This window comes from Ochlerotatus camptorhynchus, unplaced genomic scaffold (assembly GCF_037179485.1).
Source record: "Ochlerotatus camptorhynchus isolate MF236.1 unplaced genomic scaffold, CSIRO-AGI_Acam_v1.1 ptg000371l, whole genome shotgun sequence".
NCBI classification, from domain to species: domain Eukaryota; kingdom Metazoa; phylum Arthropoda; class Insecta; order Diptera; family Culicidae; genus Ochlerotatus; species Ochlerotatus camptorhynchus.
Window position 1 is genome coordinate 1,644,937 of NW_027040859.1, and position 72,089 is coordinate 1,717,025.

At 39.5% G+C, this 72,089-nt stretch overlaps 1 protein-coding gene across 1 annotated transcript; it reads left to right on the forward strand.

Moving 5' to 3' along the window:
* Positions 1-15,487: 15,487 nt before the first annotated feature.
* Positions 15,488-48,940, forward strand: Osi24 (Protein). The gene is made up of 5 exons (XM_065232726.1): positions 15,488-16,287; positions 27,725-27,838; positions 28,021-28,152; positions 28,225-28,585; positions 48,373-48,940. Exons 1-5 carry the CDS (start codon positions 15,789-15,791, stop codon positions 48,578-48,580), a joined length of 1,314 nt encoding a protein of 437 aa, XP_065088798.1. The 5' UTR covers positions 15,488-15,788; the 3' UTR covers positions 48,581-48,940.
* The last annotated feature ends 23,149 nt before the right edge of the window (positions 48,941-72,089 follow it).

Consider the following 72,089-nt stretch of genomic DNA (forward strand, 5'->3'; position numbering starts at 1 on the left):
TTCGCTGAGTGCACAGCTCACCCAGATTGTTCTCATTTGTCTCGAAAAAAGGCATTCTTGATGGCCATTCACTGATGTACCTTCCAAAACATCCACTACTCAAGTTCATCAACGAACGATTTTTTCAAAACTTGATCCTCTAGTTAGCGTGTGTTAACTCACCGTCCGAGCCTCTCCTCCTTCCGCTGGATCAGTGCAATGCATAGGCGGATCTCACCGATTGGAAGATGATGAACAGACGCGATGTGAGCGCTGTGTTTATTCCGGACGTCAAGAAGGCTCCGTTTCCATTTTCGACCGATTTGATGTATGTCGCTGTCCATCACGTGACTTTGTGCACTGGTCGATGGAGAAAGAACTAACCCCGATCACCATGTTGTTATTGTTTTAAAATTTTGCGAACAGGTCCCCGTTTTCGCTCATTTCTCTGAGACCATGTATTGTACGTGTTGTCGGAGCCGATATTCGCATTGATGTCGCCAATGGCGCCAATCTTTGCATTGATGTCACCAATGATGCAAAATATCATGACACCCACTCGACACTCGTCAACGCATCAACCGACTATCGCTGATAGAACGTTTTGTCACACAGTGAGAGGTAGAGCAATGGTAAACAACAATCCCCAGTAATGGTTACTACTCACAGACAAAACGTAACACTCGCTGCTGATGATGTAAAGCATAACGAAAACCAGTGTTGGAAAAGTTCGCGATATTTCACGAAGTTCACCAAGGGAAAAGTTCGCGAGTCATAGTGATTTTTCGCGAACTTTTCCATCACTGACGAAAACAGTGAAGACTTCTGCAGTACGGTGATGAGAAAAAGCGAGACGACAGAAGACTATGAAAACATTGCCTACGCATTCCAAGTTTGTCTCGGCACGCCCGACTGTGTGAGTTACAAAAAAAGCTGGCAAAATTATACGGAAGCTGTTGGGCTCACTCACTAACACTCTCACATAAGCAAACAAAGCAGCAACTGCTTTAAAACGAGCACAGATGAGTGTCGTGATTGTCGGGAATGACCAGATCGGTGATGGATCACCTCCGAAGACGACATTCACCAGTTGCTTTTTACTTCTTTCGTCAACTTGCTAGATGGTTATGGAGAGTGCTTCGACAAGCACATTGATAGGAATGTACCATGCGTCACTACCATCATGATTAGGTTTCGAACCCGTGTTCTTACACACTAAGATTTTGTTTCCGTGTTCGGTAAATTTTACCGAAATCGGAACAGCTGAACGTTCGGTAAAACTTTGACCTTCATTTTTAAGGCTATTGAATTTGAAAATAATATCAAAACATGTTCAACCTTGTTTAAATGATCAAATCTTGTAATATTAGTGGAGATTTAGTTTCAAAGTAGCTTAAAAGCAATTGAATTGAATTGCATAAATTTTACCGAAAAGTTCAGCTGTTCAGATTTCGGTAAAAATTACCGAAGTCGGCGATAATTTTTAAGTGTGTAATCTGGCAACGATTATCCTCTCATTAACCCGTTAATGCCCAAACCGTCTTTGATCTCCGGACAATGCACGATTTTTCCAGGAATAACCCAAGAATTATTATCACACTACTTGAATACAAGATGTTAAGCATATTCCAAGGATCCTTGAAGTGATATTGAAAACATAATTAACGTTCTAAATTTCTGATAAGGCATGATAAAAAATGCTGATCCATAAATAGATCACTGGGCTTTAATGGGTTAATAGCCTCCCACTTGATGAGCGCGCAGCCGTCGATCTTGTTTTCCGCACTGAGTACACGATGATACCGACGCGACGCCAAGAAGGCAAGCTCCAACCCTGGGCCCTACCTATCGATCCATCAACTCATGGACTCAGACGCTCAGATTGGCGATGCATTTCCTCTACCACCGTGCTATAGTTACCGAACCAGTATGTGCGTCGCACTTTGCTAATGTCGCATTGACTACATTGTCCAGGCTACAGCTGTTTCCATGCTTCAGCTGGTAGTCGTTTTGCTCACACTAACAACAAATCTAGCTCAAAGAGTGAGTCACTTTGACTAATTAGTATGGAGAAATTTCTAAAAGCTTAGGTTATTCATGCGCTTTTAAAAATTTATCCATACGAATGAGTAAAAGTGACTCACAAATGGGTAGTTGGCATAACCTTGGTCCATATATCATCTGCATTCGTATAATCTCTATCAGAACTGGTATAAACATGAAGAAAACGCGGACAACCAGAAATCTAGGAAGGTCGAGCATGAATGATTTCCACACTGAAAATTTCGATGAACATTTAAATTTTTCCTATACGCTTCAACCGATTCTCTTCATAGACTTTATCTTTTGATAACCACTGCTACCCCCGCTTTACTAACGTTAGTTTTAAGTAATTTTGTTATCTAAACAATGAATATCGGCTCCGCAAAGCTACAGCAAATGAGCCTGGAAAAATAAACGAATTATTAAAAAAAAAAAAAAAAACCACTGCTATGCAAACAGATTTCGTGCTATTTTTGCCACATAGTTTGATTAAGGTGATTCTTATCAAGCGTCTAAAACGTCAAATACAACAGGTAAAGGTTTTGCAGCTGAATCATAAGCGAAAGAGAATCGATCAATGCAGATAGGTCCTTTTGAAATGTTTATCTTGAAATCTCGATTGAATTTAGAATAGGTCCTTTGACCATGGTAGTAATTTGAAGTACCCAGGAGCAGCACAGGAACCCCGGAAGGAACTGAAAGCGAGACAAATAAAAACAAAACCTACACCCAACGGGTGGATGTAAGATTCGCTTACAATTATGTGGGATTCATCATCAGAGGATGTAAGTGGAGACCGCATGAACCGAGGATGCGATATACCTAGCTGCGGTCCGATGTAAGAAAATTGGAGACCGAAAAATGTGGAGTGTATTAGTGAGTGAAATTAATTATGTCGAAAAAAAAATAGGAAAAAGGTTGCCGACTGGACTCGAACCACGGACGTTGCGACTATCAGAACTGTGCTTTCTCCACTGCTCTCTCCATGCTTCTGTATATAGTCAGCCTAAAAGCAAAGATGAAGCGCTCATTTTTTCGCATGCTCGACTTCGTATGCTTTTTCTGCTGGAGAGATTCGAGATAAGTGTGTGCGTCGATCTACAATGTTCTACAATGTGCGTCGTTCTACAAAGCTTACTGGTATAGTCGAAAGCGTAGATGGAACACGAAATAAAAAAAGACAAAAAACCATTACATCCCCTGCATGGTCAATTTCTAACATTCGTTGCGATGTTCATGAACAGAGGATGATAGGAAACGGAACTAACATTCATTGTAATAGATTTTTGGTTTGCGTGTAGCGCCTATTTTTTTTTTCAAGATAATATAACAAAACGACATTGTCCTGGGAAACAAAGTGTCAATACACCTACCCGGTTGATCGTGTGGGTTTTTAAGAATAGAATTAAGTTACATTAAACATTCGTATTGTAGCCAATTGATTTTTTTCCTTGGTTTGTTTTCCGTCGATCTTGTTTTCCGTGCTGAGCACCAATGCTACCGACACCACGCTTACCTCTACACCACCGGCGCCGCTAGGCCAACATGATGAAATAAATAATAAATAATAAGTAGATGAGTTGGGAAAGACGAAAATTTACGATAATTTTTCGCCGAGTTCCAGCTGTTTAATCATTTAGTTCACACATTTTCTTGAACCTGGTACTCCGCATAAGTTTAGTGTCGCCAGTATTTGGGGTGTTAAGTATATTTTGTAGGTTTCAGGCCATACAATGCATTTTCAAGTTCATGATGGGCGACCGAAATCCGAGAGAACCGTCCCAACGCGATGGTGTATACAACATTCAAACAATATTTGTTATAATCTCTGCTGGTGCCAAATAAATCTTCAACATTCCCTGCAATGATGGTAAATTTATGGTTTAATCTTTCAATGTTATCTCAAGCCATAATCATATTTGATGGCGTACTTGAGTTATACCACACCACGCTCCATGCGATAATTTCGAATGGTATATGACGCAATGTAACTTATTTTGCATCATCTTCACACGGATGGCGAGAGGGGGGGGGGGGGGGGGGAACTGAAAACACCAACTATTCCTTTCACTCAGTGCTCAGCCCCCGCATGAACTTGAACAAAGCGAGCATTCACCATGGCTTACATGCTTTGCGGTGCTACATTGCAGATTAGGTTGCACGCAAACTGTGTTAAAAATCATAAACAACATTTCACCAGCAACGGATGCGATATGCAAAGCTATACGCTTCTGCTGGGGTGAAAACGAAAATGTATTTCATTTTTGGCAGTTCTTCGCTATCTCTTTGGTTGTGGAAAGTACATATATGCTCATAAGGATGAAAAATTTTGGTATGCTGCATGCGAGCTGATCCTGCCGATCGATTCATCTACGATGAGATTCGACTTTTCCGGAACAAATGGTTGTTCAGCAGTATTTGCATTTTCATCTAGAAACAATCCGTTCTTCACTTTGAAAGTGATTCGAATATATTTTTTTCCTTCCTGGATTTCAATAACTAATACACAGTTTTCAATGAGGATTTTCATCTCACATAGATAATTAAAAAATCGTTACTCTGGTTTTTTTCAATCAGAGGCAGTCGTCAACCACAGAATTTAAACCTACAAAAACAGAAGCAATTAAAGAAGTTGAGGGCACTGGAAAAAGCATACTGTACATCAGGAAACATCCCAAGTAACAATTTAGATTTTATAAAGGTTCTTTATAAACCTCGATTAAACTTTCAATGTTACTTGAAATCTTCCTGCGCTTCACTTTGATGGTCTTTGATTTTTAAGCATATGACTAGCATTGACTCTGTATAAAGGAATGACAAGGGACCCTATGATTTCTACATCAGGTAGAGTAAGTGGAAGTTGGAAAATTTTCGCATGAAAAAGCTTTTTCCTAATCGCTTGAATGGTGATCCCCGATTCGACAGACATTCCCACCTGGAACTTCTGATTATCATGCCGGCAGAAAAACTACGATGGATTGAGGAAAACATTCTATCTTTCTCAAAGCCATCGAGATAGATAGGATGTTTTCACGTTTGGGCGATAGCTCTGTAATAAAGACCGGCTGGTATGTTTTCATCTAAGGCTACATTTTCACCGCAATGGTTAGCTTTGAAGCTTGTTTCTCTTTGCGGTGTACTTTCCTCCCTAGCGTCTACGTGAGCATGACATCATCGTAACCCATCTGGATACCGCTAAAGCAACCGATAAAGTTATTGTGGTTGGTGACTTCAGTCTCCCGGGGATTTCATGAAAAAAAATTCGCAACGGCTTCCTCTATCCTGATATGTATCATTCTCCATTTCAACACTTCGCTCATTCTGGACAATTACAGCTCCAGAAACTCTTTCTCAAATCAATCATGTTATTAACCAGAACAACCGCAGTTTGGATCTTTGTTTTGTAAGCGCCTAGGACGTAGCTCCTTTCTTATGCGAGGCGTCCAATCCTCTGGTGAGACTGGATCGGCTCCACCCGCTGCTACTAATATTTCCCCTGCCACCGATTTTCGCAACGTAGACCATGGTAGTATCGCCGAGGAACTCTCTAGTTTAGCTTGGGACGACATATTGAACACCGTTGACATTGAGTCCGCCGCTTAAACTATTTCCAATGTCTTGGCATATGCATTGACAGACACGTTCCGAAAAAGATTCATCATCATACGACCCATCCACCATGGCATACGAGCGAATTTCGTCGATTGAAATCCAGAAAGAGAGCCACTCTAAGCAAATTTATCAAGCACCGAACACTATCCATTCAACGTCACTATGTCAGGATCAATCACGAATGCAAACGAGTTGCGAAACGGTGCTTTCTTCAGTATCGACGTGGATTGCAGAGAAAGCTTAAGTCACTTCCCAAGCAGTTTTGGAAGTTTGTCAACGAACAACGCCATGAAGCCGGTCTGCCGTTGTCTTTGATACACAATGGTTACGTTGCCTCATCTACGCAAGACATCTGTCAGCTGTCCTCTGAAAAATATGCTTGTGTCTTCACGGAAGAGAGACTGAGTGACGACCATGCCCAACTGGCTGCCAGCTATGTACTACACTCTGGCCAAACAATGAGCAGAATTAATATCAATCTCAAGATGTTTTCCAGGTCTTCCTCGAAACTGAAGTCGTCGTACAGTCCGGGTCCTGACGGAATTCCATCGGCGTTCCTCAAAACGCACTTGGACAGTTTGTTGTCTCCACTGCTGTACGTTTTTCAACGGTTCGTGGACGTCGGCGCTTTCCCATCCTGTTGGAAGCTAGCGCACATGTACACAAGAAGGACAACAAACAGGACGTTGGTAACTACCGTGGCATCACTTCACTTAGCACTGTTGCTAAATTTTTTGAACTTGTTGTTATGGAACCGTTACTCGCTCACTGTAAGCCGTACATTAGTATCGACCAGCATGGTTTCATGGCTGGTTGCTCCACTGCCACTAACTTGCTGTGCCTTATTTCCTACATCTCTAACAGAATTTCGGATCGTGCTAAGACCAGGGGTTTGACATAAGGCTGAATACACGTACTCAACATCAAAACAACAAAACATATCATGGTACCGCTGACAACGTTGCAGATGTTCGGTACGCAGCAAACTTAAGCGATATGACAGCCATATCCATCCCCTGGCTAAGACGGATGTCATTTATACTGCCTTATCTGCTGCCTTCGATAAATTTAATCACCGCATATCACTACAGGCTCGGTTGGACAGACTAACGCAAGCAACGAAAGTGTGATTATAAGGGACCATCCAAAACTGTAGCATATTAGCATATTTATGACCATTTTTAGTGGTCCCCCTACGTAGTTATTTTGTTATGGGGTGTCTCACATCAAATTGCATCACGGAAAACAACGCTGTAGAAAATTACCTAGTTGACCGATCCTTTTCAAACTTTCAGACAATAAAATATAACTAATTAGTAAGGTTTTGGTATATTTATTTTATTCAACTTCAATTCCATAACAGTACGCTCGCACCTTACATTTAACTCTACTCATTAGGCTCTGTACAACATGTGGCTGCAGCTTCTCCTGTACGGAAACCCACTTTTTTCATGTCTTCCTCAGATATGACCTCTTTGGGATGCTTATACTGCCTTACTTCCTCCGGAATATCACTCTTGCTCTGGGTGGCGAAGAACAGTAGCCTACCGGAAGTCCACCTTTCTCCTTCCGTTCGATGCTCAGAGTTTCGTAGTAACGTTTATCCACACTACTTACAGTTGACTGCACGATTCCGAGTTGTTTTCCGATGAGAGAGTTGAGGATTTTCCAGGTACTTGCGCAAAATCAGTTCGTGACGTGACGTTGCTTTTCGGGTGACGCCATTTTTTCCAACTTCCAAAAAACTGACAGCGATAAATATACAGGGTAAACAATACACTCTAATCGACTTCTATCCAAATTTTCAAGAGAAAATACCCAATGGGTAATTTTCTACAGCGTTTTTACCGTGATGCAATTTGATGTGGGACACGCTTTATTATATGGCCGTTCACAATTTCTGAAACCCCCTCCTTCTCCATAAAATGCCACATCATTTGTGCATGCTCCCTAACCAGCCCTGTATCTTAGAGGTACACTCCCGAGCCTAAGTTTAAGGACACCCCCAAAAAAACATGACAAATTTGTTATGTTCATATCTCTGTCATGTTACGTCCAATTTTCGTTCTCTTTGATCATTTGAAAGGTATTGAATGGAACATTCCTCGTAGGCAAATTGTTCAATATAATTTTCAAATTTTGTGTGCTAAAAGTTCACCCAAAGTTACAATATTTTTCAAAATTTACTCTGAAGAATCGTGACTGATTTTCTCAGAATTGGGTTGGCCAAATTTTGAAATAAAATTAGTAGTAGAACACTTAAGGATCGTCCATTAATTATGTCACACTTTTATTGGAAACTGTGACGAGCCTTACAAAAACCAATTAAGGTCCATTTAAAAAATGTGACCAAGGGGGGGGGGGGGTGGTGGGTTGAAAATAGGCCAAATTTGCGTGACATAATTAATGGACCTTCCCTTATGCTAAACCATTCATACCATTCAAATAACCTTTGGAGATCAAAAATTGAACAAAACATATTTGCATGGATTTTTGGGGTGTCCTTAAACTTATCATCGGTAGTGTAACTTCAAGACCAGAAGGTCCCGAAAAAACGTGCTTAACTTTTTGGCTCAGCTTGGGTACTCTCTTCGGTCCCAAGCTAATCGATGCACCCCTCCAAACATAGGAAAATCCACAAACCCCTCATTTTATCTGTCAAAATTTCATAGTGAATAAAAAAAAAACATAGTGTAGCACTAGAATTTATACTAGAATGGGGTACGTTAATCGATTTGCTTGGGACCAATAGGCTGGAGCCAATTTAAAATCGTTAAGGCCGGCGCCTAATAGATACGTTTTCAGGTTTTTTGACAGTTAGCCCATGCATTATCTGTCAAAAAACCCGAAAACGTATCTATTGTGCGCCGGCCTTTAGTTTCCTCCGGTTGCTTGTATTAAGTTGATGATGGAAAACATGATGATGGTCCTCCTGGCCAAAACATATTCACGGACCGTTGCCAGCATTGTATTTGATGGCGGAATGGATTTCGTTTATCTCAGTCAACTTATTGCCACTTTTTTCTCATAAATTCACGTGGCTTGAAGAAATCCCCACTCTAATTGATCAACTTCAAAATTAGTGGCAATAGGTAATTTTCTACAATTTTGTCAATTCTGAAGTTTCCATTGTTTCAATTTGAGAAAATTAATCATTTTTGGTATTCTCTAAATAAACATAAGTTTGATAATATTAAAAATGTGTTTTTTTTTATTAACGTTTTGCTTAGTGTATTTTAGACGAAAATGGGTGATTTTATTTTCAGCATGTATTTTTTTAATGCAATCCAGCTTCCCAAAACTTTGTCTCAAAGCTTATTTTGATTAGATGAGCTGTTTTCGTACTATGATTTATTGAAAAATATCGAAATCGCCATTTTCTAAACATTAAGTGAGAGTCAAACTGGTCGAATATCGGCACAAACTTGGTTCATTGCCCCTAGTGAACCATTGTGGGAAGTTTCATGGAATTCGGAGAAGGAAAAATAAAATTGATTCGTCAGTTGACGAGGACCAGCGTTATGTTATGATTCCAATCAAACTGTCAAAAGCGGTTCCAATCTGCAATGTTTACAAATGGTTAGCTTCAACTAGGGAGAAGTATTAAAATCGTTTAACAATCACTCATGAACTCGCTCGTCGGTATATTGTCGAAGTCACTCGCAAGCGGTTACAAATGCAAGTGATGCCAGGATTGCTTTGATGTTTATCTTGTTGCCAAATTCATGTTTTTTCTTCTCCGCTGGTCTCTTATTCCAGTGTTTCTACTTATATTGTTTTCCGTTAGGCCGATGACATAGTAACGCGTTTAGCGAAGCGTGCGCGTGTGCGTGTGCGTGTGCGTCTGAGCTGCTTTGATGAGCGTACATGCAAAATGCTTGGTGAAACATTTACACGCTATTTCAAAACTACCCAAATTTGGGTAGAATCCACCCAGACCGGTCAAAACTGAACCTACCCAAAAATAGGTAAAGTGTGTTGGGAGTTACAAGTTGACAAATGAACATCGTCGATCGGATTTATGTCGATGTTGCTCATTTGTCAACTTGTCACTCCGAACACAGTTTAACCATTTTTGGGTAGGTTCAGTTTCGACCTATCTGGGTGGATTCTTCCCAAATTTGGGGACTTTTGAAATAGCGTGTACACCTGTCATAGTAAACGCGTTGCGATCAAGGGGGAGGTGGCTGTCAAATACGAACAATCGTCGCCTACCTCGCATAACTGGTTCCAAACGTAAACAAGGCATAAGGAACCTACAGGGTTTGTTTACGTTTGGAATCAATTTCATACAAGAATGGTTCAGTAGGCTGATTCGACAGCACGTCCCACCCCAGGTTGCGATGCATCAGCGATAGCGTCAAAGCACTCCTTGAAGTGCTTACACGCGCGTGCACGCAAAAGACTGTTGTAGTGCCATTAAAATTAAATGATGATCGACTAGGTAACTGCGATTTCGGTCGTATTATATAAAATGAATATGAATAATTACGTTATAAATAGCATCGGTAGATCGGATGTCTAGAAGGTTAAGTATATATTTTAAATATAGCCGGTATTTTTATTTTGTTTAATGTTACATGTGTAATGTTAAACAAACTGTTTATAAGAAATTGTTAAATGTTAAATGTAACATGTTAAATGGTAATCGTTAAATGTTAATTGTTACATGTTGTTAACTAGAATGTTCTAATAAATTCTTAACTTTTAATGTTAAATTAAAAATGCTTAATGTCAATTGCTAAATTATGAATGCTAAATGCTGAATATTACATGTTACATGTTAAATGTTATATTTTGAAATATTAAATGTTTAATATTAAATGTTTTTCGTTTAATGTTAAATGTAAATTGCAAAATGTATAATTCTAAATTTTATTTGTTGATTGTTAAATGCTTAATGTTGAATGCTAAAGGTTAAAGCACAGACAAACAGACATAACTCTTCGAAGAAAATTCTTCAAAAAATATCGTCAAGCGTATTTTGCATGCGCACTAGCACAATCTATCATCCACATTCCCAAGCAATGTTATGCAACCGGAGCATCCCTCGTGCATGCAATTTTTTCACTAGTTGCTTTTCCCTCGTTCTGTAAACGCGTCAGCTGTGTTGAATAAAATCAAAACAGATGGAAGTCAGTGATGTCGGTTCTACTAAATTTTCCATAGATCTATAGAATTTATTGAATTCAGCAGAAATAAGGATCCGTAGGAAAAATTCACAGAAGCTAAGACTTTTTTTAGGGATTTGTTGTTTTTTGTTTATTGTGCTTTTTCTTTTACTGGAAACAAGTTTTTAAATGAGCTAATGCATCACTAATTAGTGCCCTTTCTACCACCGCTCACTAGTTTAATGTGTGTACAGAAAAAAACATAATGTGTATCAATCAATGAAATTTATGGTGAATTATTGAACATGAAAAACTGGTAACAATGATTTGTTCTCGAATTCTGTGTTAATCGTACAGCGTAATATTTGGAACGAAGTGACTAATGTGCAGCACGTTCGATGTAATATTCAACAACTTTTTTCTGTGTTCGTCAAATGTGGTATGTGTCCAATGAGGTACAGAGAGAGGTGGCGCAGATCGTGAAATAGGGTTGTATTAGTAAACCAAAAAATCAACGTAAACGCAAGTAGTGACGTCACTACTTGCGTGTACTTGCCTGTATCGTACAGTGGTTGTGTGAGTGATTCCCTAATAAAAAATAACCATAAACGAACGATAACCCAAATCATTGAACTATTCCACAAATGGTTTGGATGATACCCAGAACACGTCGTTAAGCAAATTAACCATACAATTTTTATTAGGGTTGCTTCACCTCGGTAATCCAGCTCATTGGTATGTGTCTCCAGTGGGATACCTTGACCACTTATCATTTTCAAGAGCTGACATCTACTACCAAGACGTAAAAAAGAACTGGCATCACTGATAAGTTCGAAATTTGGTGGCTTCCTCAATGCTTCAGTGGCGCCACCATGACAAATGCAAGCGCATTCCCAACTAAAACATTATTTGCATGTAACACTTTAAATGCTTGATGTTAAATATTAAATGCTAAATGTAAAATTTGAAATTTGAAATGTTGAATGATAAATGGTTAATTGGTTTATTTTAAATGCAAAATGTTAAATATGAAATGCTAAATGTTAAATTTTAATTGCTAATGATAAATGATTACTGTTAGATGTTAAATGCTGAATATGTATGTCAAATGCAACATATTGAAAATTAAATGTTTCATGTTAGTACTAACTTTTAGCACTCAATTTTGAGTAGCCCTAGTTTTGACAGAATTGCAGTAGATTCTACTGAAAATTGGGTAGTTTAGAATTAGCGTGAAGACCAGTTATTTTCTGAGTACTGTGAACTCAGCCGATTTTATTTTTCAAGTGAGAAAACATCTTGAAAATCTTCCGAAGTTTCAAATTGTTTTACTGTCATGCTGTCAAATGAACTCTTGGCTCCTCCTCCTCTGCTTCAGAAATAACATATACGATGGGAGTGCACCTGCCCACAAAGCTCACATGACTCTTATAAAATTTGATTACATTTTTGTTTCAGCAACCCAGTTTTAGCATTATTAATATCAAATAAAAACACTTTTTCGAACATCACGCTCGATTATTTACATTATCCGCCAACTATGGTTGATGTTTCAATAGTTTCATAATTATAATTCTTAATTTGTTTTCAGTAGGTGGCAACACTTTTACTTGTGGTTCAAACAGTAACAACCTACGTGACTTCTGAGCTCTTTTCTGGATCAACAATAGAGAAGGGCCCATCAGCATTTGTAAACAAACCGTTTCAAAGCTCTTTACATACAATGCGAAGGCCACCCACGCAAACCAACACCATCATCGGGTAGGGAACACAGATCTACACGATGAGGGTGTTGGTTTGTGTGGGCGGCCTTCGATTTGTGAGGAATGGGCTTTGGAACGGTTTATTTACAAATGCTGATGGGCCCTTTTCTATTGTTGATCCAGTTTTGAATGTTTGGCTCCCGTTTGACAGTTTGACTCGGCTCTCAGATGACAATCATTTTGAGTTAGTTCGCAGTACTCAGGTTATTTTGATTGACAACACTGCGAGCTGCGCTTTCAAAAACGCGTTGAGTACACTGTACCAAACCATCGTCCTCTGTTCGAATGAAACCTCAGACCATTCATATCGAAACATCGAAATCGCCTTTTCGTATGATAGCTACAACCGGATGATGGTTGTTTTGAAATCGGATGATTTTCCTCTTGAATATAGGATGAATATTGTTATGAAAAGGGATAGGGCCTACAGTTGGAATACGTAATGCTCTCTGCAGAATGGTAGTCATCTTAAATTGAAATTAATTTGGTACTGGCTCTGCCTCTTAGCACAAATCATTCAAAACGATGATGTAAATAATTCTATCGAACTTCATCTCTAGATAAACATTTCAAAAGATCCTATCTGCATTGATCGATTCTCTTCATCGACTTTCTCTTTCGTCAATAACTCAGCTGTAAAACCTTTCCCTGTTGTATTTGACGTTTTGGACGCTAGATAAGAAACTCCTTCATCAAACTATGTGGTAGAATTAGCGCCAAATCTGTTTGCATACCAGTGGTTATGAAAAGAGAAAGTCGATGAAGAGAATCGATCAAAGCAGATAGGACCATTTGAAATGTTCATCGAGATTTGTTGCTTTGAGCAGACAAACGAGGTGGAAGCATAGCCATCGCTATCAGAGGTGGTACGAGCATTTTTAAAACGAGGAAACTGTAAATTGTCTATTTCGTGGTGGAGGAAGTTTCCTCTACCAACCAATAAGGAATTTTTTGTATCCATGATGAATAGCTGTTCATGGCAATTCAATATGGAAATGTAAACAATCGAATTAATAATCTAATTTAAAGCATTTGCAAATCATCATATCCTTAAATTGTTGTCCTCTGAGCCCTGTATGTTTTACAGCCAATTTTCAAATAAATATCATCCTTTATTTGAAGGAAGTCATATGTATAAATGCTCATGAGTTGATGAAGAATTCAACCATAAAGAAATCATTCGACATTCGACAGCATATTGTTAAACGGCTCGAGCAATACAATAATCAGTTGAACTATTGCGGATGTTTTTGTTCAGTGTATGTCATAGCACGCATCTCTCGACGCTTTATTGAAACTCAGTAAACGCGAACAAGACGCGTTACTCAACGCTCCGCGTTACTATGTCATCGGCCTTAGTCTAACTTCAAGCAAGTTTCTTTAAACTTTCATAAGAAGTTTCTATTCAATTGTTTTTATTAATCCAAAAGTTTTGTCGAGTTCCGGTTTTATTCCGACAACTCTGCGCTCTTCGTGGTTTTGACTCCTCTATGAAATTTCTTGTCACTTTCACCTTAAAGTCAATCTAAAATTATTTCTCGGGATATTGAAACAGTTGCTGGGGAATCGGGAACGTGAATTTTGGTAAATTTACCGGGATGCCCCGCGTAGGAAACACTACATCCGAACATGTTCCAAGTGTCCCCGGGGGAAGTGACCTGTTTCTGAGATGGGCTCATCATGCGACACTTATAACCAAGTTCAATGTTAGTCATATAAATGTGCTCATGATTGTATTTTTTTTCTTTGATTTGTTTTCTGTCGAGATTGTTTTCCGTGCTAAGCACCAATGCTACCGACGCCAGGGAGGCAGGCACCTGGACCATAGAGGTAACTCTAAGACTAGTAGGTCCCGATGAAACATGCTCAACTTTTTGGCTCAGCTCTGGTACTATCTTTGGTCCCAAGCTAATCGATTCACCCCTCGAAACATAAGAAAATCAACTAACCCCTTATTTTATCTGTCAAACTTTCATAGCGAATCAAAACAAACATAGTGTAGTACTAGAATTTCGATTAGAATGGGGTACGTAATCGATTTGCTTGGGACCAATAGGCTAGTCAAGTAGTGAGCCAATTTAAAATGGATAGTTTCGTATTGATTGTTGCCTGGACCCTACCCTATCGACCCATCAATTCATGAACCGGAGACCAACGGCTTTATTTCCCTTCCAAAGGAAGGCGTGATCAGAGATATTATGCCTCCGAACATCTCGGCGGCGCCGACTGGGATTGAACCCAGGCCAGCTGGGCTGAGAGGCAATCACGCTTACCACTACACCACCGGTGCCGCTTCAAGATTTGTATTGGCCCCCGAGGAAGTGACCAGTTGTGAGGCAGAATCATACGGTGGAAAACGCCTTGTTATTTTCAAGGATTTGAATTCGATGCATAACAATTAGCACCGAGTTCGACATATAAATTTCTCGAAGACATCATTACTCTATTCCTTGAATCCAAAGAGATGCTACGTGAACTCCAACCGAAATTGGCTTAGGGACCATCCATAATTGACGTAGCATATGTTTCACCAATTTTGGACCTCCCTTCCAGATATTAGCATATGCTGCTATACTTGGCCGGTTACATCTTTATAAATACCCTCTCCCCCTCAAATGCCGCGTCATTTGTGCATGTTATCTTATCGCACAATCGGTTTATTTCGAGATCAATGTTATTAAAACAATCATAACATACAAATAGTAGGGGAAATGGCTCTAATGTTGGCCTATGGATCTTAATTGGGCCCATCGCTAAAAATCTGCCATTTATCAATTTTATCCAGATGAACGCGTCATTGGGACTGTACTAATGTATATTTTTGGTCGCTATTGAAAATTTAGTCGATTGCTGAATTTATTTATGGGCCCATTTAGGCCGACATTATACCTATTTCCCCTATCTATAATGCTAGCTGATAACAAACATCTAATGGCTGTATGTTCGTTTTCTATTTCCAGATCTTTCAGTCAAAGCAGCATTCGGACTGAACTAAGCTGCAAACAGTAGTTTTCCAACAAATGCCACTAAGCTTCTTACGCTAGAAATCATCCGAACGAGCCGATCTAGCGTCGACCGCCTCCGCTTCATCAACCAATTGAAAAGAGCAATATCTAATTGCTATACAGCGACACATTGATTGCACTTCCCATGCTGCAGCCTCTCTGCCATATAGCCATAAATAGATACAGAGCAAAACCCAAGCACTGTTCCTCGTATTGAAGATTCACAAACTTTCACCGGCATATAGCTCCTTCTACAAGGTACTTCCTTTCAAGTCATGGAAACGAGAAGGCGGCAAAGTAGAATAATGTTGCAACTTCGGTTTACCCATCTGACATATGGATTCCTCCTGATCACAGCTGCCTCTATCAGCTTGTCACGATGCGAAGAAAGCTCCACAGAAATTGTTAGGATAAATACCACTACCATAGCTGCCACAGCCACCACCAACACCACGGGTGCCAATAGAACTGTAAGCTCAGAAACGATGAAGGACACCGACCTGCTGGAGGAATTTGAAACCGTTCTCGCTAACTACGTTAATGATGCCCTGGATCGAAATTACAATGACATATTAGCTGGAATTTCCCCCAGCTACGCGGGTAACGTATCAGCTGCGGCCCGGAAGGCGGACGACAGCATTCTAAACCAGCCAGGGCTGTCCGCGTTTGATCGGAAAATTGTTCGGGGACTAGCTCGATTCATCGACCAACGAATTTTCAGCAAGGAGAAAATGAGTCGAGCCATCGAAAGTGGGAGACTGTTCTTCTTCAAAGGTAGGTTTGGAGTTGGAAACCTGTGGGAGGGGAGATTTACAACTTTTTCGGATGGTAAGGTGAGTCCTCAGGTAATGCTATGGAATGCGTTAGTTCTGTTTGCTTTGATGTTGGTATTCCAGAGCCTGCTTGCTATTTGAATGTTTGTGGGAAATAGCTTTGCAAAGCTTTTGAAATATCCGATTTTATTACTGAAATTCTTGTTGTACACACGAGTTATAGAATCCATAGAAACGATAAATGAATTCCGATTAGTACTTTCGAAACCAAGCTTCAAAATGAAACGCAGCAAGTGCCAATATGAATGTGTGTGGGTGAGAAATATTGCGCATTTTCCACCACTCCTGCGCTAAAATTAATCCCTCGAATTTTTTTCAATCGACATTTAAAAAAATGGTGAAACTGCTTTTGAAAACAGTGGATTTAACTGTCGATTACTCGCAAATAAAAGCTCGCACATGCAATACTATCAAGTAGAGAAATGTTTTCTCTACCAGCTGGTATGGTTTGTTTGCAGGAGTGAGCTTTTATTTACGAAAAATCGGTGGTTATTTACTTCCAAAGAAATTTCGCCTCAATGAAGCGTTGGCATTCAATTGACCATTTTGAATGTAATAAAGTGCTGAATTTTTTTATTGGCATACTAGCGGTGATAGAACATTAAAAATATTTTTGTTTTGTTTTTTTTTGGCCTGCGTGAAAAATAATCTTAGGGTTTATTTTCAGCGCCGCAGTCTGCTATGGTACAAAATTCGCAGTACTTGAAGTAGGCCCTCAGAATTATTTTCACTAAGGCAAAAAAAAAGAAAAATATTAATTTTAAAAATTATATCACCACTAGAATGTTAATATGATAACCTTTTGTAAAATGTTGCACTATATTACAACGAGAATGGTAAATGTTTATGTTTACTGATTATTTTCAGCGCAAGAGTCTACTTTGGTGCAAAATGCGCAAAATGAATTTAAATCATCGTGTAATGTTGAGATCTGGGACTGGCGAAAACAAAGCGCAGCCGCCATCAGAATGCTGCACTGGATTTCAAATTATTTCAAATTGATAAACAATACACACAGGAACCTCCATTTACGAATCAAACCGGTGCACTGTGGGAGCATTCTGATAAACGACGGTCAAAACTCTATTCTCACTATTCTCGATATTTAAGCGCTTAGGTGTCTTCGAATAGGGTTTTTTTTTAAATGTTATTTGGCCCCTTTTGAAATAAACAAGTACATTTTTATTAAGGCAGGATTACATTTAGAAAATCCAACTTATTTACATTATTTATGTCTTTGATAAAGCAGTAGAACTTTAAATTTAATAAAACTTTGCGGAAGACACCAAGATTTTCAATATCACAAAAATTCATAAGGCAGAAATATTGTTAATCGCTTCATTTGCTTTGTGAAGCAAAATATCGATTTGTTTATTTTTGCGACTTACTTCCTTTTAAAAAGTTATGTTTGATTTCATTGATTAATATCACCTGAAGGTTTCTGCTTTTTCAACGCTTGTTAGAAATAGTTATCGTAAAGCGGGGTGTTTTTGGTCAGGTCGTGCAGCGCTGAGCTGCTCAGGCATCAAAATTATCCCTATTCATTATCCATTATCCAATCTATCATTGGATAATATACCTATCCCTATCCTGATAATATTCGAGTTAAAATTATCCTGATAGAAAAGTTGTAAAATTATCCGGATAGAAAAAAAAGTACATAGGGTAAATATCCATTATTTTCTATCCGGAGTACTCCGAACAGCTTATGTTTAGAAAAGGGAAGTTTGATATCAAATATGTACCCATAAATATGATGGGTATTTTCGGAATCGGGGTGATGTCTAGAGTCCGGAAATTGATATCCGACGGCATTTTGAAATCAAAAATGGCGGCCATTTTGCTAAAAAAAAGTGGCCAGTACGCTACACTATGGGTATTTTCAGAACGCGGACGACGTGTGGATGCCGAAAATTTGTGTCCGACGCCATTTAGGACTCCAATATGGCGACCATTGGTTTCTGAAAAAGTGGTAAACACCCTTTAATATGGGTAGTTTTGGAACGGAGATGACGAGTAGATGCCGAAAACTGATGCCCGACACCATTTTGGAATCGGATATGGTTAAAAAAAAGTGGCATACCCTACAATATAGGTATTTTCAAAACAGGGACGATCGGTAGATTCCGAAAATCCTTATCCGACATTATTTTGGAATCCAAAATGGCGGCCATCGGTTTAAGAAAAAGTGGCAAACACCCTACAATATGGGTATTTCCGGAACAGAAACGACGTGTAGATGCCGAAAATCAATGCCTAACGCCATGTTTGAATCCAATATGGCAGCCATTGGCCAAACACCCTACAATATGGATATTTTTGGATTATAGACGACGTGTAGTGGCTGATATGGGTATTATCGGAACGGGGACAACACATGAAGGCCGAAAATCGATATTCGGCGCCATTTTGGAATGCAAGAGGGTGGCCACCTGTTTAAAAAAAGAGTGTAAAATTTTATACGATATGATCGCCATCCTGGATTCAAAATACGCGTGTGGCATCAATTTTCGGCATCTACCCGTCGTTCTTGTTCAAAAAATTCCCATATTTTAGGGTATTTACCACTTTTTCTGAACCCAATGGCCGCCACATTGAATTCCAAAACGACGTCGTGACATCGATTTTCTGCATGTTCCGGTCGTTTCCGTTGCGAACATACCCATATTGATTGGTATTTTCCTGAAGTAATGAAATTGGGTTGTTAGCGGAATGCTTAAATAAAACAGCAAAAAAGGTTATCTTCCATTTAATTCCACTTAATTAATTATGGTATCCATGACAGATACGTATTTCGACTACAATGTGCAGTCTTCATCAGTGTCATTCCCACTAAAAGAAGACTGCACATTGTAGTCGAAATGCGTATCTGTCATGGATACCAAAATTAATTAAGTGGAAATAAATGGAAGATAACCTTTTTTGCTGTTTTATTTAAGCATTCCGCTAACAACCCAATTTCATTACTTCATTATGATGGCTACCAAGCCTTTGGGGATTTTCATTATTAGAAAGTTGTATAGATTTTTGATGGTATTTGCCGCTTTTATGAACTCAATAGCCACCATATTGAACTCAATAGCCACCATAGAGGCGCTTCACTTTTATGTTACTTATAACGGGTGCTATGGATCTTAGGTCTAACATAGAATATTCTGTGATCCTGGCCATATAGAAAGTTACTATCTTCAGCAAAGTTGTTCAAATGACCAAGTTCTTTCGGATGGTTGCCATATTAGTTCAGAACTCTCTCACTACGCAGCGCTAGTGTGCATGTGCAATTCCTATATAAACTGTATCTCGAGAGCCTGGCCATATAGAAAGTTGCTGTTTTCAGCAAAGTTGTGCAGGTGATCAATTCCTTTTGGATGGTGGCCATATTAGTTCAGAACTCTCTCACTACGCAGCGCTAGTGTGCATGTGCAATTCTTATATAAACTGTATCTCGAGAGCCTGGCCATATAGAAAGTTGCTGTTTTCAGCAAAGTTGTGCAGGTGATCAATTCCTTTCGGATGATATTCATATTAGTTCAGAACACGCTCACTACGCGGCGCTAGTGTGCAAGTGAATTTCCTGTATAAGCTGTATCTCGAGAACCTGGCCATATAGAAGGTTACTGTCTTCAGCAAAGTTGTGCAGGTGAGCAAGTCCTTTCGGATGATGGTCATATTAGTTCAGAACACGCTCACTACGCGGCGCTAGTGAGCAAGTAAATTTCCTGTATAAGCTGTATCTCGAGAACCTGGCCATATAGAAAGTTGCTGTTTTCAGCAGAGTTGTGCAGGTGAGCAAGTCCTTTCGGATGATGTTCATATTAGTTCAGAACACGCTCACTACGCGGTGCTAGTGTGCAAGTAAATTTCCTGTATAAGCTGTATCTCGAGAACCTGGTTATATATAAGGTTACTGTCTTCAGCAAAGTTGTTCAGATGACTAAGTCCTTTCGGATGATTGTCATATTATTTCAGAACTCTCACACTACGCGGCGCTAGTGTACACATGAACTTCCTTAATATGTTATTTCTCCAAAGCTTGTCCATATAAGATGTTTCTGGGCAATGTGAGATCAGGAACCGGAAAAAGGATGACGTGTAGAGGCCGGAAATCGATGTCAGATGCCATTTTGGAATCCAAGATGGCGGCCATCGGTTCAAGAAAAACTGTCAAATACCCTACAATATGGATATTTTTGGAAAGGGGATGACGTGTAGAGGCCGGAAATCGATGCCAGACGCCATTTTGTAATCTAAGATGGCGACCATAGGTTCAAGAAAAACTGTCAAATACCCTACAATATGGATATTTTTGGAAGGTGACGACGTGTAGAGGCTGGAAATAGATGCCAGACGACATTTTGGGATCCAAGATGGTGGCCATCGGGTCAAGAAAAACTGTCAAATACTCTACAATATGAGTATTTCCGGAGAGGGAACGACGTGTAGCGGCCAGAAATCGATGCCAGACGCCATTTTGGAATCCAAGATGGCGACCATCGGGTCAAGAAAACCTGTCAAATACCCTACCATATGGGTATTTCCGGATAAGGAAAGACGTGTAGAGACCGAAAATCGATGTCAGACGCCATTTTGGAATCCAATATGGTTGCCATCGTTTCAAGAAAAAACTGTCAAATACCCAACAACATGGGTATTTTCGGATAGGAGATGACGTGTAGAGACCGGAAATCGATGTCATAAGCCATTTTGTAATCCAACATGGCGACCATAGGTTCAAGAAAAACTGTCAAATACCCTACAATATGGATATTTTTGGAAGGAGACGACGTGTAGAGGCCGGAAATAGATGCCAGATGACATTTTGGGATCCAAGATGGTGGCCATCGGGTCAAGAAAAACTGTCAAATACTCTACAATATGAGTATTTCCGGAGAGGGAACGACGTGTAGCGGCCAGAAATCGATGCTAGACGCCATTTTGGAATCCAAGATGGTGACCATCGGGTCAAGAAAAACTGTCAAATACCCTACCATATGGGTATTTCCGGATAAGGAAAGACGTGTAGAGACCGAAAATCGATGTCAGACGCCATTTTGGAATCCAATATGGTTGCCATCGTTTCAAGAAAAAACTGTCAAATACCCAACAACATGGGTATTTTCGGATAGGAGATGACGTGTAGAGACCGGAAATCGATGTCATAAGCCATTTTGTAATCCAAGATGGCGACCATAGGTTCAAGAAAAACTGTCAAATACCCTACAATATGGATATTTTTGGAAGGAGACGACGTGTAGAGGCCGGAAATAGATGCCAGATGACATTTTGGGATCCAAGATGGTAGCCATCGGGTCAAGAAAAACTGTCAAATACTCTACAATATGAGTATTTCCGGAAAGGAAACGACGTGTAGAGGCCGGAAATCGATGCAAGATGCCATTTTGGAATCCAAGATGGCGGCCATCAGTTTAAGAAAAAATCACTAGCCACTAGTCAAATACACTACAATGTAGGAATTTCCGAAAATGGACGACGTGCAGAGGCCAGATATAGATTCCAGACGCTATTTTGGAATCCAATATGGCGGTAACATGTTTTTCATGGTCACCATAGCCGATCGAACTCCAGACGAAACTAAAACCGCACTACCGTTCATACTGGCGACAACGCTCTGATGAGACAACGAAACCTTACCCCCAAACTCCTCCCCTGATCCTATCTTTCGACAATGTACCTTTCTAACCTCGAGTAAGCCGCGAGTATTCGGCCCAACTCCTACTAGACATAGAATTAAGTGAATGTTGTTACAAACAAAGAACAATGAACTATCGGCTCCGTAAAGCTTACGTGATTGAGCCTTCCAAATAAACGAACTAGTTAAAAAAAAACATGTTTTCCATGTATAAGGCTTACCAAGAATATTGCGTATAATTTATTGTGTATAGCGTATCACTGAGCAAGATCGCAACATAACGTGGAAAATTCCTCAAAACAATAAAACGCTTTTAATTGTTTTCTTTTATTTGTTTCTATCGTAAACTACAGATTTATTCCTGGACCCCTCTACAGTGAATATGGTTGATATTTTCATCCACCTGGTGCGGCAGAAATCGAGTTAAAACTAAATCAACTCTCCGAGGTCGAAAGTTTCTGCACATTGGACAGCAATGTTGAACGGAGTGCAAAAATCCAAGATTTGCTAAGGGAAGTGGAGACCCTTCTCACAGAGTGGAAGAACGAGAGTGACTAGAATGCATAAAACATGACAGCGCTGGTTGGTTTTTTGTTATCAAAAGAGAAAATAAAATGTGGAATAAATCTGTAGTTTACGATAGAAAAAAAAACAAAACAAATCAAAGCATTTTATTGTTTTGAGGAATTTCCACGTTACGTTGCGATCTTGCTCAATGATACGCTATACACAATAAATTATATGCAATATACTTGGTAAGCCTTATTTATGGAAAACATGTTGCCGCCATATTGGATTCCAAAATAGCGACTGGAATGTATATCTGACCTTTACACGTCGTCCCTTTTCGGAAATTCCTACATTGTAGGATATTTGACAGTTTTTCTTAAAACCGATGGCCGCCATCTTGGTTTTTAAAATGACGTCTGGCATCGGTTTCCGGCCTCTACACGTCCGGAAACACCCATATTGTAAGGTATTTGACAGTTTTTATTGAACCAATGGCCGTCATCTTGAATTTCAAAATGGCACCTGGCATTGATTTTCGGCCTCTACACGTCGTTTTCTTTCCGGAAATACTCATATTGTAGAGTAATTGATAATTTTTCTTGACCCGATGACCGTCATCTTGGATTACAAAATGGCATCTGAAATCGATTTCCGGTCTCTACATGTCATCTCCTATCCGAAAATACCCATGTTGTAGGGTATTTGACAGTTTTTCTTGAACCGATGGCAACCATCTTGGATTCCAAAATGGCGTCTGACATCGATTTCCGGCTTCTACACGTCGTTCTCTATCCGGAAATACCCGTATTATAGGGTATTTGACAGTTTTTCTTGACCCGATGGCCGCCATCTTGGATTCCAAAATGGCATCTGACATCGATTTCCGGCCTCTACACGTCATCCTTTTTCCGGTTCCTGATCTCACATTGCACAGCAACATCTTATATGGACAAGCTTTGGAGTCATAACATATTAAGGAAGTTCATGTGCACACTAGCGCTGCGTAGTGTGAGGGTTCTGAAATAATATGACCATCATCCGAAAGGACTTAGTGACCTGAACAACTTTTCTCAAGACAGTAACCTTCTATATGACCAGGTTCTCGAGATACAGCTTATACAGAAAATTCACTTGCACACTAGCGCCGCGTAGTGAGCGTGTTCTGAACTAATATGAAAATCATCCGAAAGGACTTGCTCACCTGCACAACTTTGCTGAAAACAGCACTTTTCTATATGGCCAGGTTCTCGAGATACAGTTTATATAAGAATTGCACATGCACACTAGCGCTGCGTAGTGAGCGAGTTCTGAACTAATATGGCCACCATCCGAAAGGACTTGGTCACTTGAACAACTTTGCTGAAGACAGTAACTTTCTATATGGTCAGGATCACGAAATATTCTATGTTGGAAATATGATCCATATATTATAGTTGGTCAAACCCAGTACAGCAACTTTGTCGAAGACAGTATAGCTTTATGTATTGAAACAAATGAGATAATCCACTACAGCCCCCATTAGTGAAAATCCCATAAGCTGTGGGTATCCTTATTCGCGGTTCCTTATTCACGCCCCCGTTACCCCGGCAATAAGGATTCCTGACTGTATTTCCCACTTTTTATGAAAACGGCAGCCACCATATTGGATTTCAAAAAGGTGTCGGATATCGATTTTCGGCCTCTAGAAATCACCCCGATTCCAAAAATACCCATATTGATGGTTATTTGACAGTATTTCTTATTTTTCAAGAAACTGGAAGCTGGATATCAAAATGGCATCGGATATAAATTTCCGGGCTCTGAACACCCGTCTGGTTCCAAAAATTCCCATAGTGATGGATATTTGACAGTATTTTCCACTTTTTATGGACCCGGAAGCCACCAAATTGGATTTCAAAAAGGCGTCGGATATCAATTTCCAGACTCCGGACATCACCGCGATTCCAAAAATCCTATATTGATGGGTATTTGACAGTATTTCCCACTTTTCAAAAACCGGAAGCCGCCACCTTGAATTTCAAAATGGCATCTGATATCAATTTATGGAGTCTAGATCGGGTGATTTCCAAAAGTACTCATATTGATGGATACATATTTGATATCAAACATCCCTATTCTAAAAAAACTGCTAGGAGTACTCCGGATTCTATCCGGAATAATGGATAATATCCAAGTTAAAATTATCCGGATAATTGTGTACTTTGATATTATCCGGAGGGAAATAAATGTGCATAGGGATAAACTCCGTTGATTTCTATTCACTGGATTGGTCTATCCGGATAATTATATTATCCATGTCTATCCGGATAATTTTGAAGCCTAGTTCGTTTTTGTGTCAATAAACCTGGAGAACTGTGAGATTTGGACGTATTTGATTTTGTAACCAAACACGTGAATCACCGATTTCTCGCAAATAATAGTTCAATCTCACAAGGAGACAATACCAAATGATATAAGAATCATTCCTCTACCTGATTGTGGTGTATGCTTTCGAGGTTGAAAATTTATTTGTGAGAAATCGGTGATTGGCCTGTTTTGTTACAAAAGTAAATACGTCCAAATCTCAAAGTTCTCCAGATTTGATAACACAAACACGAAGCTGACGATCATCAAAACAACAACAATCATTACTTGTTGTCTGTGTCACATTCAGTCTTGACGTCTCATCATCTAGTCACTCAGTCGACACTCAGGTTCCGAATGTCAGATATGAACGCCACTCTTTCGAGGAATTGTCAGATAGCTCAACAAGTATGGCGGGGCTTGGTGTGGTGAGTGTCATCATCGGTGAGATTCGTTTAATTATGCTCTGATCTTTTCCTTTGGCTACGTACGCTCTCGTGACAATCGTGAGATTTTGCAACTTTGAATTATAGCCTACTAAGACTGCAGTCGGCTACAGTACAGTCAATTGTAGAAAAACGGCTCATAAAGCACAAGTTTAAAAGTTATGTCACTGAATTTTTGGCAACTCACTCAGTATAAATTTATCAATTATTGGCTCAGTGTTGGGAATATTTGGTTGTGTATACAACAAGTTAGAGCAATTTAAGAAAAACTAAATTTATTGAAAAACCTTATTTTCTTGAAATAAAATGAACATAACTTTTTGAAATTTTGCTCATTTTTAGTCGTAATAAATCTGCCACTAATTTTACTAGTTTACTAGTTTTTTTCCTTATCGCAAAATATTTGACCCGTATATTATTATTTTGTCATTAGGGTGACCATTTTCATGTAAGGGTGGTTCGAAAATTCGATTTTCTTCAAAAATGCCTTTTTTCAAATATTAATTACTTTTGAACCACTGGGCCGATTTCAAAGATCTAAATTTCAAATGAATGGTTTTTAAAAATACTTTTTAATGCAGGCATAATGTTATTTTATTTTGTTTATGTATGATAAAAAATATATTTTGTATTTAAAAACATTGATTGAATTTGTTTTTTTTTTTAAATGGTTTTCATGGTTTGTATATAGAGGCCGCAATACGTTTTTATGTTTTTCCATGAAAATTTAGATTTTTTTTTTTACAGCTATGTGTTTTTTTTTTGTTTTTGAGTTATATTTTTTTGATGTTGTGAAGTTTTGGGTTTTCGCTCAATACTTCTTTGCGACTAGACTACCATTATTTATTATTCGTTAATGCTGGATTGACCATATCATAGGAATCCAGTGGTATCCGTACTATAGGAATCCGTACTATAGGAATCTTGACTGTATATCGATTCAGATTATGCTGCTTAACATGCGACCGAAAAAAACAAAGATGAACAGTTGCCGAAGGAGAAAGTGATTATATATAACGCGGAGTCGAATTCGAACCAAGTCAGCAAAGAACTTGTCACGAAACCATCACAAGAGTCTGTAGAATAGACACCGGTGAAGACGTGTTTCTTTTGTTGTCAAGTTGCTCATCGGATTGCGGATTGTGCTTCGATCAAACGATTTGACGGTGATGGTAGTCCAAACGGGAGTGCGGATTCGAAATTTGTAGGCTACCCATACGCATGCGGCTCCAAAGTCATTTTACAAAAGATCAAAATATAAATTCCTGATATTTTATGGCTTCTTGGTGTTTCTTAAACTTGCATATTTACAGAAATACTTCAATTTTGGCTTGAAAGTTATAAGCAGGCTCATTTAGCTGAACTTATAGACTGAACCTTAAAGGTATAAGATTTGTATGTTGAATTATTAGACTTCTGATTTACTTAAAATTGTGAAACAAGTTTATGGTGATGATTGTTTATCCCGTAGCAGAGTCCACGAGTGATTTTAATTCTTCAAGAATGGTCATGAAGACTTAAACGATGACGAACATGTTGGCCAACCGAAATTCGTAATTTCCAAAAATTGCTGAAAATTCAACATTCGAAAGACATCATTAAGGAGGCAAGAAAGGACAAAAACTTCTTGTACAGCATTGTGACGGGCGACGAAACGTGGTGTTTTAAATATGATCCAGAAGCCGATCGTTAAAATGCCGAGTGGAAGTCTGTTTGTTTCTACGATTCGAAGGGATTATTCACAAAGAGTTCGTTCAAGCTGGCCGAACGGTTAATGCTGTATTCTACCTTGATGTTTTGAAGTATTTGATGCATCGTATTCGGCGTATTCGGCCCAAATACCACGAAGAAGGATGTTGGCGCTTGTTGCACGATAATGCTCCTACGTATCTGTCGACACTTGTGACATCCAAAAGGCTTGTACCACTATCCTGAAGGACATCCCTATCGAGGCCATAAAACACTCGTTTGATATGCTTTTAGGTCGTGCAAATCGTTGTATTGGGTCCGAAGGGGACTATTTTGAAATACCTTGTATCTAACTTTTTTCTTTCGGTGAACGGATATCGGATAATGACAAATGAATGAACCGGAATTTTTAAACTACAACACAGAGGCCAATCACATTAATTTTCAACTATACAGGCCAGCTAATTCCCATATAATTCTCTGTCTACGGTGCTGCAGGTTTTGCGATAAATCTCTATGGGAAGACCATCGAAACTTTTACAAACCGCAATTAATTTCAAATCACTATCGAAAATCCCACGCCGGGTTCCCGGTGCTTCATAGCACGTGAAATCAATCTGCCGGCTTTTCCATGGGATTTCATTATCATCCTCCGATGAGCTTGGAAAGCTAACTTTCTTTATATTTAATCATCTGCTGTTTCTATCCCTTGTCATTGATTTTCCTTTTCTTTTTTGTAGGACTGAAGAAAATCGTCTGGCCTCTGTTGTTCGGTCTACAGGTCGTGAAAACTGTCCTTCTAGTGCTTTTCCTGCCTAGCATCATAGGATCGTTTGGTAAAATCCTCGGCAAAGGTAATGAAACCGTAAGCGCAGGGATAGCTTAAATGGCGTGCCATTTTGCTCGACGCTCGTCGAGGGTCGTAACAATCTAATTTGTCCTCAGGGGCCGACCAAAAAGACGACGCCGACGACGGCGATGTGGATCAGACAGGGTATTAATTTGAGTTGGTTTATGACTTTTTCGATTTTTGTAGGCCTATCTTCGGTGTCTGTCCTGTCGAATCAGCCAACGACGGTGGAGGACTTGGACTTTAAGGATAATTCCTACAACTCGGATCAGGACTTCCACATGAACATGGAAAACAATGCCTATTTGCCACCATTGGGTACGGTTCTGCAGTTTTATAGATTTTCCTAGGATCAAAATCATGTCCTTCATTGTGTGTGTGTTTTTTTAGATGCCCAACCGGCCGGGACGAGCTACAACCTGATGTACGATGCCAACAATGCCAATGCAGCCCTGTCCAGGTTGGGCTTCGGAGGAGGGCGTGTGACTTATGTCAACTCCGGTAATGACTACAACCGGCAGCAGAAGCGAAATGATTTCAAAATTTTCCACGACATCCCGAGCAGTAGTTTGCTGCTGACAAACTACGACCCGTTCTACAGTCCGCTGTTGTCGAGGTTGGATGCGGTGTTTGCCCAGATGGGCCTGTCCAGTAAGGAGGAACCGTGTCGGGAGAAGCTGATCTGCCTCATGTACGCCAATCCGGCCAAGTACGCACCTTATAGTAATCTGATATCGGCGCAGCTGAGCAGGTGAGCTTGTTTGGTTTAGTTCTGTTATGAGTGGGTGAAATGCTTTGCACTTCGAGGGATGGATTGATTTTGGTGATCCATTGTTGACGCTTGGTTCGATTGTTGACATCATTCCTTGTGGTGGTGTACTAAAACTGTTTGATGAAGACCAAACGGAAAAAGGTGTATCGGATAAAATTACGGGATTTTTCCACGGTAAATTGTATTGTTTTAAAGGTGCTTTAATGATTGAAATTGATTTTTTATGTTGACGTTTTGCTACTAAATATGCCAAATTCCAAATTATTTATAAAGGGCTAGATAAGATTTTAAATTTATCATAAAGTTCCTTTTTGTTGTGGAACGTTCATTGTTCCTTAAAGCTTGCTTCGTATTAGATTATCTGGGATTAGATAAATGGAAGGCCAAGGTCATTGCATCCATGTAATTTTTCCATGAGTTTACGGAAATGATGTACAATAGGCTGTCCCATTAATCAGAAATGGTCTCAATTTTTTGCTCCCCACTCATAATTCGCTTTCTGTATGCCATCATCTATGCCATGGCTCGATGGGGCCATTCAATAATCACGTAAGAACTTAGGAGGGAGGGTCTCGTTTTCTTTCACGGGAGGGAGGGGGTCTTAGAAATATCTTACGTAAGCATGAATATGCCCATTCAAATATTAGATGTAAGATATTACAAAGGGGGAGGGGAGTTTTGAAGGTTCCAAAAAAATGCCTCCATTATTATTGCAAGACCCCTATGCAGAAAATCAGCTCATTTTCTCAACATAGAACCTGGCCCAAAGCACTTTTGTGAAAATATTTTTCAAAGACCTTGCAGAAGGTCTATGGAATAGCTTCTCTAAAAGCGTTCGTTATGAATATAGCCGAATATTACACTAAGTGTAGAGAGTCTAGGAGAGTTTAAGACTTCGGTGAAGTTAATCAGTAACTGTTTTGGAAAATCTTGGTGGTCCTGAAAAAGGATGTTGGTAGTACAGGCTTGCAGCCTTTGGAAGATGATGATAACGTGTAGGCAACTGGATCAGCAAATCCCATATATTTCGGTTCAATGATTGAGCACCCGAAAGAGTCTCGGCCCGTGTGCTGCTGGACAGGGGTTGAACTGGTGTCTGGAACAGGTTGAAAGACCGCAGAATATCAGTGTCCAGCCAGCTAAAGCTCTTTCCCTTTTTAGTTTTTTCTCGTTAAACTCCTTCTCTCAACAAGTTGGTAGATCTTAGCCTTTAGCAGAAAGACGCTTAACACTTTTTTCTGCGAATTTATGATCCTGTTTCACGTCATTTTTTTTTTTAAATCTTTATTTGTTTCAAATTCAAAATAAATTACATTTCATTTTAACCTAGATGCTCCAGTTACTACAGTAACTTACCAGCCTTAATTGTTATGATATATATCTTAGTATTTTTACATTGTTTCTGTCTTGGCAATTCAGTGTTTAAACAGGTTTTTTTATACCTGCAATTGATATCTTAAAACTAAAAACTACAATTAAATCTTATCTAAGTATAAATAGAATTAATCGTTGCAATTGAGGATTGCAACGATTTTTGCCTGAAATTATTAATTATTTTGTTGGACGTTTGTTCTAAAGTCTCAATATTCGAAATTCTATGTATCTCGGTAGTCAGGGTAGTATCAGAGAGGCAACTTCAAAATCATCTTCAGAATTTTGTTCTGAATCCTTTGAAGTGCCTTTTTTTCCTGGTAGTGCAACAACAAGACCATATTGGCACAGCGTAAAGCATGGCCGGTCTAAAAACTTGTTTAAATATTAGAAGTTTAATTGTCAGGCAAAGATTGGATTTCCTGTTTATAAGAGGATGCAAACATTTTATATATTTGTTACATTTGGCTTGAATGCCCTCAATGTGATCTTTAAACAGTTAATTTTTGGTTGAGTACCAATCCAAGATATTTGACTTGGTTTGACCAGGAAATTGGAACTCCGTTCATAGTGACTATGTGACTACTACTAGGTTTCAAAAAGGAAGCTCTAGGCTTATGTGGAAATATTATAAGTTGAAATCTTCCATTTTTGTTAATAAGAAGAGAAAATATCTAAACTTTTCTGCAGTCTGCTGCAAATAACACGAAGACTTCTTCCTTTAGCGGAAATGCATGTGTCATCAGCGAACAAAGATTTGTGGCAACCCTGAGGCAAATCAGGGAGGTCCGAAGTGAAAATGTTATACAATATAGGCCCAAGAATGCTACCCTGAGGAACTCCTGCACTAACAGGTAGTCGATTGGATTTGGAATTTTGGTAATTTACCTGCAGAGTTCTGTCAGTTAAATAATTCTGAACTAATTTCATAATGTAAAGTGGAAAATTAAACTTTTTCAATTTAGCAATCAAACCTTCATGCCAAACACTGTCGAATGCTTTTTCTATGTCTAGAAGAGCAACTCCAGTTGAGTGGCTTTCAGATTTGTTTGAACGAATTAAATTGGTAACTCTTAAGAGTTGATGAGTAGTTGAATGCCCATGGCGAAATTCAAACTGCTCATCTGCAAAAATTGAGTTCGTTTTGATGTGAAGCATCATTCTTTTCAAAAAGTTTACTTATTGAAGAAAGCAAACTTATTGGGCGGTAGCTAGAAGCTTCAGTTGGATTTTTATCCGGTTTCAAAATTGGAACAACTTTTGCATTTTTCCATTTATCAGGAAAGTATGCCAAATGGAAACATCTGTTTAATAATTTTACCAAGAAAGACAATATACTCTCTGGGAGTTTTTTGATGAGGATATAGAAAATTCCATCATCACCTGGAGCTTTCATATTTTGAAATTTTTTAGTTATAGACCTTACTTCGTCCAAATCAGTCCCCTAGGAATCATCAAAAATATTTTCCCGAGAGAAAATATTCAGATAATCCCGAGCAACCTGATTCTCAATAGGACTAGTAAGACCCAAACTGAAATTATGGGAACTCTCGAATTGCTTAGCCAGTTTCTGAGCTTTTTCCAAATTTGTGATCAAAATTTTACCACTTTCTTTAAGCGCTGGAATTGGCTTTTGAGGTTTTTTTTCAAAATTTTTGTGAGTTTCCAAAAGGGTTTGAAACTCTAGTCTAATTTAGAAACATTATTTTCAAAAGTTTTGTTCCTCAGGGCAGAGAATCGCTTTTCAATTTGTTTTTGTAAATCCCGCCAGATAACTTTCATGGCAGGATCGCGTGTTCTTCGATATTGTCTCCTACGGACATTTTTAAGACGGATCAAGAGCTGAAGATCGTCGTCTATTGTAATTGAATCGAATTTAACCTCGCATTTTGGTATTGAGGCAGCTCTTGCTTCAACTATAGAAGTAGTCAGAGATTCAAGAGCATAATTAATTTCATCTTTGGTTTGCAAAGGAATGTTTGGATCTAAGTTATATTCCATAAATGTTCGATACTGCTCCCAATCAGCTCTATGGTAATTGAAAGTAGAGCTGTTGGGATTAGAAATTATTTCTTGGGATATTTCAAAAGTTACTGGAAGGTGATCAGAACCGAAGTCAGCTTTCGGAGACGAGCCAGCCAACGGCTGAAAGTCTCCTTAATAAAGATATAAAAAAACCGAAGTCAGCATCGGTAACCAATTGGCTACAAAGTTGACATGAATCAGTTAAGACCAAATCAATAGTTGAGGGATTTCTTGCAGAAAAAAAAGCATGTTGGGCTGTTTGAATATTGAATAGTGTAATAACCTGCAGAACAATCATCAAACAGAATATTACCATTGGAATTGCTTTGAGCGTTATTCCATGAGCGGTGTTTTGCATTAAAATCACCAATAATGAAGAATTTAGACCTATGACGGGTAAGTTTCTGGAGGTCACCCTTGAGAAAATTTTTTTGCTGGCCTACGCATTGGAATGGTAAATAGGCAGCTATAAACGTAAGTTGTCCAAATTTTGTTTCAACAGAAACTCCCAAAGTTTCAAAAACTTTGGTTTCAAATGAAGAAAGAATTTTATGTTTGATTCGTCTATGAACAATGATAGCAACGCCACCACAGGGTCCATCAAGACGATCATTTCTATAAATTAAATAATTTGAGTCCTTCTTAACCTTATGGTCAGGTTTTAGGAACGTTTCAGTTATAACGGCAATATGCACGTTATGAACTCTCAAAATGTTAAATAGCTCGTCTTCATTATCTTTAAGAAATCGAGCATTCCAATTTAAAATATTTAAAGCTTACTGAATTTTAAAGTCATGGCAATATTATTAGCAAATTTTACTCCAGTTTAGATAGCATCAAACATGAAGTTAGATTTAAGCATATCAGAAATCATGTCAATTAATGAATTCTGTAAAAATTCCATTTTAGGGGCAGTAATGCTTCTTAAGTCAAAATTGTCAAAATTTCCGTTAGAACGTTGGTTAGTATTTTGATTTCTACACGTTGCAATAGCAGCATAGGTAGCTCCATTAACTAGCTGAACATTGTTAGCAGAGAGAGGAGTAGATACAGATGAAACATTTGAAGCAGGGGTGATATTTGTACCTACGGGTACGAATGTAGAATTTGTTCCTCGATGACCGTTGTTAACAGCAGTGGAATTTGTACCTGGTCGGAAACGTGAAGCGTTTACTACCTGACGGTAAGAACGAGATTGTAGGATCGCTTTGCAAGTCTTACATTTCCAAAAATTGGATTTGTGGTTTTCACCACAATTTGAACATTTAATTTTTTTAGGATCTTCCTTCACAGGACAGTCGTCCTTTGCGTGAGAGGAATCACCACAATTCATGCATTTAGCTGGCAGGTAGCAATTTTCAGTTCCGTGACACCATCCCTGGCACTTACGGCACTGAGTGAGGTTTTGGAAATTTCCTCCAGTCTTCCTGAAGTGTTCCCACTTCACTCGGACATGGAGCATAAGGCTAGCTTTTTCTAAGGCCTTAAGGTTGTTTAGTTCATTAGACTTGAAGTGAACTAAATAAAAATCATTAGAAATCCCGTTGAGCGAATCGCCAGGACGGGATTTCATTTTCATTTTGATTACTTGGAGTGGCACAACTCCAAGTAATTTTGCCAGTTCATCTTTGATCTGATCCAGGGATTCACCACTGGGCAGTCCTTTCATAACAACCTTGAACACACGTTCAGTTTTCGTGGCGTAAGTAAAAAATTTGTGCTTCTTCTCAGTAAGATACTTGAGAAGACATTTAAATCCGTACAAGGTTTCAGCCAATACACGGCATTCACCCCGACGTCCAATTTGTAGTAAAAACTTAACTTTCACGAATTTCAAAAGTTCCATGCGAAGAGCATGGAAATCGGAAGTGGTTATCACAATGGGGGGAATCTTTTCCTTCTTGGCATTAAGCCGGGAAAGTTTACTAGAATTTTTCTTGGATGATGGATCATTCTCATCATCCGTGAGCAAATCAAATTGATTACTCAAATTAATTTCATCAGAAGGGGGGTCAAGAGTTTGCCCCTTTCTTTTGCGTTTAGGCGCCATGTCGGCAGTAAATTTTTATCCAAATCGACTTCCAAGCAGATTACTATAAGAATCTGAAGGATCGCAGAGAAATTTTCCAAATCGATATCCAAGAAGGATTACCTCGGGTAGGGTCCAAACAAGGATCGAAGAGGAATAAGAGCTGAACAAGGTAGAAATTTTTTACAGGTTGAGCACTGAAAAGTGATGTTTAAATTTGTTGTAGCTTTAGGTAGCAGTAACACTTCCTTAAGCAAAAAGCAAATAGATCCGCACGGCAAGAGAGCACGATGCGGACTGGAGTTTGAAACTGAAATTTATCTCTAGTCTTTGCTATTTATTTTATAAAAAAACTCTTTTAAAGACATCCTAAAAACCGATATTGAAGGCGCAAATTAAAATGGTATTGAGCATTCAAATCACTGTGCAGTGGTTTTTAAATACGTTGAAAGGTGTGAAACGTAAAGCCGACAGTTCACATTTGGAAAATCGGAAGCCTAATTAAATATTTTTTTCGGTATTTTGTAATCATTGAGCTTCAAAGAGAAATAAAGTTTAATCGTTTATATAAAAACATATTCAGTGTGCACTTTGACCAATTTTTGACCGTTCCACCCTTTATTAGTTTAGTTTTGTGTGAAAACCGCAATATTAAAACAAAGAAACCTGAAAACTTATGCGTCAGCCTAAGTTTAAAAATGCATGGAAAATGTGTGCGGCTGACTTTGACTGTGTCTTTCTTAAAACCCAACCTCCTGACGCACTGTCAATTTGGTCGTACAACAATGCCACACGTACACAATACTTCGAGCATCAGCCAACAAGGTCGTAGTGTGTATTGAATCCAGGAATTTTAATCGATACCCGTCGATAACGTCAGCGTTATGTCTGCAGTGGTGAATTATCGAAGGTTATAGATTAACAACCCTGGTATTGACCACTTGGCGTACATCATTACCTTATATGTTGTTGACAAAGATGGCAAACGACATTATTTTGTTGCTTGCTGTTGCAGATCATCCAATACTATTTGACTTGTGTGTCGTTTGTAATGGAAATATAATATTAAAATGATGAAATCTCGCGTAACTTTTAAAAAGGGCTTATCCTCGTTGATCGATACTCTTCATCGACTTTCTCTTTGGTTTACCACGAAGCTTCTTATAGCAGCTCTTTCTGTAGTAGCTTTTTAGAAGATTATTTTAAACGCTTGCTCGTCTCTGTGAATCTCTGACTGAAAAAAAAAGAAAAAAAAAAACACGAACATGGCAGTAAGTTACAGTGAGTAGTTAAGCAGTAAAATAGCACTTTATCCAAGGTTTAAGGAGCATTTTATCGATTTAGTATTGCAAAAACCTCTGTTCTTCTTTGTAATGTTGTCATGATAATGATGCATTTCTTAATTAAAACAATAACTAGCAGCTCAATTATAACAAACCTTATCATAACATACCTACAACTCTGATGAGATGATGATATGATGATAGTGGTTTACCACCCATTGTAGCACGGAAACTAAGTCCGACAGCAGTGGGCTCTCTTCTCTATTTGTCTCGATCAAGCGTAATAACCTTTGATTGTCCTCAACATGTGGCTGTATGATTGAACGGATTGGGTAGATCGATAGGCAAAGTCGCCTAAACACATGTACGGAACAATAAAGAATTTCCTTACAGCAACTTGATCAGCCAATTGGTCAAAAAGACAAGCCCCCAAACAGGAAGATACCCCAATGAGTGGGGAGAAGAGCCCGCCCTTTATCCACGAAATGTTATCAACAGGGAGTTGGCATTCCTACTCTCCCCGTCCAAATCGCTTCAATCGGGTTCCCTGGTGGATAGTCCCTTCCCTTTTTATATGTATTTCAATGTATATACGTGTTGATTGTTATGATTATTGTCAATAATACTTACATTTCGATGAAGATCGTGCTACTTATTTTACCTTTTTTGTGATACTTATCATCACAGAAACCGATCTTGAATCGACAATACCCAAGTAACATTGCAAGTTTTATAGAGGTTTTATAGCATTCTACAAGTTCAAATCATGGTCTACAGAACCCTCATAACACCAAAATTGTTACTTGGGTACACTCGTTCCGAGACGGGGCTCTGTGATAAAGCCATCTTCTTCTTTTTCATCATGTTCGCTCACCACCCGGAATGCATGCAAACGAAAAAGAGGTACAACCAATATAAGTTTTTTTTTTTTATTTTTTTTTTTAGTAACTGTCACTTTTGACATCAATATCTCCCTAACAACAATTAAATCATACAAATTAATATTACTAACAGATGGGGGATTATCTCAACTGTGCGATGGAGTTATTACTTTGCTTGTTTGAATGATCTTTTACGAGAAATCGGCGATGGAAGTCATAAATGACAGTTACCTTATATCGAGGTATACCTATGCAAGTAATAGTTTTATCCGAATACCCAAGTTACCATATTGTGTCTAAGTGACATTGTCTCACTCTGAACCTACATTCAAAGCTACTTTTTTGACTATTTGGTTACTTGGATACTCATATAAAATGTTGTGCAAATACCACAAGTTCAACAACGCCCAATTATGGACAGCTCAATATTTATCCCATTCATTCTTTGAATCAGCGAACACCAACTTGATTATCCGCTTGGAAACACCAAAGAATATATAGAGATAAATCTCAAAAACACAGTTTTAACTGATAGTACCTTATAAACATCAAGCCGTCCCCTATTGGTCCCTGCCAACCCACGGCACCAGCACGGTAATATAGACCATCAGAATGGTCCATCGGTTGCGAGTTGCAATATTTTCCAAACTGAAGCGATACATCTCTCATTGTTTCAACTTTAACCTAACGTAATATTATCACCCATATGCCCGTCCAAACCCTAACCCTACCCCCCACACCAAATCGAATAATAAGGTTTCTGTATGTCAAACCCACCCATACATAAACGAGAATATGGTTATACATCTTTACTATCACAACCTCGGGTAATCATTGACAGTACTTGCATTTCACTCAGGCACCCCTGAGCAAGCTGCAATCACCCTCTAATACTCGAAATGTGCCACGACCAACCTGGCACAACTACGCCCTATACGCTCTGTGGTCCAAGCTAGAGGTGGGCAAAACAGCTCATCTGGCTGAGTGGATAAAACCCTTCCAGCTCACTGAAGGGAGTCCATTTCTTTTTTGAACAGCTCTCCAGCTCACATTTAAATTATAGAAATTATGACACAAATTCAAAATCGGAAAATTAATTAGTGGTTTTAGTGCTTAAAACTGCATAAAGTCTTTTTTTTTAGAGTGACTTTCAACCAGTGGCTGGTTCGTCACTTACTGCATAAAATCGTAAAAGTATAGTCTAAGATGCTAATTTCAAATAACAGACTGAGTGGTAATTTTTATACGATAGATGGAGTAGATGAAAGCTAAGAGTTGATAGTTCCGTTAGAGTACGGCAGTGTGAAGATTGCATATAGATATTAGAATAGCGAGCTGGGACAACTTTTAAGGAAGGTACAAATCGGTTTTTTTCCCACCCTCACCATCATCTCCAAAGGGGGAGTTTGGTAAAGAGAGATGAAAAATCATCTACTCCATCTATCGTATAAAAATTACCACTCAGTCTGTTATTTGAAATTAGCATCTTCAACTATTTAAATCGTTGACTTCACGTAGAAGTAATATTAAAAACATATAGTCAAAGTCGTAAAAGTAGTCTAAACCAATAAATCCGTATCTTACAACATGGCTTTACTTTTCAATGGAAAACGCTACTAACGCAACAACTGATCAACCATCGCGTAAACCAAAATACGCACAAAATGTGTATGTTGTTGGCATAGCAGTAAAGGCTCAAGCGCAATGACAGCGGAAGCGGAACGGAAGCGGCAGCGGAAAAACCCGATCTGAGTAAGCCTAATTGATTGAAAGCTAGTTAGAACCAAATCGACTTCGGTTAGGCATCTTGATGTCATTTGTGACAACTGTCAAACTTTCCGTTTCCGTTCCGCTTCCGCCCACATTGCGTTTGGGTCTTAAAGCAAAAAATGTATGCGAGAGAGCTGCACCTATGTTACACGCGATGATATGATTGACATCGTTCCACACGATGTTACGCCTTTTCTCAAGCTATGCAATCCAGTCTTCATTCTAATTTTATTTCTGATGTTAATTCTCCAGCATAATTTCTCTCACTATTCTCGGCATCAGCTCTAGATCATCAGCTCAGATCCGCATCCGGAGCTGAATATTGTTAGAATCGAGAGAGAAAAAAAGGTCCGAAGAGCTGGACGGGTCCGAGCGTTGTCTCAGTCAGAGACGATGTTAAATAAGAGACGCGCGAAGACTGAAGCCAAAAGTTCCAACCGAACCGTCAAACGCGGTTCCAATCGAGCAATGTAAATAAACACGAGCGCTTCACGAAGAAAAGCATGGGAAGTATTGAGATTGTGGTTGAATTTGGTTTTTGAGGTTGGTTGTCTTTATTGAGGAGATTTTCAGCCAGACGCTAAATAATTATAATTAAGTTTGCGTATGAAAAGTGAAATTGGACGGTTATTGTTATTGTTATTCACCAGCCGTATTCTCGTTATGTTATATATTTGCTCCAGCACAACGAAATACATCTACACAGGCTCTGTAACAAAGATCAAGGCGATTCCGCGATTTTGGATCATATTCGACCGAGATAATCAACTTTTAAAAGTGTCCGAAATTCGAGTTTAAGTGTCCGACATTTGAATCGGCACGGTAGTTGGCCGTGCAACCAGATTTACTTTTAATCTCTCCACGCGTCTCTTACAAAACATCGTCTCTGCTCGCAGTGAATCATTAGAGTCGATGATTCGGATCCGGAGCTGAGCTGATAAGCTGGAGAGCTGCATTTCGCTTTTCGGTTATTTGCTTTTGTGCGGATCTTCCGCTCCCCCAGAGAATGATGGGAGGAGAGGTGAGAGCACATATGCTGGAGGAATAACATCAGCAATAAGAGCCGGGTACATAAATAATTTGGATAATACCAGTAAAAAATTAATATCGTGTGGCACATGCACATATTTTGGAAGTTTTCTTTTACCGTTGATGCTGTCGATCAGTAGGCACATGTTGTATTACCCGCGCGCAGAGTTGCGACCTATCACAATCACGATTGCCAAACAGCTGATGGTAGTAAGGCTTTGTACATTCCTATCAATGAGCTCGTCGAAGCTCTTTCCATGAGCATCTATCAAGTTGACGAAAGAAGTAAAAAGCAACTGTTGAATGTCGTCTTCTGTTGTGATCCATCACCAATCTGGTCATTCCCGACAATCACGACACTCATCTGTGCTCGCTTTGAAGCAGTTGCTGCTTTGCTTGCTTATGTGACTGTGTTGGTGAGTGAACCCAACAGTTTCCGTTTCATGTTGCCTGCTTTGTTTGTAACTCACACAGTCGCGCCTGCCGAGACGAACTTGGAATGCGTAGGCATTGTTTTCATTTTCTTCTGTCGTTTCGCTTTTTTTCATGATCGTACTGCAGAAGTCTTCACTGTTTTCGTTGTGCTTTTTATCATCAGCAGCGAGTGTAAAGTTTTGCTTGTGAGCAGCGACCATTACTGGTGATTGTTGTTTGCCATGGCTCTAACTCTCACTGCGTGACAAAACGATATGTCAGCGATAGTCGGTTGATGCGAAGACGAATGTCACGTGAGTGTCATGATATTTTGCATCACTGCCCGCGCGTCTTGGTTTACGCGGTGACGGTTCAATGCGTAAGTGGAGTAACAGGCCAGTGACAAGGCCAATACCAACAGCAGCGTTTGACGGTAGGCAGCATGTCCCGGGCTCAAATCGTTTATTTTGCTGTGCTGGGCCCGCTGTCACGGTATAACATGTTGCCTACGCGCCTGCCACTGGGCTGTGGAGTAATGAGTCCTCTGAGTGAACGCTCACGAATCATAAGATCGCTTATTGTGACGCTCTGAAAGCGAAATTGACAGGTTTTATGAGTCGACACATACTTTACACCCTCTTCTCGATACTTCCAAGTACAACATATCATTATATGATCTAATGATTGCATAATTCCAAACAATATGTCTTTATAGCAAGTGAGTGGAAGCAGCCCTGGCTATGAGTGATGGATTGAATAGTTTAGACTTGTGATATCAGTGAGCTGATGAGCTGTGATTCCTAAAAAAGGAACCGCGGGTCATCAGCTCACTTTAGAGAATCAGGTCTATAGAACAGCTCGGGAGTGGATCGCCCATCTTTAGTGAAAGCGCAGGGAATTTCACAATTCTCTTTTCTCACCCGTATCATATGTAGTCCAGAAACATGCTTGGAATAACTCACACCTACTCGCACACTCACACTCCTTCAAACACAGAGATTTTTTTTCCTCCGCGCTCTGCCTCTGTTAACCCAAAAGCCTAAAACTGATTCAAAGATTATAATGTAGAGAGTACAAAATAAAATATCCACCTGCACTGTATTGTCCATTCAGAAATCATTAGACCCTAATCCACCTATGTACTTGGCCATACTTCAGCATCAACCGGTGGGCAGTGCACTACACTCGAAGTTCCCTTTGTTTCACATTCATCTCAAATTTCATACTTTAGCCATTGAGTGTTGATTAATCAAAATATAAATTGTGACCGAACGCGGACTCGAGGTTACAAAACTATAAAATAATATAGAATTACATTTATACAAAAAATCCGATTTTGGCAACTGTCCACCCAAAACTAAATAAAACTACTTTATGACTCAAAGTGCAATGAATGAGCGTTAGTTTTGGGATCATTCCAGTGTTAGAGCTTTGCTAGTTTTGATCCGTTATCAGCCCTGCCGGCCCTGCGACACTGTAATTACTACTATGTTAGATGTATGATTCGTCAAGCCCATACAAATCAATGGTTCAATTATGACAAATATATGCAAATGCAAAATAAAACTTGAAAAACATCGTCAATCCCCTTATTCGTTGGCAGGGTCCAACGATGTGAATCTGATTTTGATCAGTGAACGGGCACCATATGGTATGTTCCCTCACCATGAACCTGTCATTTCCAGCCTATCTAAACTATTTAATAAATGGAAACCATAACATTGGTTACGCTTCCCCTAAGTGGGCCTTCCGCATCCTATCTCTGTCTTATCTCAAATACCAAATGCCAATGGTTTGAATGTATCAATTTATAAATTGGAAATGACATTCAATCAAATAAACCCATACCCCACTCACTTGGCCAGGCTTCAGAATCGTCCAGTGCACGCTCTACACTCCAAGTTCTCTTTCATTCAAATTCACCCCAAATTTGATATTTTACCCCTTTGAGTGTTGATTAATCACAATGAAACATTGTGACAGTGCATGAACTTGAGGTTACTAGAGTATTAAATAATCTAGGTTCTATTTGGGATTATATCTGGAAAATCCAAATCTGGCCAACGTCCACCCATACCTACAACTCTGAGGAGACAACGAAACTCCACCCCAAGGATCCTTCGACAATGTACCCCTCTAACCTCGGGTAAGCCGCGAGTATTCGGCCCAACTCCTACTAGTGAATAGAATAAAGTGAATTTTGATACAAACAGAGAACAATGAATGATCGGCTCTGTAAAGCTAACGTTATTGAGCCTTCCAAATAAACGAATTTGATAAAAAAAAATAACACGGGGAACTTCATTGGTTTGACTTAGCAGTCTCAGGGGGTTATAAACTATGGTTTTATTACCAACGTTTCGGTCCGTTATTACAGTTTCCAAGTCAAGAGTGAATGAGATTGGTACTGAGATTGAGTCCGACCAGGATTGTAACTATTTTGTGGCGGACAATCTGCTACCTAAATTTCGGTCTGAAATTTGGCACCTGTGTGTTCCATCTTAAAACATTCCCATTGACACTGCTAAGCCAACCCACTAAAGTATGTACCGTAAAACGGGGTATCTTTTAGAGGTGGGCAAAATAGCTCATCTGGCTGAGCGGATCAGACCCGTCCAGCTCATTAAAGCGAGTCGATTCTTTCAAACAGCTCTTTAGCTCACCATAAAATTATAGAAATTTTGACACAAATGTCACACGCAATGATATGATCGACATCGTGTTACACGATGTTACGCCTTTTCTCAAGCTATGCATTCCATACAGATTTTATTTCTGATGGTAATTCCGATTTCTGATGTTAATTCCGAAGATTTGCTCTCACTATTCTCGGCTTCAGCTCCAGATCATCAGCTCAGATCTAGAAATGGGCTCTCGAGCTGTTCTATAGACCCGACTCACAAAAGTCAGCTGATGACCCGTGGCTTATTTTTAGGAACCGCAGCTCATCAGCTCACTGATATCATAAGTCTAATGGTGTATTCAGATCTGAGCGGGCATTAGCGGAGCGGAGCAGAATTTGCGTTGGAATGAGAGAGACAACTTCTCTTCCTCTCGTACATTCGCAAGATCTCGCCCCGCGCGTGAAATATCGCTCGGGACGGAATCAACCTTGGTTCTCCAACACAATTGCTCCCAGTATTCTCGGCTTCAGCTCCAGATCATCAGCTTAGATCCGGATCCGGAGCTGAATCGTGACGAATCGAGAGAAAAAAGATCAGTGAATCATTCGAACCGATGATTCGGATCCGGAGCTGAGCTGATAAGCTGGAGAGAATGATGGGAGGAGAGGTAAGAGCACATATACTGGAGGAATAACAGCAGCGATAAGAGCCGGGTACGTAAATGCATTGGATAATACCAGTAGAAATTAAAGATCGTCTAATCGAGGGTACATGTTGAATTACGCGCGCATCTTGGTTTACGCGGTGGCTCTTCAATGATCAGGTCTACTTGATTGGATAAGGTCTACGTAGTGGTAGTGGTAGCATGTGAGTTGTTCGTGGTCGCGTTTCAATGAAGTTTTTTGGCTTGTAATACCTCCTCAAGCAACGTTTCTCTTCGATATTCTGACTCGTTATGCGAAGACATGCCTGAATAGTGTGGAGTTCAAGAACATTATCTACGCTAGTGAAATTAAAATGTATTTCTAAATGTGCCTATTCAGTATACTCCATATTGGCTCTGAACCGTAATTGTGTTCATCTGCTATCTCATTCTACTTACACACTACCTTGAACACTCACTGGATGAACACAAACAGAGCAGTGACTCGTGCTGTTACTACAAAGATGAGTAAATCTACGCTCGCTTTGTCAACCGGTTCCAAAAGTGACAACCAAAACAAAAGACGATCGAGGGAAGACTTGGATAAGAACGAAGAACAAGACGAAACCTTCGACAATCTGTTGGTGCGAATAAAACAGATGATCGATGATGGAAACACGAAAATCGAACAGAAGATCGAGTCAAGCAATAAAGCCGTTGTTTGTGAAATTGCTACACTGCGTGAAGAGGTGCACCAACTGAAGGCCGACTACGCCCGTGATTTAAATCGGCTAAACGAATCTCATGCAAAAACGGAATTGGATGTGCTGAAAAACAAGGATGCTGTTAACAGATTGCCGAAATCAAACGATCTTATTTTGACTGGAGTACCCTACAGCCCCATGGAGAACACTAGTGCTCTAGTTCAGAAAGTTGCAGCTGCGCTTGAATACAGTGATACGAATGCCCCAGTTGTTTATACCAAACGATTGGCTCGAACACCTATTGTTGCGGGTGCAACACCACCAATTTTGATCCAGTTTGCCTTCAGAGCATCCAGGGATGAATTTTTCCATCACTATTTCGCTAGGAAGAATTTGAACTTGACTCAGCTTGGATACGACGTTGACAGACGCATCTACATAAATGAGAATCTCACCGAATCAGCTCGTTACATCAAAGGGACTGCTCTTAAGCTGAAACGTTCTGGGAAGATTCATCATGTTTTCTCCAAGGATGGGATCATTTTTGTGAAGCCGACTGAAGACGTTCCAGCTCTGCCGATTTACTACGTGGACCAGTTGGCGGAGTACGGATCGATCAAACATCAACATCATTAAAGCCGTCTATACCAAACCCTTTCCTACGAATTTCATTTATTCCTTCATTGATTTTTCCATGACTCCGTTCCTACAATTATCCTTGATATCTTCCCTCCTAAAAGTTAGACATCGTTGGACCTCGGATAAATCATCATGGGCGTTGTTTATAACTGATGCTGTTGCTGTTGTTGCTGTTGCTGTTGTTGCTGTTGCTGCCGTTGTTCCCGTTGTCTCACTCCATCACCATAGTCACCGCCGAAGCAGACATTGTTGCGTTTTATCGACTTCAATTGAGTGAGCGATCGTACATCATATTATCAGATGAGTAGAATATTAACGAAAACGATAGAAATGTATGTTGTTTTGTTCTTTGACTCGATGCTCTTTCCATTCCCTTCCTTCAATCTACTTTTCCGGTTCATGCTCTCACTGTTGATCATGTTTCTGTTTCTCGATGTCGGTTAATCAGATTAATATTGCACGGACAGGACAAGGTATTGCTGATATCCCACGAGCTGTTATGAATGTGGCGCTACTGGATGATTGCTTGAACGTATGTCATATGAATGTGCAAAGTTTGTGTGCTCGTCAATTAAGCAAATTCAACGAATTTAAGCATTGTTTTGCTAGTAGCAAAGTTGATATTATTTGCGTATCTGAAACCTGGTTAAATGAAAGTATTGACGATAATTTAATTGCCGTGGATGGTTACCGAGTTTTAAGGAACGATCGCAAGTACAGCAGAGGGGGGGGGGGGGGCATTTGTATTTATCACAAACTAGATCTTGATTGCAGAGTTATTGCTGTCTCTGATTCTCTAACGGAATTGGAAGACTGTAATCGAACCGAATACATGTTTATTGAAGTTCGAGTAAACAATAAATTATTTCTCCTCGGTGCTATTTATTCGCCACCTAGATTTGACTGCTCTAGTTTGCTAGATCAAAAGCTTTCCGAACTGTCACTTAATTATTCGAATGTTATTTTGATTGGAGATTTCAACATTGATGTGAGTAAAACCAGCGTTAGAACTTCACGCTTTTGCAGTGTTCTGGAAAATTTTGGATTAAACATTGTCAACAATGAACCAACGCACTTTTACTCTGGTGGAAGTTCACTGATTGATTTACTGATAACTAACGATACTGATTTTGTTCTAAATTTCAATCAAGTTGCTGCTCCTGGTTTTTCTCAACACGATATAATGTTTTCATCACTTAATATATCTCGTAGAAAGTTGGATCTCCCTAAGTTATTTAGGGCTTATAATCGTATTGACTACCCTCTACTACAAAGTACGTTGAAAAATTTTGATTGGTCCCCGTTATATAGTATTAGTGATTCTGACTTGGCACTCGAGTTCTTCAATGCACACATAGTTGATCTTTTCGAAAATTTCGTTCCTCTGCGATCTGTGCGGTCCAAGCCCAATGCGATGTGGTTCAACAATGATATATTGAATGCAATGATTGCGAGAGACATTGCATATCGACTTTGGATATCAAGTAGAATTGAATCGTATCATATTCAGTTTAGAAGACTTCGTAATCAGGTAACCAGTCTGATAAATAAGGCTAAATCAAATTTTTTGAGCAGTGGCTTGGAAGCTGCTAACTCTAGTAAAGAGCTGTGGAAAAAACTTAAACATTTGAATGTTGCCAGAAACTCTAATAGCAGTGGGAAGATTCATAATACTAGTGATGAAGTTAATGCCTTTTTTGGTGAAAATTTTACGATAGATCCTGAATAACCGACGATACCACCACTGAATCCTGAAGGTTTCAATTTTTCTCCTTGCACTGATTTGGAAATTTTGTCTGCAATTTTATCAATTTCATCCAACGCGATTGGTATGGATGGTGTTCCTTTAAAGTTCATCAAATTGATTTTACCCTTCGTAATAACTCCGATTTCCTACCTGTTCAACTTGTTCATTTCGACCGCTAGATTTCCTCGTGCATGGAAAACCGCAAAAGTTATTCCAATTCGGAAAAAGCCTGCAGGCACTAGCTTGAATAACCTTCGCCCAATCAGTATCCTATGTTCATTATCTAAAGCCTTTGAAAAGATTCTTAAATCTCAGATTCAAGAGTATATTAACCGATTTAACTTACTCAGCCCTTACCAATCAGGTTTTAGGTCAGGGCACAGTACAACTTCATCACTTCTTAAGGTGCATGATGATATCCATAAATTAATTGATAAAAAAGAAGTTGCTTTTTTACTTTTGATTGATTTCTCTAAAGCTTTTGACAGGGTCTCACACGTCAAACTACTGAAGAAATTATCACACCAGTTCGGATTCTGTCGTGAAGCTGTTTCTTTGATCAATTCGTATTTAAGTGCTCGCACTCAAGTGGTGGATATTGAAGGTAATCTTTCGGCTCCCATTAATATATTATCAGGTGTACCCCAAGGGTCAGTATTGGGTCCTCTTTTATTTTCATTATTCATCAATGACCTTCAGTCAGTATTGCAAGTCTGTTTGATCCACATGTTTGCGGATGATGTTCAATTATACCTCTGTTCAATTGATGCATCTGTAGAAGAAATAGCTCGTCTAATCAATAATGATTTGAAGTGTGTATCGCTATGGTCTTCAAGAAATCTGCTTCCGATAAATTCATCTAAAACAAAAGCGATGTTTATTTCCAAACGGCAGACACGCATTGAGTTACCAAATCTTTTTATAAATAATGATATTATTGACTTTGTTAACAAGGCTTCTAATCTCGGTATAATATTACAAAATGATTTAGAATGGGATTCTCAAGTAAATTCCCAATGTGGAAAGATTTATGCTGGATTACGACATTTAAGGCTAACGGCTGCTATGTTATCGGTATCAACCAAAATCAAGCTTTTCAGCTCTCTTTTGAAACCACATTTTTCGTATGGACTTGAACTGATTTTAAATGCTTCTGCTAATGCTTTGGATCGTTTAAGAGTTGCCTTAAATCACTGCGTACGTTGGGTTTCCAATTTGTCAAGGTACGCTAGAGTAACACACTTACAACGGCAGCTTTTGGGCTGCCCATTTTATGAATTCTTTAAACTGAGATTCAAAATTATACATCATGGCCCAAACTATCTTCATGAAAAATTACAACCATTCAGAAGCGCTCGAGTAAGACACTTCGTAGTACCGCAGCATAACTCCTCTCATTACGGTAGTACCTTTTTTGTTCGTGCAATTATACTATGGAATCAGCTTCCTACTTACATTCAATCTATACAATCAGCTGCAGGATTCTACCGTGAGAGTTTGAACTGGTTCAGTGGAGGGAATTGAATGGAATGGAATGAGCAAAGGGTTGAGGTTTGGAATAGCATATATTTAAAAGTAGTTTTGTATTAAAGTAAGTTATGTTTTGAACCTTTTTGTTAAAGTGGATTGAATTGCATTTGTGGTGTGAACAACGAAGAAACCGATTGTAGAAATTTATAAGAGAAAACTCGTACTCTACAAGTATACAAGTAAATAAATAAATAAATAAATATAAATTAAAAAAAAAAGATCAATGCGTGCTTTTTTGATAAATTCCGCTCTAAGTGACGGATTGAATGGTTTAGATTTGTGATAACAGTGTGCTGATGAGCTGCGGTTTCTAAAAAAATGAATCGCAGGTCATCAGCTCACTTCAGTGAATCGGGTCTTTAGAACAGCTCGGGAGCGGATCGCTCATCTCTAGTATCTTGATACTGCGGGTAAATTTGATAGTAGAATATAATGATTTTATTTACTCTCTGCCTTTTTTTCCGAATTAGAAACATTGGTTCCATTTTGTAGCTTAGGGCATTTCCCTTGATATTGCATTTAATTTTTATCTAGTTTGTGTTACATGTTTGCCAAACATATTGAAAAACAATTTTCTTGCTTTTTGTCTGTTTGAAAAAGCACTCAATCCATCACTTATGAAATGTATTACTGATATAGCAATCACCAATTCAATGTTGTCTTATTATTGCTTATGATGTTTCCGATTATTTACTCATTCAAAGTTTCATATTTCTTGAACTAAATTGTTTGAGAATCACACATGTTTTTCTACATTCATCGAGCATTATAAAAGTAACCCCAAATCAAAATACTGATGTTCGGTCACAATAATAAAAAGATAGTGCAAATGCAATAATTTTCGTTAAACATATTACTAACGAATTAACTCTAGGATCCTCAGTATTTGCTTAAAAAAATTAAATTTGAGGAACATTAATTGATGTAAAAAAATATTTAGAAAATACTTCAAAAAATTATCAATGTTACCCCGTTTTACGGTACATCATCACATTCGTGTATCTCACAGAACTGCATGATGAATTATCAACCCTAATCTTATTTCTCTTCTTGTTTCCACCCCCTTCCCCTCTCCAGGGAACTGAACGAACTGCGCAAACCGACCAATGACAATCCCGACATTCTGCGGTTCTTCAAGTACATGCGAGCGGCCAAGGATGGCCAGGACGGCGTCAACTGCGAGCGAATGCACAAGGACTGTGGCAACTATCATGATCTCTCGAATCCGGCCATGGTGACAACATTCAACGACATCAACAAACTGGTTCAGGCACGAAAGCTGTAGGGTGGCAGGTATCTGCCATGGATGCCAATGCAAAGGGATTTCAGGAACAAACGAACAAATGAACAAGGTGGCGAGGAGATAAACTTAGAAAAAGTAAACCTGGTGATGCAAGCTTTCCGAACGGCTAGGCACTCCATGGAAGGATGTGGCGATAATCGAGACAGCAGCTATCACAGCTGGAAGGGATGATGGATTTTTAAGTGGAATCCTGTCAAGGAGCGAAATTGGATTTACTTCCATGTTGAAAAACTTTTATCCTTCCAGCTTTCACAGTTTGTTAGTTTGTTCGCTAGTAGAGACTGTAGAAAGAGACACAGAGTAGCGGATTGCCGCTTTAGGAACAAGCAACTGTAACGCTAAGAGATACCAGTTGGAGTTAAATTAAGACGGAAGAAATGTGCCTGTAATTATTTATTTTGTAATTTTCCCCCTTTTCCACTATCTTATTTATTTATTTATTTATTTATTGAATAATCTATTAATTTATTAGCTTTCTTGTCATTGAGCGGGGGATGTTTCCGTTGCAGGAAGTTTTTTTTTTCCATCCGGGAAAGTCTTCACACAAAGGTTTTCTCCTGTTGGACAATCCTTCCATGTTAGATAATCGTTGTCTAGGGTAGAAATAATTTATTGGTAGTAGCATAATTTTTAATACGATTCAAGCTAAACGGAAATAATGGCTGGTTTCATGGAAAATTGTCATCAACGAACACCATTCATCTTTCGCCGCAACAAACATACACCCTCAATTTACATTTCAATTGAGTTCGAAACATGAATACGGATTTCACTGGAGCAACAAAGAACTTCACGTGAAAGATAGATAGCAAGTAGCAGTTGGAATTGAATGGAATATTAATATTATTAATATTAATATTATTCCTTGCAGAGAGTAGGATGAAATACATGTAGACTTGCTGCTATGCTTGAAAGACGTCGGCGCTGTCGGCCGCCGTCGCCTATGTGGCACATACATAGCATTAGAGTGGTAAGAGAGTAGGGATGAGTCGTATTTTGATGATGAAATATAAAATGCCTTGTAAAATATAGCCCCCTTGCTGGAATGGGGAGGTTTCTGCTCCGCTCCTTCTAAGGAACCGCTCGAAGAGGACAGAGTAAGAAGAGATAACAATAACGAGAAATTGGGATGTGTTTGATATTCCATAGCAGGAAAACAAACAGCCAGTTCGCCAGCTCCGTGGCATGTGTACGAAAATAAAAGACGATTCAAACAAGCGCGGCCAGTTGTTTGTTTTAAGTGAATTCCATGCTGAAACGGACATGGGTGTGTTTTGTGCCTTCAATTATTAACTTTGAACATAGCTTTATTTTTGGCTCACTATACCGAAAAGTGCTACTTTTCGTCACACTTTAGAATAATATAACGACCTTTTTTTTCTATTCGGTACACTTTCGAGTGCAAAAAAAAAAACACTTTTCAGCATTGAGTACCAAAATAGTTATTTATGCAACAAGTTGGAAAATGAATATTTTTTCAGCACGAGTCGTCTATTTATCCAACGAGGCTTGCCAAGTTTAATTTTGGGACATTTGTTGAATAAATCACTATATTTAGGTGCATGTTTGTATAAAATTCATACTTAATGTCTGATTGCTTCCATCCGACTTGGCATGGATTGCGTCCTTCCCCGAAGAGAATCATATTTTTCACTGTTTTCCATTAACAAACTTCCTCGAGGGAGGAAAAGCCTATGTCCCGAATCCAAGCCCACAAAGTGAGAATAATGTGACAGATTTTCTATCTCTGAGAGCTATCCACAGGTTTACTTTGTATACAAATTTTGCCATGTCCAGGGTTGGGGAATTTTCCTCAGAGCTGGGGAAAACAACTGTCGACGAGGGATTCGAGTGAATAATGACGCGACGTGGCTCTTGACGGGAGCAAATTTATGCGTAGTACATCAACATTTACTTACGATTTGCGGAAGGCGGGATGCCCTTGAAGGCATTTCATAAAGCTGAATAAATAAATAAATAAATTGTTTCCACTTGCGAATCCAACAGTCTCAAAAGAGGGGAGCTTCATTTGCAATTGTAATGTTGTCCAACGCCGTCTGGGTCGTTTTGGATAATTGATGGATGAGAAAAATTATAAATGATATCGATTAGAGAGTTTTTAATTGAAAGCTAGAGCCTGTAACATTTGTAAATTCGTATAGTTTTGGCAACAACAATTGATCCAGGAATGACAATGAGACAATGACACAGAAACTGCAATTTCATCGGCAAAGAAGTTGCTGCTTATAATAAGGCATTTACTTAATATTTCTAACTAGGAAAATTGTGCCAACAACGTCTTTACACTCGAAAGCAAATTTGCGAAATAAGAAGTAAAACAAATCCTAGCTATTTTTGCCTGATGATTTAGCTTGATTGTATTCTTTTGCTAAGTCGCCGGGAAAGATCAGCTGGCGATTTGTTATTTTATGATAACTCCTTACTTGAAAACAGGCAAACACTCACAAACAGGCTGCTTACTTTTTCATGGCATACAGTGTGATAATTCAATAATCAATAAATCTCGATCTAGCGGCAGACCATTCATAAATTTTGGTAACATACATTAATTCTATAATCCATATTAAATTTCCTATGCAAGCGCCGATCGAAACCAACGCTATGACGTCACTACAAGTGTGATTAAGGTGAAAGTAGATCGGTTTAGAATGACTCACTTCATCGTTTTTTTTTACAAAATAATGCAGCGCTCAATCGAAAAAACTCTTCCGTGCAAAATTAAGGAACTAAAATTGCTATCTCTAGCAATTTTTGAAAGATTTATTTATTGTTTAAATTTTCTTTAAACCACTTTCTAAGATTAATTTTTGGACCACACTCATAGTGGTCGCTAACTTTGCTGATCAATTGCACAACTATTTTGTATGAAAGGTCATATTTCACTCCCGTAGATTGTTTCACAATATTGTTAGGAACATTTCCTCCGAAGACAACATACTTGTAAAATGCATTATTTCAATGCAAACCATTCCACACTGGGGACAAAATCGAAACAATCACAGTGGCTTATTTCGAGCAAAAAAACAGACGCAATTCAGAAACGGGTTTTCAGCTTACGGAAGATAGTGAATCTTATGCAAAAAATTTCGGGGAATCTCATGGTGCCAACCCCTTTCCGGAAAAATGGAAGGAAACGTCCGATTTCTCCCTTTTTCCCCTATAAATGAGAAATATTTGAAAATATCGATCTATAACAATCTGCAACTTCGATAAAGACATTAAAAAACCATTGTACCTTACGTAAAAAAGTCTAAGGAATCGAATGCCAGTATCCTCTTTGATGTCAAAAATCTTAAAGTGGCCCAATTCACCCGTTTTCCCCTATAAGTTGAAATTTTTGGAAATATTGATCAATAACAATCCAAAACTTCGATAAAGGCAGTCAAAACCCATGCTACCTTACGTAAAAAAAGTCCAAGGAATCGAATGCTGGTAATCCCTTCAACGTCAAAGATCGAGAAGTGGCACAAATTGCCCGTTTTCCCCTATAAGTTGCATTTTTTTAAATTTCGATCAATAACAATCCGCAACTTCGATGAAGGCGATCAAAAACCATGCTACCTTACGTAAAAAAGTCCAAGGAATTGAATGCTGGTAACCCCTTTAACGTCAAAGATCGAGAAGTGGCACAAATTGCCCGTTTTCCCCTATAAGTTGATTTTTTTTTTAATTTCGATCAATAACAATCCAAAACTTCGATAAAGACATTCAAAAACCAAGCTGCTTTACGTAAAAAAGTCCAAGGAATCGAATGCCGTTATCTCCTTTCATGTTAAAGATCAAAAAGTGGCCTAATTCACCCGTTTTCCCCTAAATATTGAAATTTTTCAAAATATCGATCAATAACAATCCAAAACTTCGATAAAGGCAGTCAAAACCCATGCTACCTTACGTAAAAAAAGTCCAAGGAATCGAATGCTGGTAATCCCTTCAACGTCAAAGATCGAGAAGTGGCACAAATTGCCCGTTTTCCCCTATAAGTTGCATTTTTTTTAATTTCGATCAATAACAATCCGCAACTTCGATGAAGGCGATCAAAAACCATGCTACCTTACGTAAAAAAGTCCAAGGAATTGAATGCTGGTAACCCCTTCAACGTCAAAGATCGAGAAGTGGCACAAATTGCCCGTTTTCCCCTATAAGTTGATTTTTTTTTAATTTCGATCAATAACAATCCAAAACTTCTATAAAGACATTCAAAAACCAAGCTGCTTTACGTAAAAAAGTACAAGAAATCGAATGCCGTTATCCCCTTTCATGTTAAAGATCAAAAAGTGGCCTAATTCACCCGTTTTCCCCTAAATATTAAAATTTTTCAAAATATCGATCAATAACAATCCAAAACTTCGATAAAGGCAGTCAAAACCCATGCTACCTTACGTAAAAAAAGTCCAAGGAATCGAATGCTGGTAATCCCTTCAACGTCAAAGATCGAGAAGTGGCACAAATTGCCCGTTTTCCCCTATAAGTTGCATTTTTTTTAATTTCGATCAATAACAATCCGCAACTTCGATGAAGGCGATCAAAAACCATGCTACCTTACGTAAAAAAGTCCAAGGAATTGAATGCTGGTAACCCCTTTAACGTCAAAGATCGAGAAGTGGCACAAATTGCCCGTTTTCCCCTATAAGTTGATTTTTTTTTTAATTTCGATCAATAACAATCCAAAACTTCCATTCCGTCTCGCACGCTGAGCCGATCAAGTCGTATCGGTCTCGTTGTACGACACTATCATTTGAGTTTTGAGTTTTTCCCCACGCGAGGGTTTTTTCTCGCCAAAGTTAATTGGCATAGTGTTTAGACGACTAGTGCGCGAGTGAGGAAGCCGTTAATGATATGCCGAGTGCTTTCATTACGGTTCAGCTTTAACCCAGCATCATCGCAACATCATCAGCAAAATCATCACCACTATCGGTACATCACCCCATCGATAGCAACAACGAAAGAGCGTCATATTGCCTACCGAGTCGACCGAGGCACACCAGCATCGAGGTTATTGACTCTGCAGCCGTTGGATCAAACAATTATATCTCTCCAGTCTGCTGCCGCCTCAGTGCGTTAGGTATAAATCGTGTCGTTTGTATTGTTCTCGCCAGTATAGCATCTTCCTTGTTTCCCTGGTCCAATATTAGATTGGTGTTTAATTAGGGTGATCCAAAAATCCAATTTTTTTTTCGCTTGATTTTTTTTTCTTGATTTTTTTTTATTATTATTATTTTTGTATTACTTAGGGTGATCCAAAACTCTGTAAATAGTATATAATCATTATTTTTTTTTTTTATTTTTTTTTTGATTTTTTTTTCTTTGCATGTATTACTCGTTAGTAGAGTGAAACTATATATATATTTTTTTTTTCTATTTTTGATATTATTTGAAATTACTGCAATTATTTGTAAAATTTTTTACAAAAAACACCATTGCGGCGATATTTAACCGCAATGGATGAAAATGATAAAGGCGGGGGATGGTCGCTTTCCATCTCAGACGACGAAACTCTTAATTCCACCTCACACGAAAGTCTCGAGGAAGTTGTGGAAATGGAAACCCTTGACGTTCCAGTTGACTCGCTCTCCAGCAAAAATACTGGAGCATATCCCAAGAAAAGGTATCGCCCACAACCCTCTCCCCCACCATCTCCTCCTCGTCCACCTGCACCCCCCACACCATTGCCCCCAAAAACCTCTGCGCTCCCCCGCCTAAAGGCTTACCCAGAAGCCTCGAAAGGCCCATGGGTTGTTTTTTTCCGGCCCAAACAAAAACCTTTGAACATTCCGAGGATCTCTAAGGATCTAACAACACATTTTTCGGCCGTTACCGATATTTTCAAGGTAACACCAATAAAACTGCGCGTTACCGTTGATGACCGGAAGCAGGCTAACCAAATTGTTGCGTGCGAGCTTTTTTCATTGGAATACCGAGTCTACATACCCAGTAGTGAGGTAGAAATTGAAGGAGTGGTCACCGAAGCGAGTTTGACTAGTGATGATTTCTTGGGTCCCGATTCCTTCGGAATCTTTAAAAACCGTGCTCTGCCGAAGGTGAAGATATTGGACTGCCTTCAAATGCAGTCAGTATCCGTAGTAGGCTCCAAAAAAACTTATTCCTTGTCAAACTCGTTTCGTGTGACGTTTTCGGGTTCAGCGTTACCTCACTACGTCGCTATTGGCAAGGTTCGGCTGCCTGTACGTCTGTTTGTACCTCGGGTAATGAACTGCTCGAAATGTAAACAACTTGGTCATACATCGGACTACTGCTCGAACAAACCACGCTGCGATCAGTGTGGCGAGCAACATCAAGAGGGCCCTTGCGGTGCTCCACCAAAATGCGTGTACTGCAAGGAGAGCCTGCATACCCTGACTAACTGCCCGAGGTATAAACAGCAGGGAGAAAAACTTAAGCGGTCTCTGCAAGCTCGCTCCAAGAGAACACTAGCAGAACTCTTGAAGAATACCGCTTCATCTTCTCAGACCACACCAAAAAACAGTAACACGTTCTCCATTTTGCCAGTTGATGATCTAGACTCTGACTCAGAGGGCGGTGAGGGTAGTCCGTTTGTCTTTAAAGGCAATACGAGAAAACGAGCAAAACAACACACCACCGAAAAGCCTCGTAAGGCCACTCGTACGGACCACCCTTCCACCTTGGAAAAATCAAGAGGTAACGGAAATACACCGAAACCCATTCCACCGGGTTTTAAACCTTGTAATTATGACAAGAACTTTCCGTCACTTCCAGGAGCATCTAAAACCCCAGATGTCCCAGTTTTTCGGCCAGAAAAGCAGCTGAATAATAAGCAAGAACATGCCCCCATGTTCACGTTTTCTGGTATTGTGGATAGCTTCATCAGTATATTCAATGTATCTGACTCAACGAGGAGCATTATTAATTTAGTGCTGCCAATGGTGAAAACTCTTTTGAAGCAACTAGCTTCTAGGTGGTCCTTCCTTGCATCGATCATATCTTTCGATGGATAATTCTCCGAATGAGGTCGGGGATATGATCTCTGTTCTTCAGTGGAACTGTAGAAGTCTTATGCCAAAACTTGACACATTTAAATTTTTAGTTAACAACTCACTTTCTGATGCATTTGCCCTTTGTGAAACATGGCTCTCTTCAGACAACGATCTTGCTTTCCACGATTACAACATTATTCGCCTTGACCGCGCAGATTCGTATGGAGGGGTGCTTCTGGGGATCAACAAGCTCCATTCCTTCTACAGAATCGATCTGCCCTCGGTGACAGGCATTGAAGTTGTTGCATGTCAGGTTAATATTCGAGGTAAATGCCTCAGTATTGCCTCAGTATATCTTCCACCGCGAACTGCGATTTCTCGTCAAAGTTTCTCGGATATCTGCACGGCTATGCCGGAGCCACGGTTGATCTTGGGAGATTTTAACTCTCACGGTACAGGCTGGGGGGAACTGTACGACGACAACCGCTCAACCTTGATATACGACATGTGCGACTTCTTCAAAATGACAATTCTGAACACCGGGGAAGCAACACGAGTAGCCAAACCTCCAGCAAAAATAAGCAGATTAGACCTCTCACTTTGTTCGAGTTCACTATCGTTGGATTGCTCGTGGAAAGTAATTCAAGATCCCTACGGTAGTGACCATTTGCCAATCAAAATTTCTATTACCAATGGTTCATCTTCTACTCGTTCGGTCGACATCGCGTACGATCTTACAAAAAACATTGACTGGCGAAAATTCGCGACCGCGGTTCTTGATGCCAGCCAATCGGTTGACGTACTTCCTCCGCTGGACGAGTACTCCTTTCTCGCGCGTCTTATCATCGATTCTGCGCTGCGAGCACAGACGAAACGTGTTCCGGGTATTTCCGTCCGCAAGCGACCTCCCACCCCGTGGTGGGATAAGGACTGCACCGACGCGAACAGCGAGAAGTCCGCCGCGTTTAAACGGTTCCGCAAACACGGCAAGGTCGGGGATTTCGAGCGGTACACCGACCTCGAGAAAACTTTTAAGGACTTAATTAAAGCAAAAAAACGCGGTTACTGGCGTCGGTTCGTCGATGGTTTGTCGCGAGAGACTTCCATGAGAACACTCTGGAATGTCGGCAGGAGAATGCGAAACGCGTCATCACCGATTAACGAAGACAAGTGGGGTTATTCCGAGAGTCGAAGTGATTTTTGTCACTAGTGAAGTGAGAAAAGTCACGTCGTGGTGACGTGACTCTCCATTTGATTTGCACAGAGAGTCACGTCACCACGACGTGACTTTTCAAACTTCGCTAGTGACAAACGACATTTCGACTCTCGGAATAACCCCCAAGGAGTACTCGGACAGTTGGATATTCAGCTTCGCGCGGAAAGTTTGCCCGGATTCGGTGTCGGTTCAAACCAACGTTCGTGATCGTCCGTCGGGTAATAACGAAATAGATTCCCCGTTTTCGATGGTGGAATTCTCACTTGCTCTCCTTTCATGTAACAATTCAGCTCCAGGAATGGATAGAATCAAGTTCAACTTGCTTAAAAATCTCCCAGATGTCGCGAAGAGACGCTTGTTGAACTTATTCAATCAATTTCTGGAGCACAACATTGTTCCGGATGACTGGAGGCAAGTAAGAGTTATCGCCATTCGAAAACCCGGTAAACCCGCGTCGGATTATAACTCGTACCGTCCCATCGCGATGCTGTCCTGTATACGGAAATTGTTGGAGAAAATGATTCTTTTTCGTCTAGACAAATGGGTCGAGTCGAATGGTTTACTTTCAGATACGCAATTTGGATTTCGGAGAGGCAAAGGAACGAGCGAGTGTCTTGCGTTGCTTTCAACTGAAATTCAACTGGCCTATGCGCAAAAACAGCAAATGGGTTCAGTTTTCTTGGACATTAAGGGGGCTTTTGATTCTGTTTGTATCGATGTCCTTTCGGATAAACTCCACGATAGTGGGCTTTCACCAATTATGAACAACTATTTGAGCAACTTGTTGTCTGAGAAATATATGAGCTTCTCTCATGGAAACTCGACAACTTCACGAATTAGTTACATGGGTCTCCCCCAGGGCTCATGTTTAAGCCCCCTTCTTTATAATTTTTATGTAAAAGACATTGATGGTTGTCTTGATGAAAATTGCTCGCTAAGGCAGCTTGCAGATGACGGCGTTGTATCCGTTATAGGGCCAAGTGCACCGGACCTGCAAGGACCATTGCAAGATACCTTAGACAATTTGTCTACTTGGGCTATGAAGCTGGGTATCGAATTCTCTCCGGAGAAAACTGAGTTGGTTGTTTTTTCTAGGAAGCATCATCCTGCACAGTTACAGCTTCAACTAAAGGGTAGAACAATCACTCAAAGTATATCTTTCAAGTATTTAGGTGTCTGGTTCGATTCCAAAAGCACATGGGGAAAACATATTGCGTATGTGAAACAAAAATGCCAACAAAGAATCAATTTTCTTCGTACAATTACTGGAACTTGGTGGGGAGCACACCCAGAAGATCTGATCAGGTTGTATCGAACAACCATCTTGTCGGTTCTAGAGTACGGTAGCTTCTGTTTTCAATCCGCGGCAAAAACACATATCCTGAAGCTGCAACGGGTTCAATACCGTTGCCTCCGAATCGCGCTTGGCTGTATGCACTCGACGCATACGATGAGCCTCGAAGTACTTGCGGGTGTTCTCCCACTGACAGATCGTTTCGCGGAACTGTCCTTCCGGTTTCTTATCCGTTGTGAAGTAATGAACCCATTAGTAATAGAAAACTTTGAGAAGCTGCTCGACAGAAATCCTCAAACAAGATTCATGAGTCTCTATTACGAGTACATGACGCTGGAGATTGGCCCTTCTTCATTCAATTCCTCTCGTGTTTGCCTCCAAGACTTTTATAGTTCCTCTGTAAATTTTGATCTGACCATGTTGCAAGAAATCCGTGGAATACCAGATCACCATCGATCGATGGTTGTTCCCTTAATTTTTGCAAACAAGTACCACCATGTTAGTAACAATAAGAGTTTTTTCACAGATGGGTCAACTATAAACGCTTCCACTGGATTTGGAGTATTCAACGAATTTCATAGCGCCTCATATCAACTGCAAAAACCCTGTTCCGTATACGTTGCGGAACTCGCAGCCATATTTTACGCAGTAGAGCAAATTGCCTCACTACCATCTGATCACTATTTTATTTTTACTGATAGCCTTAGCTCGTTGGAGGCTATTCGATCAATGAGGCCGATGAAGCACTCCTCGTATTTCCTGACCGAAATCCGAGCAAAATTGAGTACTTTATCTAACTGCTCCTATACTATCACCTTAGCTTGGGTCCCATCTCATTGCTCAATTCCGGGTAATGAGAAAGCGGACTCGCTAGCTAAGGTGGGCGCTATGGAAGGCGATATTTTTGATCGACAAATCGCCTTTGCGGAATTTTTCTCAATTACCCGTCAGCACGTCCTCACCAACTGGCAACAAAAATGGAATGAGAGTGATCTGGGAAGATGGTTACATTCTATTCTCCCACAGGTGTCGAACAAACCATGGTTCAAAGGATTGGACATGAGCCGTGACTTTATACGTGTCATATCAAGGCTCATGTCCAATCACTACTCGTTAGACTCGCATTTCTTCCGAATCGGGCTCGCAGGCAGCAATTTGTGCGCTTGTGGTAGTGGCTATCACGATATCGACCACGTGCTTTGGTCATGCACCCTACATTGTGTTGCTAGATCCGAGTTATCCGCATCCCTCAGGGCCCGAGGAAAACAACCTATGCGGCCCGTTAGAGACATCTTGGCGAGCCGAGATCTCGAATATTTTAATTTAATTTATGTGTTTTTAAAACGGATCGATCTGAGGATTTAGTAGTTAGTGTCATCTTGTGTTCCCCCAAGTTGTTAGCTGCCCATCGGTGTACCCCCATGTTTGTCTTTTTCGTCAGTTGGTCGCTTAGTTCGAGATAAAAAGCACATTGCTCTCCAAACCTTGTGTTCTCAATCCCTACCCTGCCATCCATTTGTTACAATTTGTTACCCCTAACCTCGAGATAGCCGCGAGTAATCGGCCCCCGCTTTACTAACGTTAGTTTTAAGAAATTTTGTCATCCAAACAATGAATATCGGCTCCGCAAAGCTACGGCAAATGAGCCTGGAAAAATAAACGCATTTAAAAAAAAAAAAAAAAAATCCAAAACTTCGATAAAGACATTCAAAAACCAAGCTGCTTTACGTAAAAAAGTCCAAGGAATCGAATGCCGTTATCTCCTTTCATGTTAAAGATCAAAAAGTGGCCTAATTCACCCGTTTTCCCCTAAATATTGAAATTTTTCAAAATATCGATCAATAACAATCCAAAACTTCGATAAAGGCAGTCAAAACCCATGCTACCTTACGTAAAAAAAGTCCAAGGAATCGAATGCCGGTAATCCCTTCAACGTAAAAGATCAAGAAGTGACCCAAATCAACCGTTTTCCGCTATAAGATGAAATATTTTTAAATTTTGATCTATAACAATCCACAACTTCGATAAAGACATTCAAAACCATGCTACCTTATGTAAGAAAGTCCAAGGAATCGAGAACCAGTATCTCCTTTAACATGCAAAATCGAGAAGTTGCCTTATTCACCCGTAATCCCCTAAAAGTTGGAATTTTTGTTAATGTCATTCTATAACAATCCGCAAATTCGATTAAGATATTCAAAACCCATGCTACCTTATGTAAAAAAGTCCAAGGAATTGATTACCGGTATCCTTTTTACTTTCAAAAATTGAGAAGTCGCCCAAAACGCCCGTTTTGCTCTTGAAGTTGAAATGTTTTGAAATTTCGATCTATAAAAATACACAGCTTCAATAAATACATTCAAAACCATGCTACCTTATGTAAAAAAAGTCCAAGGAATCCAGTATCGGTGTCCCATCAGTATATCCAAATTGGAGAAGTAGCCTAATTCACCCGTTTTCCCCTTAAAAGTTGAAATTTATCAAAATATCGATCTACAACGATCCGCAAATTCGATTAAGACATTCAAAAACCATGCACCTTTATGTAAAAAGTACAAGAAATCGAATGCCGGTATCCCCTTTAATTTTCAAAATCGAGCAGTGGCTTGATTCGCCCCTTTTTCCGTTTAACTTGATTTTTTTAAATAACGCTCCATACCAATCATCCACTTCGATAAAGACATTCAAAAGCCATGCTGCCTCATGCAAAAATCCAAGGAATTGAAAACCGGTATCCGGTGTGAGGAGGAATGTAAACAAACATCCTTTCTCTCTTTTCATCTCACTTAAACCAGATGGCAGCACGCTACTGTCGTCAAGGCGAATAAGACGCTTGCTCATGTAAATAGAAAAGAAGATGAATGATGTGTCAAAAACTTTCATTGAATTGACAATTTGTTTTGCCAATTATATGGTTGTTGACTATGTAGGTAGAGTTTTTCTAGTAGAATAGAAATTTAATGTTTATGCTATCGCCATATTGTTATTATTCTATTTGTTTTTTTTTTACAATCTTCGTTTTTTAAGACGTTTTTCTTTTAACATAACTTTATTCTCATCATCATTCATCAATGAGCAGTTATAGAGATTACGAAAATCATCCAATTGTCTCGGCTGGCAGCAATGATTAACGTAACAAATAACTTTATTTTGTTTCCTAAATTAAAAATAATAAGTCAAATCAAAGTTTTCCGAATGCGGACTTATTTTTTTTCGATCTTCCGAAGCGCATTTAGCCATATGAGTTTTAATAATTTTAGCAATTCTATCACTTCAATGATGAGGAAATTTATGACGATTTTGGCAGATTCATTTTTGAACAATGAATTTGGCACGATCGGTATGTATTTGTCCCTATTTATCTTGATTGATGCTTGATGCGTCATTCTCGAAATGTCTTCAGGGTGGGTCAACCAGACAGATTGATAATGAGGTTTTGGTGGATGTAATAAAAGCAAAGCTATCTTGACCAGGGTTTTATGAATGTTGTTTTATAGAAGCCTTGTAGTACTTCATAAAGCGTTAAATGTTACTTGGGGTCAGACGCTGTTGGTGGAAGTCGTCAACTCCGCCATTCAACTTTTCCACTGGTTGAATGCTGCTAGCGGGGGACCTGATATACAATCGTTCGCCGGTGCAAATCTGATAGCTTGTAGTCCCTTGGAAATGCCCAACGAAACCGCTGATATTTAGCATAGGAACTGCAGGTGGCAAAAATGTTTCAGCGACCCCACGGTGTTTTTCCAGTTATGTTGTTTTTAATTGTTGGAGTCGGAGGCGAACCAGCCTAAGGCTGAAAGCCTCCTAAATAAAGCTAAATTAATTAATTAATTAATTTAATTGTTGGATTCAAATTCCGGCTGTAATTCTTGACGTGAAAAATCGGTAAGAATATAGAACACATTTTTCTGACATTTGAGACGTTTGCGTTATCCGTCGGTCATATAATAAACTATTGGTTGACACGATTGAAAAAATTCTTATATTTTTGAGCTTCAAATAATTTCAACTTTGTTATTGTGGCTTTCGTTTTTGTCCTACTTTATCGTCACCATCGTCCTCTGCCGTCGGTAATCCTATCGTCCTCGTTTATTAATTTATTTGATAAGGCTCAACCGAATTAACTTTACAGAGCCGAGGATTACAATACATCTTAAAACTATAGTCAAAAGGTACAACACAATAAACACTTTATCTTCCGCTATCCAAAAAGCCTCCTCCATCAGAACTGGAGCCGCTTCCAATAGTTTCATTGTATGGCAAATTGTTGTACGCCAACGAGGGTCAGAGCGCGTCCATTGCAGCAATGGACGCAAAACGTGGTCAGCACTCACACACTCATCAAGAAACGGTTGCTTTCCAAAGTCGACGACGCATCGACCGAAAGAACTGCTGATGAAGAACAATGAGGAGGACCACACAATGGTTGCTGCCAAGAAAACAGACGATCGCGTAGCACACATCGAGAGTGGCCTGCTTTTGTCGACAGCCGAGTGAACACTGAACCTATCGTCCTCGTCGTGGTCTTCCTTACGATGAAAATTTGTTAGATCCATTTCCTATGCGTTACGATTTCTCCGCTTTTGCCAATGTAGTGCAAACGTTTTTTACAACGTCGGAGTGACCTGACATATTTGAGCCATGATAGATACTAGATAGTTGCAACAAACCTTTACAGTAACAACTTGATCCAGTTGGTGGCAAAACGAAGTTTTAAAACTTATAGCTTAGTTGGAACAAAATTGCAAATAGGTTCTTCAACCCATCTTGGTTCAGATACAAAACACATATCATTCACAATTTGTTACACCAAAGGTTCAAGCAACATAATGTCTTACGAAACTCTCATTCAACAAATAAAAAACAAGTTAGATTTGTTGCTCAAGTGCTTCAAACAATATCAAGTATCATATATAACATCATACCAATTTGAGTCTAACATGTTTGCCCCTCCCGTCATCAAAGCAGTACATTGAAACAGTTTAAGGATTGTACTCGAAAAAAAAGGCACCATTTTTATCCGTGTGTAACTTTTATTATCCGTGGGTAAAAATTGATGAAAATCTGGGTATAAATAGTTTGGAGTGAATTGTTTACATGTTCAAAATTTCATAACAATCGGTTCAGTGTTTTTTGAGATGTCATCGAAACAAGAAGAAAATCGCCGGAGAATTTTGCGCGCCGTCATGGAAAATCCGACTGCGACCATGAGATGAATCGGAAGACAACTGGGAATCACCCATACAACTGTGTCTCGGGTGGTAAAATCGTTTAAGGACTCCCAGACGACCGAGCAGCGGGCTGGAAGTGGAAGAAAATCGAAGACAGCTGACTCTGTGAAGGCCCGGAAGGTGTTGGATTATTTCAAGCGTAATCCGAACCTTTCGATTCGCGACGCGGCTTTGAAGGTAAAGTGTGTTCAGCAAACCAGCTGGGCTTCGTGTATTCAAGGTCCAAAAGGCACCGAACCGGCGTAAGCAACAAAACACGGCAGCCAAATCCCGCGCAAGGAAGCTGTATCGAGAGTGGTTAATGAAACCGATGTGTGTGGTTATGGATGACGAAACCTACATCAAGGCAGACGCAAAGCAGATACCGGAGCTGGAGTTCTACGTTGCCAAATCACGGTTTGATGTTTCCGAAGGCATAAGGAAGAAGAAAGTGGACAAATTTGCCACAAAATACTTGCTCTGGCAGGCCATATGCCAATGCGGTAAACTGAGTAAACCGTACATCACAATGGGTACCATCAACAGTGAAATTTACCGCACAGAGTGCCTCCAGAAGCGTCTGTTGCCCTTCCAGCGGTCACACGGAGGCTAGACATTATTTTGGCCGGACCTGGCATGATGCCATTACGCGCGATCGACGTTGGATTGGTACAGAGACAATAACGTTGTTTTTGTACCAAAAACCGCCAACCCCCCAAATTCACCAGAGATTCGTCCGGTGAAAAGATTTTGGGCCATAATGAAGGCCAAAGTTCGAAAATCGCCCACCATTGCACAAAATGTAATGAGGGGTCTTGAGGGAAAGGTGCGGGTTTTCAGCGATGGAAAGGAAATTGAATAAAGTAGTTATGCCGAAACATAATCAATATGTATTAGTTCATTCCTTGAAAGTTTCAAGGAAATCCGACTTAAAATAAATTTTTGGCGAACACTTTTGTCTGGTGCATTTTTTTTTTTCGAGTACAGGCCTTAGTTTCAGTATTGAGACCATGTATGTGCACAAAAATACGTAATTTAATCATCAGAAAACTAGGCGTTTGCGTGATGGGAAAAAGTGGCTTTCCTTACGCAGTCGCCGAATATTGATACCGAGCATGTTAACCTACGGTCGTGTCTTGGATACAACCTCTTACTGCATAGTGAACGTATTGTAGAGAAATTTGCTGAAGAAATTCTATGATTATCTCTGAACGGTGATTTTTGATAGCCGAGTTTGTGTAGAGGGTCATGTATGACCCTGTGAGATCGAATCGGTTAAACAATACTAAGCACAGATGTGCATTCAATGGTGGAGTATTATTTGTCTATTTAAATTTGCATTTCGGATAAGTGAGATTGTTCTGAATAACCTTTTGTGATACACAGCAGCGTAATCTGATCCTTTATTCCATTATCATAATTATTTCACATGTATGCAGCGTACACACGTGCACGTATCAAGAACAAAGCAAACTAATTCTTCTAAAACCCCATTATGTTACACAAGAAATGAACACGACATCCTCTCTTTGTTCAGTAAACAAGGAACAATTTCATATAATGCATTCCTTCTAGCATCAACTATACAATTGTACTTTGTACTACCGTAAAATGGGGTAACATTAATAGCTTTTTTTGTTAGTAGGGGAAATGGCTCTAATGTTGGCCCATGGATCTTATATTGGGCCCATCGCTAAAAATCTGCTATTTATCAATTTTATCTAGATGAACGGAAGATTGGGACAACGGCGCCGGTGGTGTAATGGTAAGCGTGATCACCTCTCACCCCAGCAGGCCTGGGTTCAATCCCAGTCAGCGCCGCCGGGATGTTCTGAGGCATAACATCTCTGATCACGCCTTCCTTCGAATGGGAAGTAAAGCCGTTGGTCCCCGGTTCATGAGTTGATGGGTCGATAGGTAGGGTCCAGGTGTGGGAGCTGCCTTCCTGGCACGTCGGTAGCATTGGTGATCAGCACGGAAAACAAGATCGACGGAAAAAAAAAACAAACCAAAAGGGAAGATTGGGACGGTAATAATGGATTATTTTTGTCGCTATTGAAAATTCAGTCCTTGCTGAATTTATGTGTGGGCCCAAATTAGGGACATTTAGGTCGACATTACCTGCATTCCCCCATATATTCTACATATTTTTTACAGCAATTCATGTTTTTCAGATTTTATTTTTTTAAAGAAGTACTCAGGATCCTAGAGTCAATTCGTTAGTAATATGGTTAAAGGAGATTGATAATGTTCGATGAATGTAGAAGAAAATGCGTGAAACTCAATTAATTTAGTTCTTGAAATCTGAAATTTTGAATGAGTATATCATCAGAAAACATCATCAACCATAAGAATACAACATTGAATTTGTGATGGCTATATAGGAAATCCGTTTCATAAGTAATGGTTTGAGTGCAGGGCTGGTAGCGAGTTACTTTTTAGTAACTTGGTCACTTTTTTTCAAGTCAGTCACTTAAAAGTCCCTTTTTTAAGGCCAAGTCACTAAAGTCACTTTTTCTTATAATAAGTCACTATGTTCAACTTTTTTAACATGAATTTATTTCAAGATTGATTATTTTTTGCGTTGAAACGATTCGTCTTTCTCTATATATAGGATATCTACTCATTTTTCTCGATAACCTGAGTTTTCCAAGCAAGTAAGTCCAAGAACTAAGTATATTCAATTTATGAAGTTTCGTATTCCAATATATAAGTTCAAGATATTGAAAATATTCAAAGTGCCAGAATTAAGTAAAAAAAAATGATTTATTTCAAGTTTGTAATTAACTTTATGAAATAATAGAGATCTTCATTGTAGTCCTATTAACTTTACAACAATTGAAGGAACTTTGGAGAAGTTCTGAGGAATGAAGGAAATGTTCAGAATTTCAGTGAAGCTCCATAAACAAACTGCAGGAACATTCACATAACACGCTGAAAATATGGGGAACTTACTGGAAGCTGTAAGAACCTCAAGGCGGTTCTTTAAGCGTCCGAAACTTTTCAGGAACTTTTATTAAGTTCCTACACCGTTCGAACTATTCATGTAAATTTCTGCGAGATATAGCGCACATAAAATTAACGCTAGATTTTGCATAATTTTACGCGATATTTCGAGAAAATTTAAGCGCAATATCGCATAAATTAGCAATATTGTATGCAAGCTTGCAAACTTTGCAGCCTCTCGGGGTATGGTAGTGCGAAGTACCTTTTTCCCCCGCAAGGATATCCACAAAGCCACCTGGAGATCACCTGACCAACACACAGAAAACCAAATCGATCATGTTCTAATCGACGAGAAATTCTTCTCCGACATTATCAACGTCCGCACGTACCGCAGTGCGAACATAGATTCGGACCACTACCTAGTTGCAGTATGCATGCGCTTAAATCTCTCGACGGTGCATAACACACGTCGAAGTCGAACGCCACGACCCAACATTGAGCAACTACGGGACACCGGAGTTGCCCAGGACTACGCGCAGCAGCTGGAAGTTGCACTACCCACGGAAGAGCAGCTTGGCGCAGCTTCTCTTGAAGATGGCTGGAGGGACATCCGTTCAGCCATAGGTAGTACTGCTGCAGCGGCACTAGGTGCTGCAATCCCAGACCGAAGAAATGACTGGTTTGACGGCGAATGCAAACTGTTAGTAGAGGAGAAGAATGCAGCACGGGCGAGAATGCTGCAACACCACACGAGATTGAATGTGGAGCGATACAGGCTACGTGCCGCAAGCCGATATGTGCAAGGACTTGGATGGTAACCTTCTCACGAACGAGTGTGAGGTAATTGAGAGGTGGAAGCAGTAATATGACGAGCACCTCAACGGTGAAGCAGCAAAAACGAAGGTGGCAAGGCAACAGACCTTGGAGCACGCGCAGAAGACGACAGGCTACCGGCCCCTGATCTTCAAGAAGTTGAGGAGGAGATCGGTCGGCTGAAGAAAAACAAAGCAACTGGTGTAGATCAACTACCAAGTGAGCTATTAAAATACGGTGGTGAAGCACTGGCTAGAGCGCTGCACTGGGTAATTGCCAAGATTTGGGAGGAGGAGATATTACCGGAGGAGTTGATGGAAGGTGTCGTATGTCCAATCTACAAAAAGAGCGACAAGTTGGATTGCTGCAACTATCGTGCGATCACACTGCTGAGCGCCGCCTACAAGGTACTCTACCAAATTCTATGCTGCCGTCTATCACCATATGCAAGAGAGTTCGTGGGGCAATACCAGGCGGGATTCATGGGTGCCCGCGCTACCACGGACCAAATTTTCGCGATTCGGCAGGTTCTGCAGAAATGCCGCGAATACAACGTGCCCACACATCATTTGTTCATCGATTTCAAATCCGCATACGACACAATCGATCGAGATCAGCTATGGCAGATTATGCACGAGTACGGACTTCTGGATAAACTGACGCGATTAGTCAAGGCGACGATGGATCGAGTTATGTGCGTTGTTCGAGTATCGGGGACACTCTCGAGTCCCTTTGAATCTCGAAGGGGGTTACGGCAAGGTGATGGACTTTCGTGTCTTCTGTGAAGGTGATGATCAGAAGAGCAGGGATAGACACGAGTGGCACGATCTTCAGGAAGTCCATCCAGATCCTTGGCTTCGCCGATGACATTGACATTATGGCACGGAACTTTGAGATGATGGCGGAAACGTACATCAGACTGAAGGCTGAAGCTAGACGGATTGGACTTGCCATCAACGCATCAAAGACAAAATACATGAAAGCCAGAGTTTCTAGGGAAGACAATGTTAGCCTCCCACCCCGAGTTCAGATTGACGGTGACGAAATCGAGGTGGTCGATGAGTTCGTGTATTTGGGCTCACTGGTGACCGCCGAAAATGATACCAGCAGAGAAATTCAAAGACGCATTATGGCAGGGAATCGTGCCTACTTTGGACTCCGGAGGACGCTCCGGTCGAATAAAATTCGCCGCCGCATGAAGTCTTCTGTCTACAAGACGCTGATTAGACCGGTGGTCCTCTACGGCCACGAGACCTGGACTATGCTCGTGGAGGACCAACGCGCCCTTGGTGTTTTCGAACGGAAGGTGTTGCGTACCATCTACGGTGGAGTGCAGATGGATGACGGAACGTGGAGGAGGCGAATGAACCACGAATTGCACCAGCTGCTGGGAGAACCATCCATCGTCCACATCGCAAAAATTGGGCGACTACGGTGGGCTGGGCACGTCGTAAGAAAATGGTTCTAGAAAGCGACCCAACAGGAACAAGAAGAAGAGGCGCGCAGCGGGCAAGGTGGATCGACCAAGTAGAAGGTGACCTGCGGACCCTTCGCAGAATACGATGCTGGCGAACTGTGGCCATGGATCGAGTAGAGTGGAGACGACTTCTTCGGACAGCAGAGGACAGCAAGGCCTTAGCCTGATTGGTAAGGTAAGGTATGCAAGCTTGCAAACGATTTCACTGTTTATGCCAAGTGAAGCTCAAAATTAAACGAAGGGAGATTTTACGCGATAGTTAAAATTCAGAATTTTTTTCTGTGTAGAATTTCAGAGTACTTCACAGATGCCCAGCGAACTAGATAAATTTAAGAAAACTTGAGGGGTATTGTGCAAATTTTTAAGAAGTTCTAAGCACCTCAGAAAAGCTAGATCTAGAAATCTTTGGAAGTTTCAGATCTTAAGAGCAGTTTCCGTAACTACCCAGTTCGAAAAAGTAGTGTAAATTTCTGTTCAATAGGATGCACATAAATGGATCGTCACATATCATACATGTTTACATTATATTTCATGTAAAGTTCTGACACATTTCCTGCAATGTAGCAAATATTGTATACAAAAGCCCATCTTTGCAAACAACATTGTAGGAAAGTTGCTGGGTTGCGTGAAATGAATACAAGTCTACATGAATGAATGGTCACATCACAATTAAAATTATGTGTATAGTCCAGACTTTTGGAGCAGCTTAAAATCTATAATCGTAAATTTAGATAAATTCAAGATAGTTCCATGATGTGCTGAAAAATAAATCGATAACCCTTAATATGTTCCGCGAATTTCAGGGAAGTACAAAGACCTTCAGAGAATTTATGAAAACTTCTGAAGTATTTCGGAAACTTCACAGCAGTACAGAGAAATTTAAAGGTGTTTACGGGAATTCTATTTATTTCCAAGCAGAACCGAGATCTTCAATAGAACTAAGAGCTTTATGGAAGCTTCGAGAACATCAAGACAGGTCAGAGAATCAAAGGGCAGTTCAAATAATTTCAAGGAAATATTAGATACCTTAAAGAAGTTTCGAGAAACTCAGTGAATTTCCGAAAACTTCAGCGAAGCTCCAAGAGAATTCCTGGAACGTGATGCAAATTTTATGAACATCCGGAAAACGTGAGAGTATGTTGAGGGTGTTATATCATGGCTATTTCAAGAACTTAAAAAAATGCGAAATTTTTTTCTAAGTTGATTAGAGAACATCAACGAAGTTCCATTAATAAAAAAAAAGCGAGAAGTTTTTGCAAGCAGCGATATCTTCAAGAAATTAAATTAACAGAGGAAACAGAGGACTAAATTTAGATATTTTTAGATAGTTTAATCATATTCAGCGAAGTTCCGAGTACGTCGAGGACGATCAGATAGCTTAAGAATAATCCCATTAACTTAAGCAAATTTGAAGCGACTTACAAGGAGTTACGTGGAATTACAGGGTATTTCAAGAATTCTATGATTGATCCGAAAACATCACAAGCGTCAGTGAATTATGAATATATATATATATATATCTGGAAATTTACTGGACTATTAAACAAATCTGGAGAACTTCAGGTAAGCATTGATAAGTTCAGGGAAAATTAGCGGGTGTTAATAATGGATATAATACTTAAGGAAAAATTTCAAAACTTTAAGGCAAATTAATTTATTTCAGTAAAGTTGCGGGTTCTCAAAACATACAGATACATTCAGGGCAGTCTAGAGAACTTTAAAGAGATTCAGCAATTGTTCAGACACCACGAAAGTCTAGACTATTGAAGAAATTTTAAATTAGTGTCGATAATTTAAGGGAAGTTTTATGAAATTCAGATAAATCTTGAGAACTGCAGTTAAAATCATTAGTTCGTTCTTATTCCATGAAAATTGCGGAATTACAAAAGTTCCAGAAATTAAAACAAAATTTTTGGAAACTTCAAGTTATTTGAGGTCTTTGCATAAGTTCAGAAGTTCGCTGAAGCTTGAACATTTTTAGGACGATTTAATTAAATCCAACGCAGTACAACAACCTTCATGAGAACTGCGAAAACTTTAGAGAAGTTTTCAGAACTTTAGAAAAGAACAGAGAACCTCAGATTAGTTCCGTCAACATTAGAGAAGTCATATAAATTTTAAAGAAGTTAAGAGAACTTCAGCGAGGATCCATGATCGTTAGAAAAATTGAAGAAAGAGGAAAGAAGGAAGTCCTATAAAGTTCAGAATTTGAAGAGAAGTATTGTGAGCATCAGGCTAGTTTATCAAACTGCAAAAGAACTTCAGGGCAGTTTCATTAAGTTCAGGAACAATTTGAAAACTTTCAAGTGGTTCTGAAGACCTCAAAATAGTCCATTCCATATTCAACGGAGAATTCCTCATAATCTCGATGAAGTTATCTACAGAATTTAATTTTCCTTTTGTTTTCCTTGGAGTCACCTTGAAATTCTCCACAATTAGAAATCCTTTGGAAAGATTCTCCGAGCAATAATTGAATTAATTTCAGATCTCCTTTTCAATCTCACTCCTTCCCTTGGAATTCTACTCACACTGAAAGTCTCCTAACAATTAATTGGTATTTCTCCTCAGACATTTCTTAGATTTCTTCTCGTAATTGGTTTGGCAAACTCTCCTGAATTTATTTTCCGAATTACTTTGAAGATGTTCTGTATTTATTCTCACATTTTATTGTTATCCTTCTTTTAGTATTAAAAAAAATCCAAGGACTTGTGCTCCGTATTAATATTTTCCCACAAGCATTATGAAATTATTCTCAGAATGCCCTCAGTAATTCCTAAGATTTTTCATTAAACTTTACTTTTAACTCAATTCAGGGTTTCTTGAAATTCTACTCAAAACTAAGGCTTCATGTAAAATTCATCAGAACTTCCTCGAGAGCAGATTGCATTTGATCTTTTTTTGAATGATTTTTTCCCAGAGCTCCCTTGGAATGAGATCCTCAGTAATTATAGTAGAATTCCTTGAGTCTTTAAAACTATGCATGGAATATAACTCCAAATTCTTGAACATTTCTTGGAGTATGGCTGTTAAGTCCAGAACTAGTTAATTTTTTTTTTTTGAAAATATGCATGTTCCAAAACCAAATTTTTTTTTTTTTATTTATTTGCTACTAAAGATTAATTCACTGTGAAGCTTTTAAGTTGAAAGTGTGAATGAAAATAACGAGAAAATTAAATGGTTGTATTTTAAAATTCAATTATTTTTTAAATATCCTTAGCAAGAAATTTGTTTAAATTCTTTGTGACTTCCAGGTATTTTAAGGAAACAAAAAATTTCCTGAGGATTCCCGGTTTTCCAGGTTTTTAAAGTTAGTAGACTCCGTGACTAATACCGTGAGTTTGGTTATCAACTTTCCATTGAATCTTTCGCTTGTAATGATCATATCGTACATAAGTGTTTATAAGATAATAATTGAATAAGTCTAAAACATCAAAAAAAAAATTTGATGCGCCTTCTCTTAGGTCACTTTTAGTTGTAAAAATAGTGACTAAAAACTGTTTTTACAACTATAAGTCACTATTTGGTCACTTATGTATTCAACATGGTCACTAAAATCACTAT

Coding starts and splice junctions, on each gene's coding strand:
- Osi24 (XM_065232726.1), top strand. CDS start 15,789: ATGGAAACGAGAAGGCGGCAAAGTAGAATAATGTTGCAACTTCGGTTT. Junction 27,839..28,020: donor TGGTAAAATCCTCGGCAAAG/GTAATGAAACCG, acceptor CGATTTTTGTAG/GCCTATCTTCGGTGTCTGTC. Junction 28,586..48,372: donor ATATCGGCGCAGCTGAGCAG/GTGAGCTTGTTT, acceptor TCCCCTCTCCAG/GGAACTGAACGAACTGCGCA.